This window comes from Erythrolamprus reginae, chromosome 1 (genome assembly GCF_031021105.1).
Source record: "Erythrolamprus reginae isolate rEryReg1 chromosome 1, rEryReg1.hap1, whole genome shotgun sequence".
NCBI classification, from domain to species: domain Eukaryota; kingdom Metazoa; phylum Chordata; class Lepidosauria; order Squamata; family Dipsadidae; genus Erythrolamprus; species Erythrolamprus reginae.
Genome location: NC_091950.1, coordinates 224,421,544 through 224,493,392, shown reverse-complemented (window position 1 = coordinate 224,493,392; position 71,849 = coordinate 224,421,544). Strand labels below are relative to the sequence as shown.

General features: G+C 42.8%; 1 protein-coding gene across 2 annotated transcripts; it reads right to left on the bottom strand.

Annotated features, from left to right (window-relative positions):
* Positions 1 to 14,303: 14,303 nt before the first annotated feature.
* COPS8 (COP9 signalosome subunit 8) lies at positions 14,304 to 47,549 on the bottom strand. Of its 2 annotated transcripts, XM_070732289.1 has the most exons (8): positions 47,314 to 47,534; positions 44,639 to 44,709; positions 40,767 to 40,815; positions 29,252 to 29,384; positions 27,341 to 27,448; positions 25,857 to 25,919; positions 16,295 to 16,336; positions 14,304 to 15,464 (listed from the first exon to the last, which is right to left on the bottom strand). In XM_070732289.1, the coding sequence occupies exons 1-8, from the start codon at positions 47,527 to 47,529 to the stop codon at positions 15,385 to 15,387; spliced, it is 762 nt and encodes a 253-aa protein (XP_070588390.1). In that variant the 5' UTR covers positions 47,530 to 47,534; the 3' UTR covers positions 14,304 to 15,384. The 2 variants fall into 2 exon arrangements, with proteins under 2 accessions (XP_070588390.1, XP_070588391.1); XM_070732290.1 differs by lacking the exon at positions 25,857 to 25,919 and having other exon boundaries at positions 47,314 to 47,549.
* Positions 47,550 to 71,849: the final 24,300 nt, after the last annotated feature.

The following is a 71,849-nucleotide window of genomic DNA, read 5'->3' as shown; positions in this document are numbered from 1 at the left end:
ACAAGGACCTCAGATGTTGTTCGGCCCATTTGAAGAGGTTGTCCGTCTCTTCCATGAGGCGTTGCGACCTCGTGCCCCCTTGATGGTTCAAGTGAGCTCTGGTCGCGACATTGTCCGTGAGTACCAACATGTGCCTCCCCTGAACTAGTGGTGTAAACGTCTGTAGGGCCAGGAAAACTGCCTTTAGTTCTAGAAAGTTTATGTTGACCGACGATAGGTCTTCTGCGGTCCACAGACCTTGAGCCATGTGGGTCCCAATGTGGGCGCCCCATCCGGTAAGGCTGGCGTCGGTGGTCAGGATGGTCTGGTTCTGTATTTGGAAGGGAGAACCTTTGCTTATTGCGGGAGATGCCCACCATCTCAATGAGTCTCTGACCCCATGGGGTAAGCGCACCTGCTTGTGGGAATGGCTCACCTTGGTTCTCGGTGCTGGGAGCAAGAACCACTGTAGTGTCCTGATATGGTATCTGGCCCAGGGGACGATGCCAATGGCCGACACCAGGGTTCCCAGTATCTTCGATAACAGTGATAATGGAACCGGTTTATTGTGTTGTATGCTGGATACCAAGCGGTGTATGTTGTCCTGTCTTTCTGAAGAGAGTGACACTGTGCCTGCCTGGGTGTCTATAATGGCTCCTAGGTGCAGTAGTTTGGTGGTGGGTGAAAGCTGGCTTTTCTCCACATTGATGGTGAAGCCGTGGATTTCTAATGTGTGAATGGTCTCGTTTAAGTCTCTCCTTGCTGCTGACAGGGACCTGGACAATATGACTATGTCGTCCAGGTAAGCCATCAGCCTGATGGATCGCGCTCGTAAGTTGGCTGTTAGCACGTCCAGGAGCTTCGTAAACGTCCGTGGGGCCGATGAGAGGCCGAATGGCATGGCCCTGTACTGGTAATGCCTCCCTTCGGTACAGAATCGGAGAAACCTGCGATGTTCTGGATGAATGGGGACATGTAAGTATGCTTCCTTTAGGTCTATGGATGTTAAAAAGTCCTGAGCTCGGATGGAAGCCAGAATGGTTTGCAGGGAATGCATCCTGAACCTCCGGTATCTTATGAAGAGGTTCAGTTGCTTCAGGTTGAGGATCAACCTGCATCCTCCGGAGATGAAGATCATTGAATAGAACCCCTTGCCCTCCTCCTGTTGGGGAACCTGTTCTATGGCTTGGATGTCTAATAGGTGCGTAATTTCCTTGCGCAATTGCAGTTTCTGTTGAGAGTCTCTTATTTTTGGACAGTGTAAGAAACGGTTGGGAGGTGGCTGAATGAACTCCAACCTGAATCCTCGTGTAACAGTAGCCAGAGCCCATTTGTCGGAGGAGGTCGTATGCCAGGTGGTGCTGAAGCCCTGTAGCTTCCCTCCTATGGGCTGTGGGGCGACCGAGTCATCTCGTGCGTTTAAAACCCCTTTGTTTCCACGAAGGGGCCTTCTGGATTGTTGGTAGCCCCTTGGTCTGTCCTGGAAGGAGCCTCGATCGCTCCTATAGGGCTGTTGGTTGTATTGACCCTGGGAAAAGGGTCGTTGGTTCTGGGTGGATCCGGAAGATGGTTCCCAACGAAAGGATTGGCGTCTCGAATATGGAGTGGACCTTCGGTCCTGTCACCTATTGGCCCTGGGAAGTACCTTCCTCTTATCTTTGCCCTCAACGAGGACTTTCTCTAACAAGTCCCCAAAAAGCATTGAGCCTTGGAAGGGACCGGAGGCCAGTCGCCACTTAGATTTAAGATCTGCCTGCCAGTTCCTTAGCCACAGGAGACGGCGAGACGATAGCGTGGTTGCCATGCTTCTGGTGGAGAACTTTGCCGCATGAAGAGTGGCGTCCGTGGAAAATTCCGCCACTGCCAATAGCTTACTCAGATCTTGGCGAAGGCGGCCGTCCTCGGGTCCAAGGCGGGATTGCATCTCTTGAATCCACAGCATCAATGCCCTGTTAAGGAATGACGCTGCGGCGGCTGCCCTGAATCCCCAGCCGGACATCTGGTGTGCTTTGCGCAGCAATGTCTCCGCCTTCCTATCTTCCGGCTTCAGGCTGTCACCGGTCTCTGAAGGTACCAATGCGCTGGAGACAAGCGTCACGACTGGTTGATCGATGGGGGGAAATTCGAGAAGTTTTTCCACTTCCTCATCGAAAGTGTAAAATTTCCTCTCGAGGTTGGAAGGTCCCTGGGCTGCCACTGGGTGCTGCCAGGGCCTCTTCACCCCTTCCACGAAAATTTCTGAGGGAGGGAAATGGTCGGACTCGGGCTGAGGCTCCTTGAGTAGGGTGGCCGAAGTCTTGCCTGTATCAGTGGCCTCCGTTGCCTTCGCTGAGCCAGGTAGATTCATCACCTGTTTGGTCTTGTATAATAAGTTTCTAAAGAGTGCCGGCTTAAACAGTCCAACCGAGGGTGTCTGTTCTGGTGCTGTCTCATCCTCTGAGAGGTCATATTCCTGGTCACTGTCTTCAAACTGAGCCGGCTCCTCTGACAAGGGCCCCAAACCCGAGGGGGGCGGTGCCGATCATGAGCCTTTCATTTGTTGTGGATGCCTGCCATACTGCTGAGCCCCCGTTGCAATGCCCTGTGAATATGCATTAGCTATAATGTCTTGCAGGTCTGGGGGCATGTTTTGCCACGCACCAGGCTGTGATCTCAGGCCAGCCACTGTGGGGGTAAAGGTGGCTGATGGCCCCTGGGAACTTCTGCCTGAGTGTCCTGCTGACCCTGGTCTGGCCCAGGAGGTGCTGGGCAAGGGCATGACCTGAGGAAGGGGCAGGAACTGCCTGTCCGGTGACCAGTCCCCTTCAGCAGTGACCCCAATAGGTCCAAAGGTGGATGGGGGTGTCATGGGATCTGAGGGTTGCCTCTGGGTTAGGGGTAACCCCGCTGGAGACGCTTGTAGGGCTGCTTCCAGCTTCTTCTCAAGCGCCTGAATGCGCTTTTCAGCCTCTTTAATGGAAGAGGAGGAGGCAGAAGAGTGGGAGGCTTTGGCCTTCTCTTTGCCTTTCCCCTTGTCCTTGTCCTTTGGTGGCGCAGGGGAGCCAGGTTTCTCACTTCCCTGGTGGGCCTCCATAGTACTCACGGTAGCAGAATAGTGACTCAAAGTTACTTTGCTGACCCCGGTCACTGGAAGCCTCCAATTTGCCTCGTCAGGGTGTCAAAATGGCGCTGCCGCCTCGCTGGCACTCCGCACCTACGCACTAGAACCATCCAGCCCTTTCGAGCTCTGTTCCCTTTGAAGGGGCCGCTTTCGCGCCAAAACACGGATCGCCGCGTCATCCAACATGGCGGCGTCCGTGTACGCATCCCTCGGCCCGCCGCTCGCGTCCCGCCGACTCTGGAGGTTGCTCCTTCACTCCTTGCCGTGGCCTCTTTCAGGGCTCCCCGGCTGCAGCGGTGGCGGCAGTAGCAGTGGCGGCTTCGGCGGCGGCCACGCTGGCCGCCTGATCAGCTGTGAGGCGCTCTCCGGAGTGCTTGGCTCGCTCGGACCTGTCATCGAGCCTCCCAGTGGGGGGGGGGGGGCGGAAACCGCTTTGGTCGCGTTGATGGATGATCTCTGGCGGGCCCGGGACAGGGGTTTATCCTCTGTCCTGGTGCTCCTTGACCTCTCAGCGGCTTTCGATACCATCGACCATGGTATCCTTCTGCACCGGCTGGAGGGGCTGGGGGTGGGAGGCACTGTTCTTCAGTGGTTCTCCTCCTACCTCTCTGGCCGGTCGCAGTCGGGGTTAGTGGGGGGCCAGAGGTCGACTCCTAGGTTTCTCCCTTGTGGGGTGCCTCAGGGGTCGGTCCTCTCCCCCCTGCTATTCAACATCTACATGAAACCGCTGGGCGAGATCATCCAAGGACATGGGGTGAGGTATCATCAATATGCGGATGATACCCAGCTTTACATCTCCACCCCATGCCCAGTCAACGAAGCGGTGGAAGTGATGTGCCGGTGCCTGGAGGCTGTTGGGGCCTGGATGGGTGTCAACAGACTCAAGCTCAACCCGGATAAGACGGAGTGGCTGTGGGTTCTGCCTCCCAAGGACAACCCCATCTGTCCGTCCATCACCCTGGGGGGGGAATTGTTGACCCCCTCAGAGAGGGTCCGCAACTTGGGCGTCCTCCTCGATCCACAGCTCACATTAGAACAACATCTTTCAGCTGTGGCGAGGGGGGCGTTTGCCCAGGTTCGCCTGGTGCACCAGTTGCGGCCCTATCTGGACCGGGACTCATTGCTCACAGTCACTCATGCCCTCATCACCTCGAGGTTCGACTACTGTAATGCTCTCTACATGGGGCTACCTTTGAAAAGTGTTCGGAAACTTCAGATCGTGCAAAATGCAGCTGCGAGAGCAGTCATGGGCCTACCTAGGTATGCCCATGTTTCACCATCACTCCGCAGTCTGCATTGGCTGCCGATCAATTTCCGGTCACAATTCAAAGTGTTGGTTATGACCTTTAAAGCCCTTCATGGCATTGGACCAGAATATCTCCGAGACCGCCTCCTGCCGCACGAATCCCAGCAACCGATTAGGTCCCACAGAGTGGGCCTTCTCCGGGTCCCGTCAACTAAACAATGTCGGTTGGCGGGCCCCAGGGGAAGAGCCTTCTCTGTGGCGGCCCCGGCCCTCTGGAACCAACTCCCCCCGGAGATTAGAACTGCCCCTACTCTTCCTGCCTTCCGTAAACTCCTTAAAACCCACCTTTGCCGTCAGGCATGGGGGAACTGAAACATCTCCCCCTGGGCACGTTTAATTTATGCATGGTATGTCTGTGTGTATGACTGTTAGTATATGGGTTTTTTTAAATATTTAAATATTTTAAATTTGTCTGATTGCTTATGATTTGTTTCTACATGTTGTGAGCCGCCCCGAGTCTTCGGAGAGGGGCGGCATACAAATCTAAGTAATAAAATAAATAAATAAAATCCCCCCACCTTCGGCTCGCAGCCCTAGTGTGGCCACGGAGGCCAGGGACCCCAGACTGAGGTGCTCCTCTGCAGGGTGTTCCCGTGGAGGGAAGCAAGGCCCCTGAGTAGAATCGTCAGGGGCAGTGCCCGCAGAGGGCAGCAACCCCAACCCGTCTGTTTCCTGTCTTCTTTCCTCTGGTCGTTCTGAAAAACACAAGAAAAAAGGATTAAACAGGTAATTACAATCTCTATTATTCTTAAGAACAAAACTCAGTAGTCTCTACTCTGGGACTGAGTTTTTAAAACTGGTTCGTGGGGAGAGCAGAGGGGGCGGTGCTCAATTGATATGTAAATTTTAACTCAGTCTCTACCAATAGGATTGGTGAAATACCCATGTTGGACTCTCCTTCCAGATGCAGTGGAGAATTCAAACTTTTTGACTATCAGGAGACACTTCATCAGTGTGCTGAACTCCAGGTAACCCACGACATTTCTTAGAACTACGGTAATAAGCAATTAGTAACTTTATCAATGGAGGACTCAGATAATTTGGCATGATTTGTTTATGAGAAATTTATACTGGCTCCTATTAATTTTAGTCTATGTTTGAGAATTTTTGCCCATACAAAGAGGTTTGTAATTTTCTTGGTCTTCTTCCTTCCCTTTTCTGTAGATGGAAATGGCATCTGATCTTCCCCAGTGTTGTGGTTGGCTCTGGGCCAGTTCCTGCTCCGAGGACTGTGGGTTGTGGGTGTTGGTTTGGGAGAATCATCCCGTTATCAGAAACCGGTTTTGCTGCCAACAGCTTCGGACAGAGAGGATTCTGGGTTCTGGGAGTGAAGCAGGATCGGATGATGAGGTAGCTACAGGCAGCCCATTAGCTAATTACCCCATTAGTGAGTCATCATCATTACACTCGGAAGAAGAGGGATTTATAGATGCTCGCAGGCACAGGTTTAGGACAAGGAGGGAATTGCGCATGTATTATAGAAAATAAGGGAGAACACCTGTGGCTGGGGCAATTAGGCTAATGGGGCTGCTGATAAATTGCCAACCTGGTTGAGAGCTTGCGTGGGAAATTATCCATTTGGTGAGAGTGAAGTGGTTTGCTTTTGAACTACTTCAGGATTTACAAGGACTTTTTTGAACAATTCACAGTTAAGTACAGCGTGAGGACTCTTGAAGGGGGATAGCTGTGATGTCTTCACAGCTGCCTTTTATCTGCTCTGCTTTTGTGTTTGTTTTTCAGGCTCGTGGTTTGTGGGAGAGCACTTTGGTAATTTAAAGTGTGTGTGTACAATATTTTTTTGTTGATAAACCGACTCTTTGTTTACTTTACAACCGTGTGTGTTTGAATTTACACTTTGGACTTAATTGGGGCTCGTAACATGAAGCAGGGCATAACATCCAGTACCCTGGGACTTTACCAATTCTCAAAGATTAGTGCAATAATCTGTGAATTACTTCAATCCTGCAATAGTGCTGAATTAACTTCAGTGCTGCAATAATATCTGTTAATTACCAAATATTGTATAATACAATCCATTTGATCAGAGAAACTTGAATTTAATACAATTTGTTAAGTTTTCTCTTATCACCTCGTCTTCCCTAAACAGCAACTTCCTCATTCTTCTATAACAATGTCCAGCTAAATTGTTTGTCCTTCTGAGAAAAGATGAGATAGAAAATCATTATCTAATGGTCACTTCACCACTTCTTTCATCATCAACTTAAACTTTGGCTTTCTTTTTGTTTCTAATATATCCTAAGGACCCCCTTTTTGTTCTCTTTGGTATGTCTTACAAACCTTGATTAATTCTGAACGTTCTGTTTTTTTCTCCCCATTGAAACCTGCTGCATTTTAATTTTATTTTATGTAACATTCTAATTCCTAGGGTATATATTTGGAATTTACATCAGAGTTTTAAAGCAGTTGCCTCTGGATTTACAGGTTTTCTGAGGCATCCATGATATAATGTCACAGGATTCTATATTTATAATAAACATGAACTATTCAAATGAAGACATTTCACAATACATTTCATATCATGTGATTTGAAATGAATACTCACATAAATATAACTAATGAGTGAATTGGTCACACTATTCTATAAACTCAAAGAGATTAAATAGCTCTTTCTCCTCTAGATAACTTTCTTATTTTATTAAAGAAGGGTACAGACGTAATTTACCAAAGAACAGCCCTAAAGAGTCTCTTAGTCTAATAAATGACAGATATAGTAGATATATTGACTCTTAGGGAATTTATATATCTACTTCATATGTCCCATAATATCTGGGAAACATTGTGTAGAACTCATAGACATAATGTTTTCCATTTCCATCTCTACAGGTAATCCTTGACTTACAACAGTTCGTTTAATGAATTTTCAAAGTTAAAACAGCACTGAAAAAAGTTACGAACATTTTTCACTTTTATGACTGTTACAACATCCCCATTGTCATATGATCAAGATTCAAACACTTGGAAGCTGACTCATAATTATTAAGGTTGCTGTGTCTCGGGCCATGTGATCATCTTTTACAATCTTGATAAACAAAGTCAATGGGGAAGAGATACAGTGATACCTTGTCTTACGAACTTAATTGGTTCCAGGACGAGGTTCGTAAGGTGAAAAGTTCGTAAGACAAAACAATGTTTCCCATAGGAATCAATGGAAAAGTGATTAATGCGTGCAAGACCAAAATTCACCCCTTTTGCCAGCTGAAGCGCCCGTTTTTGCGCTGGTGGGATTCCCCTGCAGCATTGCAAAATCCGGAGGTGGGGTTTCCCATGGAGGGGAGCCTCAGGGGAATCCCACCAGCGCAAAAACAGGCGCTTCGCTGGCAACGGAAGTCCGGAGGCGGGGCATCCCGGCGGCAGCAGGTTCATAAGATGAAAATAGTTCGGAAGAAGAGGCAAAAAAATCTTAAACCCCGGGTTCGTATCTCAAAAAGTTCATATGACGAGGGGTTTGTAAGATGAGGTATCACTGTATCACTGTATTCAGTTAACTGTGTTACTAACTTCACAACTGACGTGATTCACTTAACTGTGTCAACCAAGATCAGAAAATGGGGCAAGTCTCATTAAACAACAGAAATTTTGGGCTCAATTGTATTGTAAGTTGAAACACAAGTTCTGTAGAAATCAGTACATATAGTGTACATTTATTTGTACCACTTTTATCCAATATTACAGTGGTACCTCTATCTACAAATGCCTTTATTTACAAACTTTTCTAGATAAGAAGCGGATGTTCAAGATTTTTTTGCTTCTTCTCAAGAACCATTTTCCACTTACAAACCTGAGCCTCCAAAACTGTAACCAAAAAAGGCAGAGAGAAGCCTCCGTGGGGCCTCTCTAGGAATCTCCTGGGAGGAAACAGGGCCTCCACCATCTCTGTGGTTTTCCCAATCGCATGCATTACTTGCTTTTACATTGATTCCTATGGTAAAAATTGGTTCTTTTTACAAACTTTTCTACTTAAGAACCTGGTCACGGAACAAATTACCGTATTTTCCGGCGTATAAGACGACTGGGCGTATAAGACGACCCCCTAACTTTTCCAGTTAAAATATAGAATTTGAGATATACTCGCCGTATAAGACTACCCCTCTTCTGTACATCATAGACCTGACTGAGTCTAGGTCTATGATGTACTTGCATTGAGAAAAAAATCATTTCTGAACATGATAACACAATATTTTAATTACTAATGATGAAGATCTTATTGTTAAAATTATGAATGAATTATTTAGAGAGAGAGAGCCAAGTGGGAGCACTCTTCTGTCTATCTCTCCATATGTCTCTGTCTATCTGTCTTGTCTGCCTCTCATATTTCTCCTCACCACAATTAAGTTTATTATTATAACTCATCATAATTTGTCAACACAAAAAGGTGAACCTGGCTATTTTTCTTTCTCCTACCATCTATTCTGCAGGTATCTTTCAGTCTAACATGAAGCATGCTGACACCTATGTGAGAATCTATTATGGAATGAGAATCTGTATGTGATATCATGATATGGCAATCCAAACAGCCCATCCATTTTTTCCTCTTTCCGCACTTTCTGTCTTTATCCTCTTGCAATGTCACTTCAACAGATTTTAACTTGTCGGGTTTAATTAGTGACCCTGCCAATTTTCAGTACTGTGCAGTGTGCTATGATACAGAGCAGGGTGAATAATATGACCTCAGCTTTTAAAGTTATTTTAAAATGTTGCCTAAGAAATATGGAAAGATGATTCTTTTTGGAGGAAAAGTACATTTTCAATGGTTAAACATAAGAACAAATACAAACAGGCAGAAATAAATGCATCCAGTTTAACATTCAATTTTGCAACCACTAATAATGTTGGTCAAGTAGGTACATAAATACCTGGGGAAATGATCAAAGTCTGGGAAATGGGTCCCTTGTCAGTTAAAAGGAGTGCTGATTTACCACCTGCTAGAGCAGTGATTTTCAACCTTTTTTGAGCCGCAGCACATTTTTTACATTTACAAAATCCTGGGGCACACCACCAACCAAAATTACACAAATCTAATAAATAAATACATACATACATACATACATACACACACACACACACACACACATAAATAACCCCCTCATATATACAATCCCATGTAACATCCCCTTATAAATACAGTCAATCATCAATCATCCCTCCTCAAATTTATACCACTGTCTCATTTCTGGGTTCTTCTCCTGTCTTTCCCCCTTTTCTCTCTCATGTTTCTCATTTCTCTCTCTTCCTCCCTTTTTCCCTCATTCCTTCTCCCTCTCACTTCTCCTCTTTTTCCATCCCTGTCTCTCTCCCCCCCTTACGTGTGTGTGTGTGTGTGTGTATATATATATATACACACTCGAACCATTTCCAAAACCAGTTGAGGGCTGGGGTTTTTTTCTCTTTTATTCTTTTCAAACACAGGTGTGGGCTGGGGGGGGGGGGTTTCTTATTATTTGGGTGCTTTTTGCCATATGCTTCAAGAATCACCTCTCTCCCTCTCTCTTGTTCTCTCTCTCTCTCTTGTTCTCTCTTATTTTCTTTCTGAGGCTCCTCCCACAACGGTGGCTACAGCGGCGCTGGCGATCCGGCCGCTAGCCGCTCCGAGCGCTGTGGGAACGCCCACCCGTCTCACAGTCCGGTCCCGGGCTGACAGTAAAGGGGCTGCTTCCCATCCTCCTTCTCAGAAGGTTTCCTTCTGAGCAAGCTGGCAGGAGGATGGGAAGCAGCCCCTTTACTGTCAGCCCGGGACCGGACTGTGAGACGGGTGGGCGTTCCCACACCGCTCGGAGCGGCTAGCGGCCGGATCGCCAGTGCCGTCGCAGCCACCGCTAATGTAAAGGGGCTGCTTCCCGGCGGCAGGAACTGCGGGGGGTAGCCGGCGTACGCTCCGGCTAACGAGCCCTTGCCGCAGCTATCCGCCGCTTCTTTCTTCTCCGCCTCGCCTCCGCTACTCCCGCCGCCGCCTTTGCTCTCCCCGCCGGGCAAGGGGCAAAGGCGGCGGCGGGAGTAGCAGAGGCGAGGTGGAGAAGAAAGAAGCGGTGGATAGCTGGCGAGGCGCGGCTAGAGGGCTGGACTCCAGCAAAGCCGGCGGCGGGAGCCCTTTTTTTTTTCTTTTCTTCTCCGCCTCGCCTCCGCTACTCCCGCCGCCTTTGCCTCTTGCCCGCCGGGCAAGGGGCAAAGGCGGCGGCGGGAGTAGCGGAGGCGAGGTGGAGAAGAAAGAAGCGGTGGATAGCTGGCGAGGCGCGGCTAGAGGGCTGGACTCCAGCAAAGCCGGCGGCGAGAGCCCTTTTTTTTCTTCCTTCTTCTCCGCCTCGCCTCCGCTACTCCCGCCGCCTTTGCCTCTTGCCCGCCGGGCAAGGGGCAAAGGCGGCGGCGGGAGTAGCGGAGGCGAGGTGGAGAAGAAAGAAGCGGTGGATAGCTGGCGAGGCGCGGCTAGAGGGCTGGACTCCAGCAAAGCCGGCGGCGAGAGCCCTTTTTTTTCTTCTTTCTTCTCCGCCTCGCCTCCGCTACTCCCGCCGCCTTTGCCTCTTGCCCGCCGGGCAAGGGGCAAAGGCGGCGGCGGGAGTAGCAGAGGCGAGGTGGAGAAGAAAGAAGCGGTGGATAGCTGGCGAGGCGCGGCTAGAGGGCTGGACTCCAGCAAAGCCGGCGGCGGGAGCCCTTTTTTTTTTTTTTCTTCTCCGCCTCGCCTCTGCTACTCCCGCCGCCTTTGCCTCTTGCCCGCCGGGCAAGGGGCAAAGGCGGCGGCGGGAGTAGCGGAGGCGAGGTGGAGAAGAAAGAAGCGGTGGATAGCTGGCGAGGCGCGGCTAGAGGGCTGGACTCCAGCAAAGCCGGCGGCGAGAGCCCTTTTTTTTCTTCTTTCTTCTCCGCCTCGCCTCCGCTACTCCCGCCGCCTTTGCCTCTTGCCCGCCGGGCAAGGGGCAAAGGCGGCGGCGGGAGTAGCGGAGGCGAGGTGGAGAAGAAAGAAGCGGTGGATAGCTGGCGAGGCGCGGCTAGAGGGCTGGACTCCAGCAAAGCCGGCGGCGGGAGCCATTTTTTTTTTTTTCTTCTCCGCCTCGCCTCTGCTACTCCCGCCGCCTTTGCCTCTTGCCCGCCGGGCAAGGGGCAAAGGCGGCGGCGGGAGTAGCGGAGGCGAGGTGGAGAAGAAAGAAGCGGTGGATAGCTGGCGAGGCGCGGCTAGAGGGCTGGACTCCAGCAAAGCCGGCGGCGAGAGCCCTTTTTTTTCTTCTTTCTTCTCCGCCTCGCCTCCGCTACTCCCGCCGCCTTTGCCTCTTGCCCGCCGGGCAAGGGGCAAAGGCGGCGGCGGGAGTAGCGGAGGCGAGGTGGAGAAGAAAGAAGCGGCGGATAGCTGGCGAGGTGCGGCTAGAGGGCTGGACTCCAGCAAAGCCGGCGGCGGGAGCCCTTTTTTTCTTCTTTCTTCTCCGCCTCGCCTCCGCTACTCCCGCCGCCTTTGCCTCTTGCCCGCCGGGCAAGGGGCAAAGGCGGCGGCGGGAGTAGCGGAGGCGAGGCGGAGAAGAAAGAAGCGGCGGATAGCTGGCGAGGCGCGGCTAGAGGGCTGGACTCCAGCAAAGCCGGCGGCGGGAGCCCTTTTTTTTCTTCTTTCTTCTCCGCCTCGCCTCCGCTACTCCCGCCGCCTTTGCCTCTTGCCCGCTGGGCAAGGGGCAAAGGCGGCGGCGGGAGTAGCGGAGGCAAGGTGGAGAAGAAAGAAGCTGCGGATAGCTGGCGAGGCGCGGCTAGAGGGCTGGACTCCAGCAAAGCCGGCGGCGAGAGCCCTTTTTTTTCTTCTTTCTTCTCCGCCTCGCCTCCGCTACTCCCGCCGCCTTTGCCTCTTGCCCGCCGGGCAAGGGGCAAAGGCGGCGGCGGGAGTAGCAGAGGCGAGGTGGAGAAGAAAGAAGCGGTGGATAGCTGGCGAGGCGCGGCTAGAGGGCTGGACTCCAGCAAAGCCGGCGGCGGGAGCCCTTTTTTTTTTTTTTTCCTTCTCCGCCTCGCCTCTGCTACTCCCGCCGCCTTTGCCTCTTGCCCGCCGGGCAAGGGGCAAAGGCGGCGGCGGGAGTAGCGGAGGCGAGGTGGAGAAGAAAGAAGCGGTGGATAGCTGGCGAGGCGCGGCTAGAGGGCTGGACTCCAGCAAAGCCGGCGGCGAGAGCCCTTTTTTTTCTTCTTTCTTCTCCGCCTCGCCTCCGCTACTCCCGCCGCCTTTGCCTCTTGCCCGCCGGGCAAGGGGCAAAGGCGGCGGCGGGAGTAGCGGAGGCGAGGTGGAGAAGAAAGAAGCGGCGGATAGCTGGCGAGGCGCGGCTAGAGGGCTGGACTCCAGCAAAGCCGGCGGCGGGAGCCCTTTTTTTTCTTCTTTCTTCTCCGCCTCGCCTCCGCTACTCCCGCCGCCTTTGCCTCTTGCCCGCCGGGCAAGGGGCAAAGGCGGCGGCGGGAGTAGCAGAGGCGAGGTGGAGAAGAAAGAAGCGGTGGATAGCTGGCGAGGCGCGGCTAGAGGGCTGGACTCCAGCAAAGCCGGCGGCGAGAGCCCTTTTTTTTCTTCTTTCTTCTCCGCCTCGCCTCCGCTACTCCCGCCGCCTTTGCCTCTTGCCCGCCGGGCAAGGGGCAAAGGCGGCGGCGGGAGTAGCGGAGGCGAGGTGGAGAAGAAAGAAGCGGCGGATAGCTGGCGAGGCGCGGCTAGAGGGCTGGACTCCAGCAAAGCCGGCGGCGGGAGCCCTTTTTTTTCTTCTTTCTTCTCCGCCTCGCCTCCGCTACTCCCGCCGCCTTTGCCTCTTGCCCGCCGGGCAAGGGGCAAAGGCGGCGGCGGGAGTAGCGGAGGCGAGGCGGAGAAGAAAGAAGCGGCGGATAGCTGGTGAGGCGCGGCTAGAGGGCTGGACTCCAGCAAAGCCGGCGGCGGGAGCCCTTTTTTTTCTTCTTTCTTCTCCGCCTCGCCTCCGCTACTCCCGCCGCCTTTGCCTCTTGCCCGCTGGGCAAGGGGCAAAGGCGGCGGCGGGAGTAGCGGAGGCAAGGTGGAGAAGAAAGAAGCTGCGGATAGCTGGCGAGGCGCGGCTAGAGGGCTGGACTCCAGCAAAGCCGGCGGCGGGAGCCCTTTTTTTCTTCTTTCTTCTCCGCCTCGCCTCCGCTACTCCCGCCGCCTTTGCCTCTTGCCCGCCGGGCAAGGGGCAAAGGCGGCGGCGGGAGTAGCGGAGGCGAGGCGGAGAAGAAAGAAGCGGCGGATAGCTGGTGAGGTGCCGGCTAGAGGGCTGGACCCCAGCAAAGCCGGCGGCGGGAGCGGCGGCAAAGCGGCGGAATCTGTGGAATCAGTATCCGGCGTATAAGACGACCCCCCACTTTAGATAAGATTTTCGGGGGTTAAAAAGTCGTCTTATACGCCGGAAAATATGGTAAGTTCGTAAGTAGAGGCACCACTGTATATATAAAAAATATACAGTACTATAAATCATATAATCATGCAATATATAAATACTTATACTGTAAAATAAATATGACTGTCCCTCCTACACCTAATCAACAAGTTTTATAACAATTTCCTGTTTGAAACTATTATGTAAAAATAAATATATATTTGTGTTAAATCTAAATTGTTACCATTTATATTTTTGCTTATTTTTTGCTTCTCCTATTGTGCTTCAGGTGATTAACACAGATCATTCTATTTAACTCAAACCACTTAAATATCTTTGTTCTCAAAGAACAAATGTTCTCCATCTTCTGTAACTTATTTCATCACTCCATACTTACATTAAACAAGTTTACATTTAACATGGTTAGGATCTTACCACTAAAATATCACCAAGTATTCTTTAATGTAAATAGATTTCACACATGCAAACTTGCACACAAACTCATAGTTAGTCTGAGTGCTAAAGTAATGCTAAATCTAAATATATCTCTTGAAGAAAAATTAACTTTAAAAATAGACCAGAATGATGTAAATATATTTTAATAATAACAAAACTAAGCTTCCAATCTAATCTGAGATTTTCAAATAAATAGTAAAATCAATGGTCACATCCCTTTAGATACTCTTAAAGTAACTGTGCAGAAACTAGGACTCTTTTGCAATCAAACACATCCAAAACAGTTAAGAACATACAGTAATAATGCACTAGGAGAGAAGTGTCACTACAAAGGACAGATATCAGCAATTTTTGAACATATCATTAAATGTCTAATAATAAGGGAGAGAGAAAAACCCCCACAACTCTAGGAGCATGCCATATTAAAATGACACAGCAAGATGTGCCCTTTCTTCCCACATTAGCAAGATTCCAACACAAAAACGTTCTACTGAAGTTCAAGAATCATTTCATCTACTGGCTTCAGCAACTAGTTGTTGTTTCTTGTGAGCACAGGGAACATCCAGAAGGCAATCTAAATATTCTGGTTCAAACAGAAGCAAGTTATCAGTTTGAGAAATCAGCTGATGCTTTTTTAAAGTCTCAAAGCAGAATGCTAACAGGACTGTTATACAAGAACCATTAGCTATGCATATATTCTACCAAATACATATTTTGGTATCTCCCAGATTAAATGTGTGCTTATATTCAAGAACATATCTTTTAAAGTGTATTAAAATAATAGCCTTCAAAATCTGCCATTAGATATTCCAATGTGTGACAAGCCAAAGCCAAAACTCATTGAAAATAGCAACATATAATCAGACAAAGACACTGCAATGTTTTCTGATAGATTTAGTTTTAAGAGCATTGTTTGATTACACTTTGGTCTTCCCTGTCCTTTTCAATGCTTGGTTTTCAGCTGAGCCATGGTAGTGGTTGACTTTTCCTCCAATTTATAATAGATTATAAAGGGGGAAGAGCTACTTCTTCCACAATGAGTTATTTAAATATGAGCTAATTAAATATGGGAATTAAATTGAAATACTTGTTCTAATAAAATCAACATGGTAACACTATAGTGCATACACTGCAACACTGAACAGAATAAACAAAATGCAAATGAATCTCAAAGTACATAGCACGTCACGGATGAATGATCAGCTTTCTCAATTTTCAAGGAAAGCTACATAGTCAGTTAATCGGGCCAACTGCTGTTCATTAGGAATCGGTGGAACTGGAGCAGGTTCTACAAAGAAAGCAGAAAAAAATTATGAGAACAGAAACTACATTATTTCTATCCTACAAAGATAACAAGCTGTACTTCTGGAGGCTGCAGGTGTATCTTTTGTCTCCTGCTGTTTCTGAATGATCTCAATAGATCAAAATTTTGTTCATAGCATAGTAAATGGGTAATTAACAAACACCCTCACTCACATTATCATTAGAAAGTCTACAAATATTTGGTAGAAGAAAGAATTTAATGCTTACTCTTAGATATTTTCTAACTTTTAATACAAAATCCTAAACAACATCAAGATTCTAAGATGCCAATATAGTAATGTGAATGGTATTGAAAAGAAAAACAGCCACTAGCTACATGTTTTGTAGCACAAGGGAATAATTATTTTAGCTTCAGAAGCTTGCACTTCTGCATAAAGGGAAAACTGAGTAGGCTTCAAACTCCTACATATAATCATGTGCCATGTTAGTTTATTTAAACAGATACAAATAAAATGCTAGAATATTTTTAGACAGCAAGGGTATAAAATATTAATACATTTATTTATAAAATGTATACAGTCACTTATCCTATGCATAAAATAATTCTAGGTGGTTCATAGCAGGGAATTAACAGTATTCATGAACCTTTTTTTAAAAAAAAAATCATACTTGCCCTATAGTATCCCAACATCTAATCAATTCCTGGACTTTTTTGATTCTGAGCCTATGCTTGGGAGAAAAACCAGGACTCGATGACCTACTGTAAGTTTAGGATGATACAGGCCCTCTGGAGTTCCAAACAAGGGAAGGCAAAGGACTGGGGCAGTTACAGAGACAAATTTGATACATGCATACCTGATAGTGGATGAAACCTGTTAAATGTAGGCTCCTGAGGACCTGAAATATATAACAACAAAAACCATCTATCAAACAAACAAACATTGTTAGAGATTTTGGAAATTTACAATATAGAATCCCCCCCCCCAACCAAGGCTCCTTTAGTTTAAAAGAGAACATAAAAAGTAACACAAACTGATACATAATAAATAAAACAGAGAAAGACAAAAAGAAATAGCAAATATAAACATAATTACAAAATTACCACTTACTCTATTATAAAAAAGCTTACTTTTTTCTAATATCCAGTATTTTTCTAAACATCAAAAGTTGTGGGGGGTTTTGTCTCATGCAAGTCTATACAGAAATTCCAATCAGTCATAAATATATTTTGTTAATTAATCCCAAAAGTTTTTAATTGTACTTTAAAATCTATATTAGTTAAATTAGTTAAATTAAATTAAATCTAAATTAGCCTTTAAAATCTAAATTAGTATATTAATTTGTATCCAATTTTTATTGCTCGCTTTCCTAAAGTACCTTATTTTTCAGAGTACCCCTCCAAGCACCCCTCCAAAGTCGGTGAAAATTTTGGTATGTCTTATAAATCAAATGCTGCATCAGCTGGGGCTTTTGCAACATCTGGAGGGAATTAGTTGGTGCAGTAGCTGATTGGTGGCATTCTGGGAGGCCAATCCAACCATCAATTGGGGGTGAAGGCTCCAGCGTTTCCCGGCTGAGGCAGTAATGCAGAGGTGGGATTCAGCCAGTTTGTTAAAGTTGTGTGCAGTTTGGAGAATTGGCTGATCCCACTGCTGGCTGGCCTGGACTGCTCTATGTCTGCCTGCAGCTGTGAAGGACGGCCTGCTGCCACTTGCCACACTGCCGCCTGCCATGTACCACAAGTACATTATTCCTGGCCTGCATGGACTGTGAGCCCAGAGACACGGAGATATGGCTTGGCTTCCAGCACTGGAAAGGGCATGCAAGGGAAGTGGCCAAGTTGCCAGCTTTCATTGGGACGTGGGTGGCAAGATGGGGTTCCTCTTGCCATCCATCTGCCCTCTATTGCTGGGCATGACATGGCTTCCTGTCCATCACTTACCACAGCCATTGATGCAATTTGGGGGGTGGCAGACTGTGTTTTATTAGCATGGGCAGACATGCTAGAGCCTACCTGCTTGTCTTTGTAAAGATAACATCGCTAGAACTGTTTTTCAGGAGCAAAAAAACCACCAATGTCCTAAAATTCTTGCTTGCTATTGTTTAGTTTAAGGTGGGGGAGGAAGAGTAACTTAAATCCCGGGAAGACTGACTTCTTCCTGCCACCTCTTTCTGTTTGGCATCAGTCATCAAAAATGAGGCTTTTGTGGGCACAAGAGCTGGAGAAATGGGCAATAGAGCAGCCAGGTTGAGGGAAGGAGGCTGCTTTCTCCTTTTCCCCTGCTCCTGGTATTTCCTTCATAAAGAACTAGTGTGGCATGTACTGTATACATTATACAGTTATCTTGTGTATGAATATAGTGATCTGCATTGTTATATGCTACATACTGGTACAAAAATGTCAAAGTAGAAAAGACAAGCATATAAAATTTCTTTTAAACTGGAAGTAGTGAAATATGATGAGAAATATGGAAACAGAGCAGCAGAGAAACATTTTGCACCACCTTCAAATGAAAAAATGATAAGAGAGTGGAAGAAACAGGTGGATCAGCTGCAAAAAGTAAGATAAAACTAAGCACAACTTTCATGGGCTTGCTACAAGTGGCCAGTTAGAGGTGGGCAATAAAAGAATGGATCACAAGTCACTGGAATAACAGCTTCACAGTTTCTACAAAAATGGTAATATATTACTATTACAGCAAACACATTGCTGTAGAGAAAGGCATTCAGGATTTTACTGGATCACCATTGTGGTGCTTCACATTCACGAGATGATGTGGCTTTGCTATGCACTCCAAAACTAAAATTGTACAAAAAGTGCCAAGACTATGAATCTAAGAGACTGTCTTTTCATACATTTGTAATTGACGATGGAAGAAAAATAATTTTGACATTGGCCAGATTGGGAATATGGATGAAGTCCCACTATTGATGTACCATTTAATAAGACTGTGGATCTGAAAGATGCCAAATGGCACGACTAAAGATCCAAAGCCCATAATTTTGGCCTGCTATCAAAAGCATAACAGTGAAAACCTCAGGACATGAGAAAGCACAATATACGGTTGTGTTGCTCTGCTGTGCAGATGACACCAAATTGCCACCGATGTTAATTTTCAAAAGGGAAACTTTTCTAAAAGAAGTGATTCCAAAAGGAGCTGTTGTGCATGTTCATGAGAAAAAATGGATGGACGAAAATGAGTACGGGTTGAAAAGGGGTGGTCCAAATGGGCTTCTGAAAAAAATTGCTTTAATAGTGCTCCACCAATTTAGAGCACATATTAGCGAAACCACAACTTTTTTTTAAAGAAGTGAAGTTGCAACTTCTTGACATTTCCATCAATAGGCCATTTAAAGTCCATATGTGAGAAGAGTGGAACAAATGGATAGCAATCATGATCTACCTACTGGATGAATGAAAGTTTGCGAATGGGTTAAAACATCATGGCATTTAGTAAAGGACAAAATCATTGCACAGTCATTCAAAATATGTGGCATTAGCAATGGCTTAGATCAGTGTTTCTCAACCTTGGCAGTTTGAAGATGTGTGGACTTCAACGTTGCTGGTTGGAGAATTCTGGGATTTGAAGTCCACACATCTTCAAACTGCCAAGGTTGAGAAACACTGCCTTAGATGGAATTGAAGATGATATCATGTATTAAGATAGTGAAGAAAGAGATATCAGTGACTGTGAGCAACTAAGCTTCCTAAATTCTGACTCTACTGAAAAAGAGGATAAATCAGCACCTAAAAAACAATAAATTATTGGACCCAAATCAGCATGGCTTTACTGAAGGCAAATCATGTCAGACTAATCTCATTGATTTCTTTGACTATGTCACAAAGGTGTTGGATGAAGGTGGTGCCGTGGATATTGCCTACCTGGACTTCAGCAAAGCCTTTGATACAGTTCCACATAAAGAGCTGATAGATAAATTAGTGAAGATTGGACTTAATCCCTGGATAGTTCAATGGATTTGCAGCTGGCTGAAGCATAGACACCAGAGGGTTGTTGTGAATGGCGAGTATTCTGAGCAGAGTCAGGTTACAAGCGGTGTGCCACAAGGGTCTGTTCTGGGTCCTATTCTTTTTAATATGTTTGTGAGTGACATAGGGGAAGGTCTGGTAGGGAAGGTTTGCCTATTTGCCGATGACTCTAAAGTGTGCAATAGGGTTGATATTCCTGGAGGCGTCGGCAATATGGTAAATGATTTAGCTTTACTAGATAAATGGTCAAAGCAATGGAAACTGCAGTTTAATGTTTCCAAATGTAAAATAATGCACTTGGGGAAAAGGAATCCTCAATCTGACTATTGTATTGGCAGTTCTGTGTTAGCAAATACTTCAAAAGAAAAGGATTTAAGCGTAGTGATTTCTGACAGTCTCAAAATGGGTGAACAGTGCAGTCAGGCAGTAGGGAAAGCAAGTAGGATGCTTGGCTGCATAGCTAGAGGTATAACAAGCAGGAAGAGGGAGATTATGATCCCGCTACATAGAATGCTGATGAGACCACATTTGGAATACTGTGTTCAGTTCTGGAGACCTCACCTACAAAAAGATATTGACAAAATTGAACGGGTCCAAAGACGGGCTACAAGAATGGTGGAAGGTCTTAAGTATAAAACGTATCAGGAAAGACTTAATGAACTCAATCTGTATAGTCTGGAGGACAGAAGGAAAAGGGGGGACATGATCGAAACATTTAAATATATTAAAGGGTTAAATAAGGTCCAGGAGGGAAGTGTTTTTAATAGGAAAGTGAACACAAGAACAAGGGGACACAATCTGAGGTTAGTTGGGGGAAAGATCAAAAGCAACATGAGAAAATATTATTTTACTGAAAGAGTAGTAGATCCTTGGAACAAACTTCCAGCAGACGTGGTAGATAAATCCACAGTAAACATGCCTGGGATAAACATATATCCATCCTAAGATAAAATACAGAAAATAGTATAAGGGCAGACTAGATGGACCATGGGGTCTTTTTCTGCCGTCAGACTTCTATGTTTCTATGATGAGTTCTTGGGGTATACAGAAAACTAGAAGAGTGCTTGAACCTTAAAATCTCTCCTCATTTGTTAATGATAGTGATGATGGTTCTTAATACCACTATTGACTTTACATAACTGAAATATCATTGTGCTATAATTTATTAAATATATCACTACACTATTTGGTTCAGAGTTTTTTTCTCGTTTACCTCCTCTAAACCTAGATGCGTCTTATAGTCAGGTACATCTTATACAGGGGTAAAATTCTCCCGGTTCGCTCATGCCTGTCAGTTGTCGGAGAGCCCATGGCAAAGGGATCAGGAGGTTTCGCCCACTTGACCAGATGCTGCCATTTGGGTTCTTTTACCCTCTGTGCATGCACAAAACATTTTGTGCACGTGCAGAGGATAAAAGAGCCCAAATGGTGGCATCCAGGCAGGTGGGCGGAGCCTCACACTCCCTTCACGATGAGCTCTCCAACAACTGACAAGCATGAGTGAGTCAGGATTTCACTCCTGGTCTTATAGACTGAAAAATATGGTAGCTATGGTAACAAAAAACAATGATACATCCTTTTATCAAAATAATCTTCAAGATTGGAACACAATGTAAATTTAAATCTGTTCAATCATATATTTTCTGCACATTTGTATATCGTAGAACATTTTAGCTCATTTTACCATGCATTGTTTTCATATTTTTTGTCTCATATTTCAACAAAAGAACTAAAATAAACCAAAGAGGAGACAATGGGTAACATTGTCTTGCTATTTCTAGATGTGGTTTGGTTAAATCTCCATTGACAAAACAAACAAACTAACAAATTATTTGTGCTATCTGCGAAGTATAAATCAAATTCATGCATTTTTATAAAATTCTGTCCAAAATTTGTATCTTCCAGATCTTTAAACAAAAAAATCCAGCTCAATCTGTCAAAAGCATTTTCTGCATCTAAAAAAATCAATGCAGTTGTATTTCACTATATTGTTCCAAATATTCCAAATAACACAGTCATTTAGCTCTCTTTTAAGTAAAAATCTATGATAGAACATAGAATTATAGACTGAAAAATAACTCAGAGGTCTTTTAATCCAATCCCCTGGACAAGATGAAAGACCATATTCCCTCCTGGGCAGGGGTTGTCCAATCTATTCTTGTAAAACCCCTATGATAGAACATCTACAACTCCAGGAGGCAAACTATTCCACCGAGTCATTTGATCCTCAAATAATTTTTTTCAGAATTTCTTTCAGTTTTTCAACTAAAATCATAAACAATTGTTAATCATTATCCAATGATATTGGTCTCTAGTTTCTTGCAAAGTCAAATCTTCTCTCTTCAAGTATTAATATTATAACAAGAGTCTTCCCAAGTATGTGGCATCTTTCTTCTTTGTACAATAGAATTCATTATACAGTGATACCTCGTCTTACAAATCCCTTGTCTTACGAAATTTTCAAGATAAGAACCCGGGGTTTAAGATTTCTTTGCCTCATCTTAAAAACCCTTTCCGTCTTACGAACCTGGTCCATGGGCTCTCCTACTGCGCATGAGCTATCTGACTGCCGAAGGGATTCCCCTGCCTTGTGTCTGTCACCACTGGGATTTCCCATTTGCTTGCATGGGAATTCCGCTGGAATTCCCCGCCTCCTTTTGCTTGCACCTGAGGCGGGGAACGCCGGAGCTGCCCCATTTCCCTGCCACTTTCCCCTCTAGCCCTCCGCTTCCTCTGCTCCCCGCAACCTCCCCATCCTGCTGCCAAAATCACCACTAGCCTGCCGCTTCCTTCACCCCATCTTCGCTGCTAAAATTGCCAGTCCAAAAGCTTCGTATCTTGTCCCAAACATCTCCAAAAATCGCTCCCCCAAAAGCTTTGTATCTTGCCCAAATCTCTCCAAAAATCGCTCTCCCAAAAGCTTCGTATCTTGCCCCAAATCTCTCTAAATATCACTCCCCCAAAAGCTTTGTATCTTGCCCCAAATCTCTCCAAAAATCACTCCCCCAAAAGCTTTGTATCTTGCCCCAAATCTCTCCAAAAATCTCTCTCCTAAAAGCTTCATTTCTTGCCCAAATCTCTCCCAAAATCGCTCTCCCAAAAGCTTCGTATCTTGCCCAAAATCTCTCCAAATATCACTCCCCCAAAAGCTTTGTATCTTGCCCCAAATCTCTCCAAAATCACTCCCCCAAAAGCTTTGTATCTTGCCCCAAATCTCTCCAAAAATCGCTCCCCAAAAAGCTTCCTAAGCCACCCCAAATCATTTCCAAAGTCTTCCAAACTCACCTCTCCTTTCAAAATGCCTCATTTCTTCTTGCTGCCTTTCTTCACTCCATTTGCCTTCATTAGGACCTCGATTTAGCTGGCATAGGAAGCTTTTGGGGGAGTGATTTTTGGAGAGATTTGGGACAAGATAGAAAGCTCGGGGGAGCGATTTTTGGAGAGATTTGGAGCAAGAAATGAAGCTTTTGGGAGAGCGATTTTTGGAGAGATTTGGGGCAAGAAATGAAGCTTTTGGAGGAGCGATTTTTGGAGAGATTTGGGGCAAGAAACGAAGCTTTTGGGAGATCAATTTTTGGAGAGATTTGGGGCAAGAAATGAAGCTTTTGGGAGAGCGATTTGGGAGAGATTTGAAGCGGCGTTAGCCTTCGTTAGGACCTCCATTCCTCACTTCTCCTCGCTGTCTGTCTCCACTCCATTAGCCTTCACTTTGTCTGCCTGCCGCTTTTTTTTAAGTCTTAAAGTTGGTTTGCACGCATTATTTGCTTTTACATTGATTCCTATGGGAAACAATGTTTCGTCTTACGAACTTTTCACATTACAAATCTCGTTTCGGAACCAATTAAGTTCGTAAGACAAGGTATTACTGTACTTTGAAGCGTTGTAAGTGTTCAATCTTCAAAACACTCTAATAGAGACTTAATAACCCAACTAGTAAGGCACCTTTCCTAGTTTACATTGTTTTAGTAGCTTCTGAAATTTCTATTGTTATAAGCCCATTCATAATTCATTCTTCTGTAATGCTCAGTCATTTACTTTCTGAAATACATCTTTATTTTCTCCACTGAAATATGTTTTCTATATATATTGGAATATTGGTAAAACATTATGCATTAATATAATGTCTCTTCCTTGTAATTTTAGCATTTTCTTTCTATTAATAATTTATAAGCCAATTATTTCCCTTGGTTTATTTATTTGCAAATTCAAAATTTCTCTTTCATATAGCTTCATTTTATTTCCATTTTAAAGAATCGTGGTGGCGCAGTGGTTAAATGCAGTATTGCAGGTTACTTCTGCTGACTGCCTGAAATTTGGTAGTTCAAATCTCACCAGGCTCAAAGTTGACTCAGCCTTTTAAGGTTGGTAAGACAAGAACCCAGATTGTTGTATGCTGAGTATGTAAAGAGAGCTGTAAAGCATTGTGAAGCTGTATATAAGTCTAAATGCTATTTCTATTTCTCTTATTGCTAACATGGATACATGTTGCTATAAGATCTTAATTTGTTCAGAAATATATATCCCATGGATTGATTGATTGATTGATTGATTGATTGGACTTATATGCTGCCCCTCTCTGTTGACTCGAGGCGGCTTACATTTCAATAAAAAAAGATAATGTACATATAATACATTCCTAAACCAATTAACAGAATAGTTAATTTAAAAATTATCTTAAAACTAATCATTTAAAATCAAACAATCACTTGCATACTATCACATCCAATACTTTTACTGGGCAGAGGCTGGGGTCTAGTGACTCCAGGCCTGACGACATAAGTGCATTTTCAGGTTCTTACAAAATGCAAGGAGGGTGGGGGCAGTGCAAATCTGTAGAGGGAGTGGATTCCAGAGGCCGGGGCCCACACAGAGAAGGCTCTTCTCCTAGGACCTGCCAAATGACATTGTCTAATTGACAGGACCTGGAGAAGGCCAACTCTGTGGGACCTAACCGGACGCTGAGATTCGTGCAGCAAAAGGCGGTCCCATGGGTAATCTGGTCCTATGCCATGTATTTATTTATATATTTATTGGATTTATATGCCACCCCTCCCCATGGACTCGGGCGGCTAACAACAGTGGTAAAAACAGCATGTGACAATCCAATACTAAAACAGCTAAAAACCCTTATTATAAAACCAATCATACATATGAACATACCATGCATAAATTGTAGAAGCCTAGGGAGAAGGAATATCTCAGTTCTCCCATGCCTGACGGCAGAGGTGGGTTTTAAGGAGCTTACGAAAGGCAAGGAGGGTGGGGGCTATTCTAATCTCTGGGGGGAGTTGGTTCCAGAGGGCCGGGGCTGCCACAGAGAAGGCTCTTCCCCTGGGTCCCGCCAAACGACATTGTTTAGTTGACGGGACCCGGAGAAGGCCCACTCTGTGGGACCTAACTGGTCGCTGGGATTTGTGCGGCAGAAGGCGGTCCCGGAGATAATCTGGTCCGGTGCCATGAAGGGCTTTACAGGTCATAACTAACACTTTGAATTGTGACCAGAAACTGATTGGCAACCAATGCAGACTGCAGAGTGTTGGTGTGACATGGGCATATTTAGGGAAGCCCATGATTGCTCTCGCAGCTGCATTCTACACGATCTGAAGACTCCGAAGACTTTTAAAAGGTAGCCCCATGTAGAGAGCATTACAGTAGTCGAGCCTCGAGGTGATGAGGGCATGAGTAACTGTGAGCAGTGACTCCCGATCCAGATAGGGCCACAACTGGTGCACCAGGCGAACCTGGGCAAATGCCCCCCTTGCCACAGCTGAAAGATGTTTCTGAGCTATGGATCGAGGAAGACGCCCAAGTTGCAGACCCTCTCTGAGGGGGTTAGTAATCCCCCCCCAGGGTAATGCAATTCAAGATAAGAAAATGCAGATCATTGTAATAGATATAGCCCAGACTCATCTCAGATAGTTTGAAGAATAATTTTCAGCAACAAAGTAAGCCATATTACAAGCCTTTATTATCAATATTTAGACTAGCAAAATGACTTGGACAACTTAAATGGTGTTCAAAATTGTAACATTTAATTGTAATTATATTTCACTCAATTCAGGCATGTCAGTTAAGGTCACTGAAAAATATGCTCAACTGAATTTTTATTGCCAAGAATCAGCAGAGAAAACAGGCTCTTCCTGTTTATTCCTATTTAAGCTTTTGCATTCTAAAATATTTATTTAATTAAATCATCCTGCACCCATTCAAATAAACCACTAATTCATTTATTTGACATGACACCTTAGGAGTATCCCCCCACTATTTTAAACATTTGAAAAAATGTTGGCATATAAATACTACCAGTAATTACATTTTCAGATGTGTGTAGCAAAGGCAGGCAGCTATGTTAAGTTATCCTGAAGTGTCACCTCCCTTGCCTTTCCCTCCCCCGTCCACAAATCCTCATGGAACTAGAGTTCCACCTACCTGGCTTTTTAGGCATAACCATTCGAGCTGACAAATCTGCTTGCCATCCCTGATCAAGAACTCCTAAATTATATAATATAGTTCATTAGGTATAAATAGTTTCATACACATATGGAAAACATTTGATGAGATTAATTTCCTGATTTGTTTAAATTCTTTGTTTTTATTCCTTGCTATATTTCCATTTCCTATAAAGTGAATTATTGTTAGTTTTCCTTTTATTCAGCTGGTTATCCTTTAACAGTAATATAATAAGTGAACTCAGTGCAAATTTTAGAAAACATACTTTTGCTTTTAAAATTATTTCATACCGGGCACAGAAACCAGTTTTGTTATCTTTATCAAAGGAATGAAACAATCTAATAAAATATTGCTACACTGCCATATACATTGATAATCTTCAAAAAAATCAGCAATTATAAATTGTAAGCAATTCTAAAAATGTGCATAGCTTTAGAAAAACTGTAATTCATTTTTGTTTACAAAATATAGTTGTGAGAACTGAGTGTCTTGTAATACAATTCTAATAACAGTCTTGTTTAGTGATTGACTCAAATACTGTTCAATTTTGTAAGTGATGAAAATGTAACTCTGACCAATATTCCCATGTATGACCTTCACATAACTGTGGAAAGCTGAAAATCATAAACAGTTTCACTTACTGACTGTTTCACTTAACAATCTTAACTTAGCTAGTCTCAACTGTGGTTGCTACACAAGATTGCATTGATTAAAAACTTAACATTCAATTTCAAACATACATAACAGATGATACATAATATTATTAAGGTAGAGGCATGACCAAGGGTGGGCTGTTGCCCGGACAGGAGGGAATGCTGTGGGGTAGCAAAAATGGAACTCCACCCCTGAGCACCCAATTTGAACTGAAAGATGTTGAAAGAAAATGTAGGGCGTTTTGCACAGGCCATGCCCACAGTGTGGTAGTAAAAAATTTGGTAGCCCTTCACTGGGCATGACTATTATTTGACAAGGGATTTTTCAAACTAGGTTGCAAGATGATCGAAGATTTCATAAACTGGATAAAAGTTACAATAATACAAAATCATCACCAAATCATAACCCACCTCTGCTGTCAGGCATGGGGGAACTGAGATATCTCTCCTTGCCTATGTAGTTTTTATGTATGATATGATTGTGTGTATGTTTTTATATACTGGGGTTTTTTAGATTTTTTAATGTAAAATTGCTATTTTAGATTTTAAATATTATATTTGTTACCATGTATTGCTTTTTATCACTGCTGTGAGCCGCCCCAAGTCTACGGAGAGGAGCGGCATACAAATCTAATAAATTAATTAATTAATTAATTAATTAATTTATTAATGAATAACCGCCATCACCAAATAATATACAGCAGCATTTAGAGAACTGGGCCTCTGAGCTACTAGATATCTAAATATATTCATACAAGCTTAAAGTTGAGTATATGTAACGTTTATTTGTAACTCAGGTATTTTCAGTACCTTTTACTGCTTCTTCTACAGGAAGTCCAACAAAGGCTGCAAAGTCATCTGCGCTTATGGAAGGATATGCCCGAGACACTAGTCCAAATGCTCGCCGCCTCGTTGCATCTATTAGAGAGGTAATTAATGCAAAGCTAGCCTAGCCAACCAAGGGTAGGAAAACACTGTGTTTCTAAATAAGTTTCTCTTGAGAATAAAAAATGTGCACCTTTATATGGGAGATGAATGGTTAAATATAAAGTCTGATTCCCAGACCCCAGGAGCACGCTGCAAGCCTCCCAAACCCTCTGCACACCCTGTTTTTTCACAAAAAAAGGGCCATTTTTTAATTTTTTTTTTGCAAAACTGGGACATGGGGGCAGGGCTTCCGGAGGCCAAAAATGTCTCTTTTGGGAGAGGAGAAGTTGCATTTTATACTCCGAAAAACACTGTATCCTATCAAAATACATAAAAATGTATTTTACTTCAACATTTGCTTTTGATGAACAATAATAAAAAACTAAATACTGAATTCCAATGTATAAAGAATGTCAATCTTAACAAAACCTCACATTATTTCTTATATCATAAATTATCTCAAATTAAAAAGCAATAACAGCAATCACAGCTGAAAATGACAACATTTCTCCTGAAAACTGGTATCAGGGTTTTGGAAATGAAAGAGCCTTTCAAGATATATTTACCAATGAAGATATATTTACCAATGCAGGTGCTGCCTGTGGCAGCACACAAAATTTTATCAATAGATATAATAAGCTCCCGAATCTCCTGTCCACTCACCACGGTCTGCTGCTGAGTGAGGAGGAGGTGGAGAGCCAAGGGGCGGGGAGGAAAGCGGGCCTGCAATTGGCCTCTTTCTTTGCCGCCTTTAGAGAGAGAAACTGTTGCTTCCTGTTTCCTCCTCCTCCTCCTCCTCCTCCTCCGCGGTGAGTGGACGGGAGATTCAGGAACCCCCTGAATTCGCCCGAATGGAGGCAGCGGCGGCGGCTTCAAGGGAACAACAGCCGGTCCTTCTCGGCGCTGCATTGCTGCAGCCTCTGAGGCCGCTGCCGCCAGACTTCGTTCGAGCGAAGGGATCTCCTTGGTGGGCGGCCTGGGAGGCTGCAGCAATGCAGCGCCCAGAAGGACCGGCTGTTGTTCCCTTGAAGCCGCCACCCATCGTGGAGATTCCTTTGCCTGAACGGAGGCGGCGCCTTCAAGGGACCAACAGCCGGTTGCTGCAGCTTCCAAGCTCCTCTGCTGGCCCCGGGTCGTCGTAATGACAAAACGTCGTAAGTCGGGGATGACATAACCCGGGGACTACCTGTAATTGGAGAGAGAGAGAGAAAGCCGTTGTTGGAGAGAGAGGGACAGAGAGAAAGAGAGAGACACAGAGAAAGAAAGCGAGAGATAGAGGGACAGAGAGAAAGAAAGAGGGAGAAAGAAAGAGAGAGAGAGAGAAAGAGGGAGAGAGAAAGGAAGAGAAAGGGAGAGAGAGGGAGAGAGAAAAAGAAAGAGGGAGAGATAGAGAGGGAGAGAAAGGAAGAAAGAGGAAGAGATAGAAAAAGAGTGAGTGAAAGAGAAGAGAGAAAGAGAGAGGGACAGAGAGAGAGAAAGAGAGAGGGAGAGATAGAGAGGGAGAGAGAAAGGAAGAGGGAGAGATGGCAAGAGTGAGAGAGAGAGAGAGAGAAAGAGAAAAATGAGAAAATGATGGAGGGAAAGAACGAGAGGAAAATGAAACAAATGAGAGAGAAAGAAAACAACGGAGAAGGAAGAGAGAAGTGGAGAGTCTGAGGGACAGTGAACTGGCCCCCTGTGTAAAAGGTTTGGGGACCCCTGCCTTAAAAGGTAATAGGGAAGGAACCATGGGGCCATCCAAGCCATTGTCCTTTCAGTTAATAATACACACAATTTTAACTAAGAAATTTATACCTTTAAGTGCTTCCATAATTGGTTGAATAGATTCAGACCACTGATATGCATCAATTGTTGTATATATACCAGGAAAGTCTCTTTGCCAGATTCGCTGCCCTACTGCCCAAATGGCACCAAGTTCAAGATTTGCCTGCAAAGAAAGAATTGAGAATAAAGCTGTCGCTGTTTGACAGAACAAAACAAATGTGCTTTTAGTTACACAGAATATTTTGGCACTTCCTCTCTAGCCTGTTGCCATATCTAAGAAGCACCCAGTACTTCAACAGACAGAATGTTCTATAACCATAATTTGAGAAAGGTGTTTAAGGCATATTAATTTAGAGAAAAGATAAGACTGATATATTTCAGTGTTCTGAACTACAATTCTCATCAGTATTGGCATGCCCAACTATTATAACAATAAATATTATATTCTATTATATTGCACATACATAATATAGTTCTTAGCATCTTATAATAATAATGTAATAAAGTTGTGAAAGCAATGTTTAATAACTAACGTGGAAGTTCAGGATTCACAAGTGAGGCAATCATAGTACCCCAAAATTAAGTTCTACTAACCACAACTGGTACAACCTGTTGGATGGAGATATCAATAAATCTTGCTTTTTAAATTAACAATCACTCCCATCATATCATTCAATACATTCATTGCCACATTTGCCACGTTCTGCAGCTATTCCCTCTTTGTCCTCATCAAGATAGTTGGCAGGATATCCTAAGATTATATTTTTAAAAATTGGTAACTAAAAATAATGAACAATTGTAAAAAAAAACCCAGAGTAAAATATATTAAAACTAACTTGAGCTGCTGAAAAGGGCTAAACCTGCTGCTGGCTTTGCTGCCAACTTTTTTTAAAAAGCCCTTTACTTTTATCTGGCAGCAGAACTAATTTTTCTCATTACCTGATGTTTGAACTACAGAGAATTTTATTTTGCAATCAGTCTAGTGAAATATCAAGGAAAAGCACACAATGTTAGATGGTGACAGCGGCTGCATGTGTCTGTAGATGGTGCTCTGAAGTGTTGTATGGAGACAATTTTGGAATGTAGACAGTGGTATGTGGAGGTGTAGAGAGAAAGGTGAAAGAAAGACAAGCTTGGTAAACTGATTGAGAGGCTGGAATTTGTGGAAGGAACCAAGAGGTGAAGAAACAGAAAAGGTTAAGTGTTGGAAGGCACAGTTGGTAGGTGAGATGGAGCTGGAGCAGAGGAGGTGGCTGATTTACGATCATGAGGCTTCCCTGGTCTCTACTTGGATTTCCCTGGCTGTTGCTAAACCCTCATCTGAGAACCCAAGAGTCAGCAGCTGCAGTTCTGATTGATGACATGGATCATCTGATGGAGGCAGAACTGATTGACGAGACAAGCTTCACTGGCCTTTGTGTCGTCAGATGGGCCTACTCATGTAGTTAATAACATTGTAGAATGTGGCAGGCTGCTGTTGGGATTTCCAGAGGTTAACTGGCAAATGGGAACTTGGAACTGTGAACTTCATGAGACATTGTAGGGCTAAGCAACTGCTAAATTTCCAGTGCAGCATAGCAGACCTTCGGGCTTCTTTTTAGACTACCTTCTGCAATCTAGTGTCTGCAATCCTCTGAATGTTCTGTAACTAGGCCTGGGAAACCTGCTTGGGAAATCCTGGGGTTGGAAGTAATGTTCCCTCTAAGCTGGGCGGGCACGTGCCTGCGCAGACATCAGCAACCCCCCGTGCACTAACTTTTGAAGTGACGCAAAGCCGAGCAATCCCGGATCGCTTGCTCGCTTGGTCACCTCTTCCTGGTTGCGAACCCTAAGAGGAAGTTTTGCCCCGCGCGGTTGCCATCCCAAGCAAGATGGCGGCACCCATTAGGCACTTCCGGCTAGCTTCGCTAAGTCCGGGTGATGTTGGATTGGAAGGAGCGAGGCAGCCAGCTGAGAGTGAGGTAGGCGAAAGCCATCTGCTTTCTTCTGCCGGGATGCCCAGCTGCGCTCACTCTCGGTGATGACCAGGAGGGCACCTCTGCCCTTTTGATTTAATATTAATCACACTACCAAAGATTTTTCTCTCTGTGAAAGTGTGGTTAATGTTAAACCGAAAGGGCAGAGCTGCTCTCCTGATCATCGCTGAGAGTGAGCATAGCCGGGCAGGAACCCAAGCAAGAGAGAGGAAGGAAGGAAGAGAAAGAGAAAATATATAGAGAAAAAGAGAGGGGTGGGGACAAAGAGAGGGAGAGAGAAAGGGAGGGAGGGAGGAGAAATAGAGGGAACAAGGAAGGAAGGAAGGAAGGAAGGAAGGAAGGAAGGAAGGAAGGAAGGAAGAATGAAATTAATGGAGGGACGGAGGAAGGAAGCACTTTTTGGGTGGGGGTGTAAATTTTTTTTATTTGTCTCTCAACATACATTCAAACAATACAATGTACCATCTAATTTTCCATGAATAAAATGTGGTATTTTGTTAGTAACTAATATCAATCATCAAGAAAGTTGCAAGTTTTTTTCTAATTTATCATCCAGTTACATATTTTTCTTTTAATTAAAATCTCTCCTTAATGTTCCTTCAAAAAGTACAACACCAATTATATTTCTAACTTATTAACCATTATGTCAAAGTGCTTCCTTCTTTCTTTATACATTTTTCTATAAACCAAGAAAACCTTGTATAGCCAATCAGATGTTAAGAAAAGAAAATTAAAAACAAAACATAAACATACATGAATTTGAGACTTCTTCTCCCCCCCCCCAAATAATACATTTATCTAAACAAAAATTTAAAAATTATTTCAGCCCATCTAACATTTAGTCAATTAATACTTATCTACATTTCTTACTTAATTATTAATCTTAAATTTCAGTCAATTTGAGAAAACAAAAGAAAAGGAAAAAATTCTAAATATTTTCTATTTTCAATCAATTAAAAACCATTAACATCATTAATCTCCCCAACAATTCTAAATTCAATTCCATTTATGCACTAATCCAAATCAGTATCACCTACTACATATCTTATTATAATCAATACTTCTAACTTTATTAAAACAGATCAGCAATTCCTATATTCATATATCTAAATAGAAAAAAATAATTAAAGTTAACAAAAGAGCAAGCAAAACAATATTCCAAGCTTAATCAACCTTTCTCAAACTCCAATTTCTTTAATCTGAGCAGAACTTTGAACCGAACCCTTTTATTTATTTTTTTGTATCCCCTTTTAATCCACTTTTCCATTTTATTCTTTCTATTCTTCCTTCTAGGAAGGAAGGACTTTGTTAGAAAAATAAAGGGGTTATTGGATCAAACTTTGGACACTTGACAACGTAGTTATGGTGGTGGCAATGTCCCAGGGTTATGTGAACAGATTTTGGGATCTTCTGACAAGCAACTTCAGGAATTCAATTAACGACTGTGGCAAGTAAAGTGAGGCAGAACTCACTTAATAACCGTCTTACTCAGGAGATACAAACATTGGCCTCCATTGGGGTCACAACAGAAATCGAGGATTATCTGTCTGACTGGTGCACTCTTTTAGAAGCAGATTAGGAGTCCTTTTTGAAGCTCCATAGAAAACATCTAGTGGGGAAGGCAGGTTGTCCACGACTTACAATGGTTCATTTACTGACCGTTCAAAGTCGCAATGCCCCTTTTTCACACTTAGGACCTTCGCAATAGCCCAATGATTGCAGGATCAAAACTTGGCTGCCGTTTCATATTTATGACTGTTGTTGTATGTCCTGGGGTCACGTGACCCCCTTTTGTTTCCAACCGATTGTTGTGAGAAGAGGAATGAAGGACTCTTCTTGTGAAATATTTCTGGACTCTCTCAATTGTGTTGATATCAGATATGCAACGTGGGTTCCATACAGGCGAGCTGTATTCTAGGATTGGTCTGACAAATGTTTTGTAAGCTCTTGTTAGCAGTTCAAAATTACCAGAGAAGAAGCTGCAAAGGATTAGATTAACAACTCTTAAAGCCTTTTGGCAATGTTGTTGCAGTGGAGTCTATTTATTTATTATTTATTTATTTATTTATTGTTAGAGTTGAAAGGGACCATGCAGGTCATCAAGTCCAACCCCCCGCCTGAGCAGGAATCCTAAAGCACCCCAGCCAAGTGGCAGTCCAATCTCCTCTTGAAAGTGTCCAGAGTTGGGGAGTTCACAACCTCCAAAGGCAGGTTGTTCCACTGGTTGATCGCTCTGACCGTCAGGAAGTTCTTTCTTACTTCTAGGTTGAATCTCTCCTTGGTCACCTTCCAGCCGCTGTTCCTCGTCCGGCCCTCTGGTGCTCTGGAGCAGCGTTTCCCAACCGGGTGTGTCAGTCAGGTGTGCCGCGAAGCTCCCCGCCCGATCTGCCCCCTCTCCTCCTCCGCCGCCCCCTGCCTTAGGGCGCGACTTCTCTCACGGCGGCTGAGGCTGCGGCTTCAGCTCCTCGGGACGAAAGCGCTCCCAGCCAGGGGGCTGCGAGAGGGGTGGGGCGGGCTTTCCCGAAACGGACGGAGAAAGCCCTCTCTCGCAGCACCCTGGCTGGGAGCGCTTTCGCTGCAAGAGAGGGCTTTCTCTGTCCGTTTCAGGAATGCCTGCCCCGCCCCTCTCTCGCGCACACTGCTCCCCTTTTCTCTCAGCCCTCCCTGGCTTCGCTTCTCAATTCCTCCCTCCTTCCGTCTTTCCTTCCCCTCAGCTGTTCTGTCTGGGGGTCTCCCGCTCTTCCCTTCCCCGCCTCCCAGGCTTTGCCTTCGCCACCCCCACCCTTTTTTGGTTGGCAAGGAGTCCTTTGCCGCATCCCACAGTTCGCACTTGGCTCGAGGCCGCTTTCCCTGGCTGCACTCGGAACCGACAAGGCGCTGCTCTTTCTCTCTCTCTCTCCTGTGAGGTGGGGGAAGGGGGGGAAGCAAAAAAACCCTTTTTGCAGCAGGCCCGCGCGTGCGCTCGTGCCCGCGCTCGTCCCTTTAGCAGCGAGGGAGGGAAGTCAGAGGGCGAGGGAGTGAGCGAGCGCTCTTGTCCTCGGTGCCCTCTGCAGCCTGCCTTCCTTCTTCTTTGCCGCCGCTGAGGGACGGAGAGAAAGATAGAAAGGAAAGAGGGAGGGAGAGATAGAAAGGAAAGAGGGAGGGAGGAAAGAGGGAGGGAGAGATAGAAAGAAAAGAGATAGAAAGGAAAGAGGGAGGGAGGAAAGAGGGAGGGAGAGATAGAAAGGAAAGAGGGAGGGAGACAGAGAGAGAGAGAAAAAGAAAGAAAGAGATAGCAAGAGAGAGAGAGAGAGATAGCAAGAGAGACAGAGAGAGAGACAGAGAAAGTGATAGAGTGAGAAAGAAAGAAAGAAAGAGAGATAGCAAAAGAGACAGAGAAAGAGAGAAAGAGAGATAGCAAGAGAGAGAAAGAGAGAAAGAGAGAGAAAGAAAGAGATAGCAAAAGAGACAGAGAAAGAGAGAGAAAGAGATAGCAAGAGAGACAGAGAGACAGAGAAAGAGAGAGAGAGAGAAAGAGATAGAGAGAAAGAGACATAGCAAGAAAGACAGAAAGAGAGAGAAAGAGAGAGAATGAAAGAGATAGCAAGAGAGGCAGAGAGAGAGCAAGGGAGAGAGAAAGACATAGAGGGAGGGAAGGAGGGAGAGAGAAAGAGAGCAAAAAAGAAAGGAAGAAAGAAAGAGGGATGGAGAGAGAGAAAGAAGGGAAGGAAGGAAGAGAAAGAGGGAGGGAGAAATAGAGTGAAATGGAGGAAGAGGGGGTTTTTTTGTCCAAACTTTTCTTTAGCCCCCCCCCCCCCGTGCCCCCCCCCGTTCAGTGTTCCCCAAGATTTTGAAAATATGAATAATGTGCCGCGGCTCAAAAAAGGTTTGGAAACACTGCTCTGTAGAATAGAGTGCCCCCCTCCTTTCTGTGGCAACCCCTCATATACCTGTATACAGCTATCATGTCCCCTCTGGCCCTCCTTTTCTCTAGGCTATCCATGCCCAGTTCCCGCAATCTCTCTTTGTAAGTCTTGGTTTCAAGTCCCCTAATCATTTTGGTTACTCTTTTCTGCACCTTCTACAGAGTTTCAATGTCTCTTTTGAAGTGTGGTGACCAGAACTGGATGCAGTACTCAAGATGTGGTCTGACCAGGGCGTAGTAGAATGGTATTAATACTTCCCTGGTCTTGGAGTGTATCCCCCTGTTGATGCAGCTTAGGATAGTGTAGGCTTTTTTGGCTGCTGCTGCACATTGCTGGCTCATGTTTAGTTGATTATCCACCAAGACTCCAAGATCTCTTTCGCAGTCACTACTGCTAAGTGGGGTTTCTCCCAGGCTGTGTGTCTAGATTTTTTTTTTACCAAGGTGAAGGATTTTGATCTTGTCGACGTTGAACATCATGTTGTTAGTGTGGGCCCATAGTGTTAATCTGTCTAGATCTTTCTGTATTTTGAGCCTGTCCTCTAGGGTGTTGGTTACCCCTGCCAGCTTGGTGTCGTCTGCGAAATTGATTAGTTCCCCTTCTATTCCCTCATCCAGGTCATTGATGAAAATATTGAAGAGTACAGGGCCCAGGACTTAGGTCATTGGATATGAGTACTCCAAGTTCTTTGACAGATTGAGGGTTATCAATAAGTTCAATTCCTCCAAGTTTATATTTAGTATTCTGATAGATAGGGGATTCTGATAGATAGGGGATTCTGATAGATAGGGGATGAACTCGATCAAACATGGGTAAGAACTGCTATTAAGGCCTACCTTGTGGAGATTTGTGTGGTGAAGTGTAAATACTTTTCCACACTAATTGCATCTGCAAATAATCGCCCAGCGACTCTCTTTAAGGTGAGCTGTCTCCTCCTGGGGAGATTGAGGTCCACCTGAAGGGATGAGTGGAGGAATTTGCAGATTTTCTGGAAGTCAAAATCGCTTGACTTCGTTCCTAGTTAAGTGCCAGCGTGGTTGCTGGTCTGGTAGAAGTCCGAGGCAGGTTCTTGCCATGTTATCTGGGAATAGTTTGACCCTGTTGCTCCCAAGGAAGTGGACAGAATCCTAGGAAATATGCACACAAACACCTGTGTATTAGACCCATGTCCCACCTGGCTTCTGAAAGCTTTCCAGGAGATGACAGGCGGATTGACTCTGGTGGTAATTAATGCAGTGCCCCAGCACTTTAGCCATCGGTGGACTCCATCCGGTTGGATAATTTCCCACCTGTCTCCAAACTTCCCCTTGTGGGTAAGGTTGTCGAGAAGGTGGTTGCACAGAACCTCCAGTGGTTTCTGGATGAAATGAATTATCTCGACCCCTACCAGTCAGGATTCAGGACTGGATTTGGGACAGAAAGAGCATTGGTCGCACTTTTGGATTATCTCTGGCATAATAATAATAATAATAATAATAATAATAATAATAATAATAATAATAATAATAATAATAATAATTATTATTATTATTATTATTATTATTATTATTATTATATTTGTATGCCGCCCCTCTCCGAGAACTCAGGGCGGCTCACAACAATAATGACAAAGTACATATCCAATATCTAAAAATACAATTTAAAATCCTTATTAATAAAATAATCACACAACCCAATCAAACCATACATAAAGCAGTAATTAGGGGAGATGTCAATTTCCCCATGCCTGGTGTCAAAGGGGAGGTTTCAACAACTTACAAAAGGCAAAGAGGGTGGGGGCGGTTCTGATGTTTGGAAGGGATTTTAAAACAGCTCTTTGCCCTGGTCTTTGGATTGTGCGGGTTGTTCCTTTTTATACCTATCTGTGTTTTTTTAAATCATTCTGTTTCCTTATTCTTTATTTCTTTCTTGAAGAAAAAAAATCTTTATTTTTTCTTGTTTTTAACATTTTATTTGTAATTGTCAAGACTTATTGGCCAGAGTCAAGCAGTCTATTTGCTTAACATTAATTTTAATAATAATGAGATTTAGAAATTATTTATTGGACAACCGTAATCAAAATATTACAGAACGTGCACATTGAGGGTTGGGGGTTTTTTGTTTTGTTTTTTGCGCTGTAATAAGATCAAACTTGCCATGAAAGTCAGATCAAAGTACAGTGATACCTCGTCTTACGAACTTAATTGGTTCCGGGATGAGGTTTGTAAGGTGAAAAGTTTGTAAGACAAAACAATGTTTCCCATAGGAATCAATGGAAAAGCGATTAATGCGTGCAAGCCCAAAACTCACCCCTTTTGCCAATCGAAGCGCCCGTTTTTGCGCTACTGGGATTCCCCTGAGGCTCCCCTCCATGGGAAACCCCACCTCCGGACTTCCGTGTTTTTCTGATGCTGCAGGGGAATCCCAGCAGTGCAAAAACAGGTGTTTCGCTGGCAACAGAAGTCCAGAGGTGGGGTTTCCCAGCGTGGGGAGCCTCAGTGAAATTGCAGCATCGCAAAAACACGGAAGTCCTCGAAACCCCACCTCCGGACTTCCGTGTTTTTGTGATTGTGTTTCCCAGTGAGGGGAGCCTCGGGAATCCCAGCAGTGCAAAAATGGGTGCTTCGTTGGCAACAGAAGTCCGGAGGCGGGCATCCCAGTGGCGGTGGCTTGGGTTTGTAAGGTGAAAATACTTTGGAAGAAGAGGCAAAAAAATCTTAAACCCCAGGTTTGTATCTCGAAGTTTGTTTGATGAGGGGTTTGTAAGATGAGGTATCACTGTACTTTAAAACTAATAATAAGATTTGTATGCCACCCTGAGTTTTCGGAGAGGGGCGGCATACAAATCTTATTATTATTACTATTACTATTGCTATTATTATTATTATGTCAATACAACACAGCAAACGAGATCACTATGCTGGATTTCGTATTTCATCACCAGTTGGGTGCTTCCCAAGCACCTAGGACTGCGTGATGTAGCTGCGAATTAGGTTTGCCGATCCCAGTAAAGCGGCCTTTTGCAATTGACAGATGGAGATTTTGTCAATTCTGATGGTTTTCAAATGTCCGCTGAGATCCTTTGGCATTGCACCCAGCGTGCCAAGTACCACTGGGACCACTTTCACTGGCTTATGCCAGAGTCGTTGCAGCTCGATTTTTAGATCTTCATATTTCACTAATTTCTCTAGCTGCTTCTCCTCAATTCTGCTGTCTCCTGGGATTGCGATGTCGATGATCCATGCTTTCTTTTTCTCCACAATCAGGATGTCTGGTGTGTTATGCTTCAGAATTTGGTCAGTCTGAAGTTGGAAGTCCCACAGCAGTTTTGCTTGCTCATTTTTGACCACTTTTTCAAGCTTATGATCCCATCAGTTCTTTGCCACTGGTAGATGGTAGTTCTGGCACAAGTTCCAGTGGATCATCTGTGCCACAGCATCATGTCTATGCTTGTAGTCAGTCTGTGCAATCTTTTTGCTGCAGCTGAGTATGTGATCGATTGTTTCATCTGTTTCTTTATAGAGCCTGCACTTTGGATCGTCTGTTGATTTTTCAATTCTAGCTTTGACAGCATTTGTTCTAATGGCTTGTTCTTGTGCCGCCAGTACTAGTCCTTCCGTCTCCTTTTTGAGTGTTCCACTTGTAAGCCAATGACCAGGTCTTTTCTTTATCTACTTTGCCTTCAATCTTCTCCAAGAACTGGCCATGCAATGCTTTGTTCCGCCAACTGTCCATACGACATTGAGTTACAGTTTTTCTGTACTGGTCCTTAGTTTGCTTCACCTTGAGAAGCTTCCTATTGTTGACTTCCATCAACGCTGACTCTTTGCTCTCCTTCACATAGTCAGCTAATGCATGCTTCTCTTCTTCCACTGTCTGCTTCACTTGCAAAAGTCCTCTGGTACCTATTTTCCTTGGTAAATACAGCGTGTCAACGTCACTGCGGGGGTGTAGTGCATGATGGATCGTCATTAATTTTCTGGTTTTCCTGTCCATGTTGTCCAGCTCTGCTTGAGTCCAGTTCACTATGCCAGCTGTGTATCTAATGACAAGTATGGCTCAAGTATTTATGGCCTGATAATGTTGCCACCATTCAGTTTGCTCTTCAAATTTTTTCTGGTCCTCTGGATGTACTCTTTGCTGATCACAGTTTTCACATGACCATGCTTGATATTATCCAGTTGCAAGATGCCCATGTATCTGTAGGTTTCTGGCTGGTGGCAGTTGATGGTTTGACCATTGGGCATTTCAATGCCTTCACTTTCAGTGATTTCCCCCTTTTTCAGTGCCAATGTGGCACATTTATCCAGGCCAAACTCCATGCTGATATCATTGCTAAAGATTCGCACAGTGTTGGTTAGTAACTATATCTCAGTTTCTGATTTTACATACAACTTCAGGTCATCCGTATACAGCAGGTGTGAAATTTTTGGTGAATCCCTAGCAGTTTGGTAGCCTAGGTTTGTTTTCTGTAGGATGAGTGACAGCGGGATTATAGCGATGATGAATAGCAATGGGGACAAAGAGTCCCCCTGGAAGATGCCCCTTCTGATGTTGATCAGTTCATAGCTTTCATTCCCAGCAAAAAGCTCAGTCTTCCAATATTTCATCACCTTTTCTATGAATTTCCTGATGTTTTCATTGACTCCAATGACTTCCAGGCATTTTATGATCCAGCTGTGTGGCAATGAGTCAAAGGCTTTCTTGTAGTCAATCCAGGTCATGTATAGGTTCCTGTTCTTACAGTTCTCCAAAATCATTTGATCAATTAGGAGCTGGTTTTTCGTACCTGTGCTTCGTCTTTTATTGCCCTTTTGCTCCACTGGCATGATGTCATTTTTTTCTAGGTAATCCTGAATTCTGTCAGCTATGATACCTGTCAGCAGTTTGAGCATGGTCGGGAAGCATGTTATTGGCCTGTAGTTTTCTGGTATGGCTCCTTTCGCTATATCTTTCCATATTAAATATGTTCTCCCGGTCCAGATAGGGCCGCAACTGGTGCACCAGGCAAACGCTAGTAACATCATGCAAGGAAAACTTTATATAAGCTATTTTACCGTCCGCACCTCCCCCTGGCACAACTCAACAAAATGTATCCAAATGTTTCACCACTATGTTGAAAAGACTGCTATATGCACAGAATTGGAAAACAGAGACAACCCCTAAAACTCTAAGCTTTATAATTAAGGTCCTCGAGTGTGCAGAAATGACCAAAATGACTTTGGAACTGCAGGAAAAAGATAAATCTAAATTCCACAAAATATGGGGAAATTGATACAAATGTCTCAAACAGAAAAAAAACACAAAAAAATTGAAAAGCAAAACTAGACACTCCCTCGAGTACGCAAATAAAATAAAAAAACTGTGGTTGACAAATTATGTCTTTTATATAACAAATAAATATATGCACATAGAAAGAAAACCTTAATTGATGATAAATAATTAACTACGTCTGTCAATATAAAGAACACTACTGTAATTGAATATGTTTTATATGTTGTTCAAGTTTATATGTTCATCTGTCTGATTCTTTGTTTCCTTTTGTTTGTTTGCTTATTTTTTTTCTTTTTCTTTTATTTTTATATGTAGACACTTAATAAAGATCTTTTTTTTTTAAATGTAGCTTGGGAAAACATGGTTCTGAGAATACAGTTTTTTTGTTTTGATAGCATTAAAAATACTTACAGACTTAATAGCAGCAGGAATTCTCTTCCAGAGATAACGGGCATTATTCCTAATAAAAATAAACCAGTGATAAGGACATTTTTAAATGAAATCTATTTAGTAATATTTATTTACCTTAAGTTTCCAACTACATTCCTCTGAGAACAGATCAATATACATTGTACATATCTTTCAAAGGCAAAAGAATAGAGATTTCATGCTGTTTGTTTGTACCTATCATGTAGAACATAGGGTGGAAGGGGTTTTGGAAGTCTTTTAATTCATCCCTCTGCCAAATGGTAGAATCTTCAGATCATCCCAAAACACTATTCAATCTTGAAAATCTCCAGCAGTAAAGCACCCAGTACTTCAACAGGCAGAAATGTTCTACAACCATAATTTATAACTTCTGTTTTTGTATTAACCCTAGGGTTTCAGCTACATATTTCCATTCTACAACAGAAAAGTTTAGTCATTTATCTTCCGCATTACATTCTTACTATGAATAGGTTTGATGTGCATGTTCAAAATATATTGTGTTCTGTGGCATTATAATACTGTCATCTAAGAACTCCAAAATGGGGGGGGGGGAGTAATAATAATAATTTAATAATTTATTAGAGTTGTATGCCGCCCCTCTCCGAAGACTCAGAGTAATTTGCTTTTCAACAAAGTAGATCACAACCTACTTCTTGGTAAGGTAGAAAAAAGTGGGATAGATAGAATCACCATCAGATGTATTCATAACTAGATGACAAACTATACCCAACAAATAGTCCTTAATGCAGTGTTTTTCAACTTTTCTTCTTCAGGGGAACCCTTTGGTGTCGTCAGATTTCTGGAGGAACCTGTACTGTGTACCAGTACTGTTTATGTCCCTTCAAGGCAAGCCTTGAACATCAAGGAGGGAATTTAATTAAAAGAATGTATGTATGTAAAAACTTTTGCAACTTTAGTTACTAACAAAACACATTTATGGAAAATTAGATGGTACACTGCATTGTTTGAATGTATGTTGAGAAAAAAAAAATCCCCCCCCCCAAAAAAGTCCGTCCCTCCATTCATTTCATTCTTCTTCCTTCCTTCCTTGTTCCCTCTATTTCTCCTTCCTTCCTTCCTTGTTCCCTCCATTTCTCCTTCCTTCCTTCTCTCCCTCTTTCCTCTCCACTTCTCTCTTTCCCTTCCTCTCTTTCCATTTTCTTTTTTTCTCTACTTCTCTCTCTCTTTTCCCTCGTTTCCCTCTCATTCTCTCCCTCCAGGTCTCTCTCATTTCTGTGTACCTCTCCCCCTTCTCTCTCTCATTTGTTTCTCCTCCCTTTTTGCTCTCATTTCTCTCACTTTCATTTCTGTTTTTCTCTCTTTCCTCTTCCTCTCCTTTTTTTCTCTCCCTTCTCTCTCTCATTTGTTTCCCTCTTCTCCCTCTTCATTCTCTCTTGCCCCCACCAAAAAGAAACAGCAAAGGGAGGATTGGCAGGGGTGGGCATGGTCCAGAGAGCTGGAGCAGCTGGGCGGCGTGGGACCCACGGGGGTTTCTCCGTGCCTGACAGCTAGGTTGCCGGTTGCAGCTGTCAGGCAGAGAGAAATGGCGTTCTGGGGGGAGGTGGAGGCAAAAGCGGAGTAAGGCGGAGGGGGGTGGCGAGGGCTGCTGCTGCTCCTGGTCATTTTTTGGGTTTTTTTCTCATTATTCGCGGAACTCCGGTTGAAAAACAATGCCTTAACGGGTCTACATCTACATGGAGGGAAATAAGCAGTGGAATACCATAAGGTTCGGTTTTAGACAGAGTACTCTTCAATATCTTCATAAACAATTTAGATGAGAGAATAGAAGAGGAACTTACCAAATTTGAAGATGATACTAAGCTGGCAGAAATGTTAACACCCTAGAACGGGTGTCGGCGATCCATGGTTCCGGAGTTGCATGTGACTCTTCCAGCCCCATGCTGTAGCTCTTGAATGTTGCTATTGCCTACTGCTCTAGAAGCACCTTGCACAGCACAATGAAATTTAGTGCGCTTCACAATGGGGGAGACTTGGTCTCCTCCCCTTCCTGGAGCCCATTACAATGTGGAGCTACAATGTGACGCTGCCCCACTCACCCTGGCAACAGCAGCATTCTCATTGGTTCACTCTCACCTCTCAGATCTTAGTAGCTTTTCCTGCAGAGCCAGCAGGCCGCTGGTTGTGATGCCCCACCTCCCCGCCCACTGGTATTCAGCTCTCCGCCATTCAGATGGTCAGCACACTGCTCATAGGCTGGTCAGCCTGTGGATGCCAGATTCCCAACACCTAGTACCAATTCAGGGGTTCCTTCTCTCCTCCCCCTCCAGTCATGGCAAAGCCATGCGGGATTTGGCAGCAGCGTGTATCAGGCCAATGTCGGGGCAGAGATCAGGTCACATATCTTCAGCACCAACAAAGGCCGGAAATGTCTGCCTGCAATTTCCAGCTGTAGTCTGCCCAGCAGTGAAGAGACCGGGAGTAGAAAGAAGGGGGAAAGGAGAGAGAGGAGAGAGAGAAATGAGAGAAAAGAAAAAGGAGAGGATTAGAGAGAAACGAGGGAGAGAGAGGGGGGGATAAACAACACACCGGAGGCCAGGTATGGCAAGAGGTGGCTGGGAGAGGAGGGACAAATAATTTAACCTGTTCTCTGGTCTAATGACTGGCTGGGGTAGGTGTAGCTGGGGGTGTCATGTGACTGGGTGGGAGTGACATTGAGTTGGCTATGCCCACCCAGTCACACCAATTGTTAAATTATTTTCTCCCAATATTTTCTTTTCTGTGGGAAATGGGTCCAAATGGCTCTTCGAGTGTTTAAGGCTACAGACCCCTGCCCTAGAAGATAGTCTCAAGATCCAAATGGACACTCTCTAACAAAATGTAATTCAATGTAGAGAAAAGTAAAGTCTTACTTTTAGACAAGAAAAACCAAAAGTACAGATATAGATTGGATGAAACCAGACTTAATAGCAGTAACTACGAGAGGGATTTTGGAGTCTTAGTGAACAACGAGCTAAACATGAGCCAGCAGTGTGCAGCGGCAGCCAAAAAATCTAATGTAATCCTAAACTACATTAATAGAATGATACAATCAAGAGAAGTGAAGTACTAATACCATTGTATAAAGCCTTAGTAAAATCATACTTAGAAAACTGCATCCAGTTTTTATCACTACACTATAAAAAAGATGTTGAGACTGTAGAAAGAGTACAAAGAAGAGCAACTAGGATGATTAGGGGACTGGAGACTAAAACATATGAAGAACGGTTAAAGGAAGTGGGCATGGCTAGTCTAGGGAAGAGAAGGACCAGGGGAGACATGATAGCAGTGTTCCAATATCTGAGGTGCTGCCACAGAGAAAAAAGAGTCAAGCTATTTCCCAAGACACCTGAAGGCCAGATAAGGAATAATGGATGGAAACTGACAAAGGAGAGATTCAGCTTAGAAATAAGAAGAAATTTTCTGAGTGAGAACAATCAACCAATGAACAACTTGCCTTTGAAGTTGTGAGAACTTCATTACTGGAGGCTATCAGGAAGAGATTAGACTGCCATTTGTCAGAAATGGTGCAGCGTCTCCTGCTTGGTTGGGGTTGGACTAGATGACCTATAAAGTCCCTTCCAACTCTGTTGATTTAATCTAAACCTAAAAACAGTAGGAGCAAATTCAAAATCCTACATCTGTTAACTAGCAAGGTTCCATTTACTAAAAATCAATTAAAGTACACCATATTTCAGCTATAGCTACATCACATGTTTTTGCTTTTACAACTTGATTTGAAATGCTAAGTATCATTTTTGCCAATTAATCTAAATTAATCTAATTCTAAAAACGTTATCTGAATTATGTCAATATGCTTATACACATCTAATAGGTCTAGACCTATTATTACTTACATATCATTATACAGAAGATACAATGCCAGGAGTTGAGCATAAACAGGCGATGTTGTTATTCCTCCAGGGGCCTTTAAAAAATCAGCATAAAATTAGATTGTGTTTTATACAAAGCAGTACATAGCTGAGGTCAAAGAATACTTATAAAAACAATTCCTTCCCTCTGAAAAGAAGATTTGGGCAGTCAGATGCTTTCCACAAAGTGCACGATATAGCCCATCCTCACCTGTCTCACCTCACTTTCTCAGTGAGAATACACATTTCAATACCTTAAATCTCTGGTCAAAATATATCACTAAATAAGTTTTTATTTTATTCAGATATGACATTACTTCATCCTACTCTCAAACTCAGTTTGGAGAACAACCAATTTGCTTTAGAACCTACTGTGCCTTTTACAAGCATTTATAATTATCTAATTATTCTAATTAACAAAGCTTGATAAAGAAAATTAAAAGAACATTAATGAGGGAGTATTGAAATACACAGACTTCAATCTGGCAAAGGAGAATAAGGCATGTACATTTATGAGAAAGTGGTTATTCACCAGATTATTTGCCTCAGCTAATGAAAAGCAAAGATTTTAAGGAGCTAATAAAATATAGGAAGCCCTTGAGTTGCAATCACAATTGAGCCCAAAATTTATGTTGCTAAAGTGCAATATTTGTTAAGTGAGTTTGCCACATTTTATGACTTTTCTTGCTACAGTTAAGTGAATCATTGCATTTGTTAGTAACATGATTGTTAAGTGAATCTGGATTCCCCATTTACTTGTCAGAAAGTTGCAAAAGCTAATCAGGACACAGTAGCCATCATAAATATGAACCAGTTGCCAAGCATCTGAATTTTGATGTGACCATAAGGATGCTACAACAGTTGTAAGTGAAAAAACCATCACAAATCACTTTTTTCATAGCCATTGTAACTTTGAATAGTCACTAGATGAACTGTTGTAATTTGAGGACTACTTGTAGCCTTAAAATTACTGAGGTACTAAGAGATAGATTGCAATTATCACCAGTGGACAATTATAAAACAAATAGTACTGTTTAGAGTCCCCATTTCATACAAAATTCCATCAAACTTTAGATGACCTGTTTTGACCAGGCCTAGTTTTTAGCCAAAATTTGTAGAGCTATTTTGGCTGTAGTAACTATGTAGTTACTATTTGTATTATTTATAATAACTAAATTTGTCCTTTTTAGTGCAGTTCATACAGATATACATTTTACAGTGGTAATTGGGACCAGGATTACTAGGTATGATATATGACATCATGTGATCACATAACTTAGTGAAGGTAATTCTGGTTGCTATTATAACTTCAGGACTGTGGGGGTTATTAAGCAGGAAGAGACAGAATTCCATGGTTTGGGAGGGGGGCATGCACAAGCAGGTGTGAGGGTCCAGGGGTTGGTGGTGGAAAATGTGAACCCTCTAGAGCAGTGTTTCCCAACCTTGGCCATTTGAAGATATCTGGATTTCAACTCCCAGAATTCCCCAGCCAGCAAATGCTGGCTGGGGAATTCTGGGAGTTGAAGTCCAGATATCTTCAAATGGCCAAGGTTGGGAAACACTGCTCTAGGCAGGAGTAGGCAAAGTTGGCTCTTATATGACTTGTGGACTTCAACTCTCAGAATTCCTGAGGCAGCCATGCTAGCTCAGGAATTCTGGGAGTTGAAGTCCACATGTCATGGAAGAGCCAACTTTGCCTACCCGTGCTCTAGACAGTTGGAAGTGCAGGTAGACCAACAGGAGCCCTGAACAAGCAGAGGAGTGGTATGGATGGCACACGTCATGGAGAAGGAGGTTCCTGGGATCCATACTGCATAGCAGGGCTCCTTGGGAGAAAAAGTGGCAGAAGTGATTTACAGGACTGACTTAGAACTTTCCCTGGAGGCTTCCCCAATGACTTTACTTATGGGAAACTGGTGAAGAAATTTGCAAATGGCAATATGATTGCAGGGATGATGTGACAGTCACAACTTTGGAGACTAAGCCCCTTGTTTTAATTTTAAACAAATGGTTATAAATCAAGGATTACCTGCACATATGTACAGTATTATAGAGTCCACTGTGTTCAGTGATAGAAAGAAGAAACAGGCTGCATTTAACTGGCAAGTCTAATTTCTGTAACTAATTTTAATATAGTTACTGTAATGTAATACAGTATATAATTTTAATGTAAGATGGATGCCACCTGATTTTCAACAACACCGGGCAGCTCACAACAGTCCAGAAAATAAGAGGAATAATATCAATAGAACATAAAGATAAAATGATAAGGACTGTATAATATCCCGAGTCTCAATGTTTCTGAAAAATCTATTGCTCTCTCCAAATTTAGCAGATTTCCAATGCTCTCTAAGTGTGAAATTACAATTACAGAAGTTTTCTTTTTGACATTTTCAATGTCACAGAGCGCTTTCCTTTTGCTATATTGCAGCCAAGACATCAACCAACCAGCTCACACCAGGCTTGCCTCCTTTCCAGCCAGTATTCGCTATGTCCAAGAAATCGCTTTGCAGTGGTTTGAGAAAAGAGGGCTAGCGGGAAGAGCACGTGTCTGGTACTTCTCGTGCCCAGCGTTTCTGGTACCACCCGCGCGGCCCAGCGTTTCTGCTCCCCCTCCCTCTCGCCGCGTTTCCATGGTCGCCACCCCTACCCCCCTTTACCTCCAGCTCCTGAGTCTCACACTGCTCCAGCAGCTTTCGGTAACTGAAGGCGCCGCTAGTCGCTGTCATCACTGCCACTGGCATCTTGGCGCCTCGCGCCCTCTTCGAAACAACCCTTGGCAGACGCTGGCCAAACAAGCGGGGAAATGAAAACTTCCTGGAGGCGGGCAAGCACTCGCCCATCCTATTTCCACTTCCGGCCCCGAAAATAAACATCAGGGGCGTCTTCGCCGGATTGTGCGCTTGGTGGGCGTGCCGAACCTGCGTTTGTGAAAGCAAATAGATATATGCAGCGATGAAGGTAGAGTGATACATTGACTGAACTTCCGGTTTTAGTGGATTCTTCCTCACCCGTTTTGATTAGGAAAATGGGAAAGCGTCTTGAAGTATTTCATCAAATTTCCGGGGATAACTATCATGATAGTGATTATGCATTTGTTTCTCTTACAAAATATTAAGTATAGCTATTCTTAGCTATATACGCGAGAAAATCCGTGTTCTATTCATTTTTTCAAAATGTAAATATAGTATTACCAAATTGCCTCGGGAAGCGTGTGGTTGACCGAAGTTGCAGTCCTGATATTCACTTTTGCTAATAATGACGATGACAAAATACAATTGCAATATAAAATAGGGCACAATGGTGTCTCAAAAAATAAAGCCGTTATCAACCGTTTTAAAATATTCTATTGCTCAGTTATATGAGTAATAGAACACCCAGTATGTCTTCCTAGGCGATGACTGCACTGGTGCCTGGTTTTAATACACAATTGTGTCCCAAGGATTGAAAGACCTGTTGATAATACTTCTTAGTTGCTCAGGTTACAGTCCTAATTATTCAGGCTAAAGCAACTGTGTTCTCTTTGCCCATGATGTTAAACTATTTAATACCACTGACAACGCCGCTCCCCTTCAAAAGGACCTTGACCATATAGCAGAATAGTCTAACAACTGGCAACTTCAAATCTCAACCAACAAATGCACATTGGTAAAAAGAATCAGAATACTAAATGAAATGAAGCAGACCACACAGGAATTCTCAAAGACGGTTCCGTTTATTCAGCTCTCTTGCAAGTGACTTCAGCAAGGAACGCGTCTGGCTGTCAGTGTCAAAAACAGCCCTATTTATACTTTAAAGGCTCGCGCCTAAAAGAAACGGCCGCGCGTCTTAACCAATCAGACGCGACCTTGATTTATTCACATTTTAAATTGACAGAGACAGTATTTTTACAGAATTTCTTTTTACAGACTTAACACCCCTCCCTCATTGGTTGAGAACAACTGTCAATCAGTGAGCCATGTGATGTAATCATCCAGTCTGCTTGGCCTGCGTGAAGTCCGATCAGACCTGCGCAGATCATTCGCGTCCGGGATTTCCACAGAGGAGGATGGCTCGTTGTGTTCTCTTGCTTGCGGCTGGGCCCGAGTTGGGGCTCCGGCCTGCGATCGCGGATATGTTGGCGTTGCACCGATTTCAGATGAGGAGGTTGGCTCGGAGTCGTTTGAGGATACTTCTGGCCGTGGTGAGTCCATTTGATAATCAAAAAGTTCAGGCTGTGTGTGAGAGTCTGCTTGGGGGGAAGAATTGTTGTTAGCGACCTGTTCGCTGTTAGGAGTTAAACGCCCCCGCAAGTGATCAATGTGCCGCTTCCATGTGCGGCCATCCTCTAGTAGAATGATATATGTTTTAGGAGCTGTTTGCTGGATTATTTTCCCTTTGAGCCAATTTAAACCCCCATCAAAAATTTTTGCAAATACATTTTGCCCTAGGAACAAACTTCTTTCAGGATTTACACAGATTATATCATTATAATTATTTGTACAATAACGGGGGTGCAACCTGTCCAGAGGGGACCTTATTTTTCGACCCAATAAAATTTCTGCAGGACTTTTGTTCGTGATGGAATTTGGGGTTATGTGCTGCATTAATAAGAATTTATCTAAATTGTGTTGTATTTCTCCTGGGCCTGCCCTGCGCAATGCCTCCTTGGCTACCCGAACATAACGTTCTGCCAGACCATTAACCCATGGGGAATAAGGAGATGTGAGGGCGTGTCTGACCCCCAAATTACTTAAAAAACATTCAAATTGTCTGGCAGTCAATTGTGGCCCGTTATCAGAAACCAGGATGTCTGGACACCCATGGGTGGCAAACAAATGATACAGAGCCTTTATAGTGGCGCAAGTAGTGATGTTTTGCATGGCTATTATTTCTACCCATCTAGAGAAAGCATCCACTACAATAAAAAAATTCTGAGATCCAATAGGGCCCGCAAAATCGATGTGTATGCGTGACCATGGCCCAGTGGGTTTCTCCCATTCAACCGGTGTTGTCTTAGGGGGATTTGGACGTGACTCCTGGCACGGGTCACAGTTTGCTACCCACTGCTCGATGTCAGTGTCTAGGCCTGGCCACCACAAGTGTCCCCTGGCCAAACCCTTCATTCTGACAATGCCTGGGTGGCCCTCATGCAGCATACATAACACTTTCTGTTTTAGACTGTTGGGAATGACCACCCTGTCACCCCATAACACAAAACCCTTCATATAGGACAATTCCAACCTTTTTGATTTAAAATCTGTTAGTCCTGCTTCCTCAGGGCCTCCCAACCAACCCCTTTGAATACAATTGATTACTTGTAGTAATGTTGGGTCCTTCCTGGTGTATTCAGCTACCTCTTTGGCTGTGGTCAAAGGGTTTTCCTCGAAGTCTAGAAGTAATATGTCCTCTGACGGGGTTGGGTCTTTAACTAAGTCTGCCATGGGGCATCTGCTTAAACCATCTGCATGGTTTATTGCTTTTCCACCTTTGTGGGTTAATTCGTATTGATAACCTGATAAAAATAGTGCCCACCTAATTAATCTGGGGGACATGAAAGGAGGAGTTGGCTTGTTAGAAGCTAGAAGACCTAAAAGGGGTTTGTGATCTGTGACTAGTTCAAATTTCCTCCCACACAGGTAGTTGTGAAATTTCTTCACGCTAGATACTAGGGCCAATGCCTCTTTGTCCAGTTGGCTATAATTTCTTTCGGCCATGGACAATGTCCTGGAAAAAAAAGCGATTGGGGCCTCTGTTTTGTTAGGCATTATATGTGCCAATACTCCGCCTACCCCATAAGCCGAAGCGTCACATGTAAGCCTTATGGGCAATATTGAGCTGTATTGAACCACTACGCTTTTAGATGTTAACAATTGTTTTATTTTGCGAAAAGCTTCGCGCTCAGGTGTGCCCCAGGTCCAGGGAATTCCCTTCTGCAGCAGTCGGTGTAAAGGTTCTGCTGCCGTTGCCTTCTGTTTCAGAAAAACAGAATAAAAATTAAGAAGGCCCAGAAATGCTTGGAGTTCTGTCTTATTATTTGGCTCGGGTGCTTCTGTTATGGCTTTTAATTTTTCTGTTGTGGGGTGGATTCCCTCACCGTCTATTCTGTAACCCAGGAATTCGATGCTGTTGGCTCCCCATACACATTTGTCTGCTTTTACTCTTAAACCCCTAGATTGTAGCCTGGACAATACTTCCCTAATTCTTTCATTTAATTGTGATTGGTTTTCCCCTGAGATAAGGATATCATCAAAATATGGGGTGGTTCCTTTGATGCCTGCTAGTAAGCACTCCATGAGGCTTTGGAAAATGCCTGGGGCTATGCTAACCCCAAATTGTAAGCGGGTGCATCTGAAAGCACCCCTGTGAGTTACTATGGTCTGTGCCAGAGATGTGGCCTCATCGACCGGAAGCTGTTGGTATGCTTGCGCAAGGTCGATTTTAGAGAAGACCCTTCCTTCCCCTAATGAATGCAGGAGCTGTTGGACTACTGGGATTGGATAAGGGTGGTGTTGGAGGGCTTTGTTAATGGTTGCTTTGTAGTCTGCACAGACCCTTAACGAACCATCAGGTTTAAGCGGTGTTACTATAGGGGTTTCCCATGGCCCTTGCTCCACCGGGACTAAGATGCCCTGAGCTATTAGTTTATCCAGTTGGATGTCCAATTTAGGGAGGAGCGGTAAAGGAACCCTGCGAGGCTTGAGTCTGACAGGGGGAACCTTGGGGTCTAGAGAAAAAGAAATAGGGGCCCCATTATACGTGCCCAATGTAGGGCTGAAAACCTCAGGGAACTCATGCACAAAATCAGGAATATCATTATCAGCATTAATTTTACAAATTCCCAATATTTCAATGCCCAGAGGAGACATCCACGTTAACCCAAGGAGGGAGTGTTTAGCTCCCTCAACCACAACCAATGGAAGAGAACATTTACATTGCTTAAATTGGACAGGCACATCCACTTTCCCTAATACAGGTATAACATTTCCCTGAAAATCCCTTATGACCAGAGTTGTCTGCAGAAAATCAGTTTTCAGAAAATTAGGCATATACATTTTAAATTTGTCCCAAGGCATAATAGAATACTTTGACCCTGTGTCCAATTCGAAATTACAAGGTTTGCCATTTAAAAGTAACGAAATGACAATTTTGCTCCCTTTTTTTGTATTTGCGCAATTTACGTAAGTTTGTGCGTTACCTCGTGAGTAGTCACGGTTAGCGGTGGAGTAGTTTCTTCGGTTGAAGCCTCTGGAAAATTTGTTGTCTCGCGGTTGTTGTGCCTGGTTGTTAAATCTTTGTTGGCGGGGTGCAGAGAAGGACTCCTCGGGAAGGGGCGCTCTGCATGCCTCGGCGATGTGCCCGCGCCGGTTGCAATGGCGGCAAATGGCGTCTCGGAACGGGCAGCGTTGTCGTGAGTGGTTCCCTCGGCATCCGGGGCAAGGGTTGGATGGTCGTTGGTATCTGGGCTGTCTGGGTTGGTCAGATGGCAGCAGGAGACAGGTGTCGTCGTCCGGAGCAGCTGGGCTGAGGTCATCTGGTGCCTCGGCGTGGGAGACAGCAACGGAGATTTTAGAAACGGTTTCTTTTTTCTCGTGTTCTTTGAGCTCTTTTGCGGCCGCGTCAGCTACTTCGGCAGTTTGAGCCAGCTTAATAACAGATTGAAGCGTTGGCTCGTCTTCAGTTAGGATTTTATTGCGGACTGCGGCGTTTTTCATTCCAAAAATAAGAGCGTCGGTGAGGCGAGCTTCCGGGCTGTCAAATTTGCACTTTGACAGCACCGTACGAAGTCGCGTGGCGAATTGGTTTATGGATTCCGACTCACGTTGTGTCATTCTTGAAAATTGGTGTCTGTAGACCACGGCAGGTTTCGTTGGCTTAAAGTGATTGGCGAGTCTTTCTTGAAGGTCGTCCCATGGAACAGCTTTAGCCGGGAGCGGGTCAGTCAACGTTTGGACGAGGTCGAAGATTTCTGTACCACAATAATTGAGAAAAATCGCCCGCTTCCTGTCGGCTTCGGCTTCTCCCATTCCTGCAGCTTCGAGGAAAATCTCGAATTTTGCCATGTAGGCGTCCCATGATGACTTTTCGGGGTCGAAGTAGTCGGGAGCCCGGCCGATCTGGAGGTTATTCATGCTTGACACGTGGATTCGTCGTTCTCTCGTCGCCAGTGAAATGAAGCAGACCACACAGGAATTCTCAAAGACGGTTCCGTTTATTCAGCTCTCTTGCAAGTGACTTCAGCAAGGAACGCGTCTGGCTGTCAGTGTCAAAAACAGCCCTATTTATACTTTAAAGGCTTGCGCCTAAAAGAAACGGCCGCGCGTCTTAACCAATCAGACGCAACCTTGATTTATTCACATTTTAAATTGACAGAGACAGTATTTTTACAGAATTTCTTTTTACAGACTTAACACTAAATATATACAGTGGTACCTCTACCTAAGAACGTCTCAACTTAAGAACTTTTCTAGATAAGAACTGGGTGTTCAATTTTCCTTTCTCTGGGCACATGGAGAGGGAATAAGGCATTTCGCTGTGGTGACTCCTTCACGCTGGTTCCTATACACCCAGCGTGAGGTTGCCTCCCGGAGCGTCTGGGCATGGAAAGACAAAAGGGGGTGCTTCGCCCCGGCCGGATCAACTCGGCTTCAGCCAATCTGAGGAATCACCACAGTGAAGGAAAGGCGCCGGCTACAAAGCGAGCGAGCAAGAGGAGAGTCCTTCAGCATAGGAAGGAAGAGGAAGCAGGTAGCAGCAGCAGCCGCCTTTCAGTCAAAGGAGCAGGAGGTTCTCTCCTCTCACCTGCCTGGGTTTCTCTCTCTGGTGCAGTGTATGGGATGCACATGCTCCTCCTCACCGCCTCAGAGTCCCTCTTTTTTTTTAAGCCTTAAAGTTTTGGATTGTTTTGATTCCCCTCACCTTACCTTCTTTCTTTGGCAATGACTATCCTCCTCCTCTTCTTCCTCCTCCTCCTCTCACCCAAATTCCGAGCTTTTATTTCTTTCCAAACGGGTTTGCACACATTATTTGCTTTTACATTTATTCCTATGGGAAAAATTGCTTCTGCTTACAAACTTTTCTACTTAAGAACCTGCTCACGGAACGAATTAAGTTCTCCTCAAATCTTTTTATTGTTTTATAGATACATATATCACAATTTGTTTATACAGTTTACAGGTCTTATCCAACTTTTTTACCGGTTACAGTTGTTATATGGATAATATTAACTTAATACTATGCAATGCAAAGCAGGGTAAAAACATTCAAATGGTATTTTCATTTTTTTTTAAGGTTTGTACTGCTATTTTGTATAAGGTTATACAAATCTTTTCCTTTGAATCCACTCGTGCCAATTGTTCCACATGCTTTTAGTTTCGTTGATTCTGTTTCCCTTAAGTAGGTTTGTCCATTTATCCATTTCTGCACATGTATATATTTTTTCTATTATTAAATTTACATTGGGGGTCTGTTTGTTCTTCCATGTTTGCGCAATTGCAATTCTTGTAGCTGTATTTATGTGAGTCACTAAAAAAAGGGTTTGTTTCGAGTAAGATTTTTTCCAAATTCCGAGGAGCATCCCCTCCGGTGAGTACTCTATTTCCTCCTTCGTGATTTCCTTTAACCATTTGTAAATTGTTTCCCAAATTTTTTGGATTTTAGGGCAGGACCACCACATATGGAAGAAAGTTCCTTTTTCTTTATTGCATTTCCAACATACATTTTGTAGTGCTGAGTAAATTTTGGCAAGTCTTGCCGGTGGTAGATACCACCTGTAAAATAGTTTGTAATAGTTTTCTTTATAGGCTGATGATAGGGTGATTTTGGTTATTGTGTTCCATGTTTTCTCCCATTCTGCTATATGGATTTTTCTTTGTAGGTTTTTCTCCCAGGCTACCATTGGATTTTTAATCATCTCTTTTTCTTTCTCGTGTTCTAGTAAAATCTGGTATAGTTTAGTTATCTGTTTTTCAGCGTTTCCTGTTAAGATCTTGTCTAGAGTTTGGGTGGAATTTGCTATACCTGGTATTTGTTTATCCTTACTATATCTTGATTTTATTTGCATATATGTCCACTCGTCCATCCTATAATTTTGTATTTCCAATTCTTGTTTAGTTTTAATTTCTCCATTTGGATGTAAAATATCTTTATATTTTATGGTCTTGGTAGGGTCTATTAAATTCGGATATACTATGGCTTCCATGGTAGATAGCCATCTAGGAATTTTGTTGTAAAATTTTCTTTTAGTCTCATACCAGGTTTTAAGGAGAGATTTTCTTATCATGTGTTTGTTAAAGACAGTTTGTTTTTGTTTATCTTCTTTCCATAAATAGGCATGCCACCCCAACTGTAGATCATGGCCCTCAAGTACCAGTATTCTTTTATTAGTAAGATTAATCCACTCTTTTAGCCATGTTAGGCACGCTGCAGTGTAATACTGTTTCAGATCGGGGAGTCCTAATCCTCCTCTGTTTTTGGTGTCTTGGAGGTATCTGAATTGAATTCTGGGTTTTTTATTTTGCAAAATAAATTTTGAAAAAGTTTTATTAATCTCTTTAAAAAAAAATTGTTCGATATTAATAGGGGCAGTTTGGAAAAGGTAGAGGAATTTGGGTAAGATGTCCATTTTAATCACCGCGATTCTACCTAACATGGATAGTTGCAAATCTTTCCATTTTTCTAAGTTTTTATTAGTTTCGTGTATGAGTTTGTTATAATTATCTTTTTTAAGAGATGAAGTTTTATTTGATAGTATTAGTCCTAAGTATTTAATTTTTTTTGTGGTTTGTAGATTTGTAATTTCTTCCAATTTTTAAATTTGTTTTATAGTCATATTCTTTGTCATAAGCATCGTTTTTTGCTTATTGATTTTTAGTCCTGAGAGTTCCCCACAAATTTCTATTTCTCTGATTAATTCTGGGCCAGATCTTATAGGATCTTCTAGGAAAAGTACAATATCGTCTGCGTATGCCTGTAATTTGTATTCTTCATCTTTTATCTTAATTCCTTTTATTTCATTATTTAGTCGAATTTTGTTTAGTAGTATTTCCTGGGTTAATATGTATAACAAAGGGGACATTGGGCATCCCTGTCTTACCCCTTTTTCTATTGAAATTAGTTCCGTCATGTCATTGTTGATTATTGCTCTGGCTGATTGTGTTGTATAAGTATTTTTAATGATATTTTCGAATTTGGTTCCCAGTTTCAATTCTTTAATTACAGCTATTAAGTATTGCCAGTTGACGCTATCGAAAGCTTTTTGTGCGTCCAGGAATGCCAGGGCTACTTGTTCTCCTGGATGGACTTCACAGTATTCTATGATATCTAGGACTGTCCTCGTACAATTTGAAATTTGTCTGTTAGGTAGGAATCCGTTTTGGTCCGGGCTGATTATTTTATTTAATATATTTTTTAATCTTTCTGAGAGAATTGCCATAAAAATCTTGTAATCCGCATTTAGTTAGGATATTGGTCTGTAATTTCTTATTTTTTGTTTGTCCAGGCCTTCTTTAGGTATCATTGTGATATATGATTCCCTCCAAGTATTCGGGATTTTAGCTTGTTCCAGGATTTCGTTGTAAATATCTAGTAGTATAGGTTCAAATAATTCTTTATTATATTTATAAAATTCTCCTGGAAGTCCGTCTGGTCCTGGCGTTTTATTATTTTTTTGTTTTTTTAAGGCCAATTGAATTTCCTGTAGAGTTATTTTCATGTTTAAAAGTTGTTTATCTGGCTCTTCTATCTTTAGTATATTATTCTCATTTATATATTTGGCAATTTTAGTGCTTTCTACTGATTCCTCTTTATATAAATTTTGGTAGTAATCTTTCACTATTTCTTTTTTCTGCTGTTCATCGTATTGTAATATTCCGTTTTTATCTTCTAAGTGATAGATTAGTTTATCGCTTCTCGCTTTTTTAATTTTTTGCGAGAGCCATCTACCCGGTTTGTTGACCGATTCAAAGTGTTTTTGTTTTAAATATTTTATATCTTTGGCAAGTTCTTGTTGTTCTAAAGTATTTATTTTATATTTGGCTTCTCTTAGTAGGTTTATTGTTTGATTATTTGTGGGGTCTTGTTGGAGATTTTTTTCCAAATTTACTATTCCATTTGTGTGGTAGTTGTGTTCTGCTCTTTCTTCCTTTGATTTTTTGGCTGCATATGATATTGTTATTCCTCTCGTGTATGCCTTTAGTGTGTCCCACAGTATTTGTGTTGTAGTGGGTTGTTTCCTATTTTCTTCTAAAAATAATTTTATTTCTCTGTTAATCATCTTTATATATTTCTCATCGTGTAATAAATTTGTGTTCAATGACCATCTCTTATAACCTTTTTTTGTTCCTTGCCAAGTTATAGTAATCGGATTATGATCTGCCCAGGTGTTAGGTTCTATTTCCAGGGATTTTATTGATTTATGTAATCTTTTGCTTAGCCAAACCATATCTATTCTTGATAATGAGTGGTGTGGTCCAGAGTGGAAAGTAAATTGTTTGTCTTTTGGATGTCTCACTCTCCACATATCTGTTAAATCTAATTCTTCAGTCATTTTATTAAACGTGTTTGGTAATGTGGGTCTTTTCAGTTTACTTTTCCCCCCTGCTTTGTGGTCCATTTTTGGGTCTACTATTCCGTTGTAATCTCCTACCATACAAATGTTTATATAATTAGTTTCAAGCAAAATTTGATGTATATTTTTATAAAATTGTTTTAACTCTTGATTCGGGGCATATATGTTCACCAGTAGTATTTTTTCCCCTAATATTTCAATTTCTGTCATTGTACAGTGGTACCTCGAGATACGAGTTTAATTCGTTCCGGACCTGCACTCTTAAGTCGAGCAGCTCTTATCTCGAACGACTTTTCCCCATAGGAATTAATGTAAATAATTTTAATTGGTTCCAGCCCTCAAAAAACTCACAAAGTTAGTCTAAATTATGCAAAAAGACATTGCAAGAATAAATGTAACTTTACTTATTAATAAGATGATAAGCTGAGAGTTTTCCTTCCCTTCCTCTTTTTACCCAAAACAATCAACATGGCAAACTTTTATTTTTATTCATTAAACTGTAGTTATTTATTCAACTTCACTGCCACTCAATCCTGTAGAGGGAGGAAAGAAGGGAGGAAGGAAAAGGAAAGCAAGAAATGGAGGGAGGAAAGGAAGGAAAGAAAGAAAGGAAGGAAGGAAGAAAGAAAGGAAGAAAGAAAGAAAGGGTGAAGGGACAGGAACAGAGGAAGGAAGCAAGGAAACTTATGAAAGGGGAGAGTAACTTCACTGCCACCCAATCCTGTAGAGGGAGGAAAGAAGGGAGGAAGGAAAAGGAAAGCAAGAAATAGAGGAAGGGAAGGTAAAAGAGAGAAAGAAAAAGAGCAAGAAAGAAAGCAAGCAAGAGAGAAAGAAAGAAAATGAAAGAGAAATAAAAATAGAGAGGGAGAATGAAAGAAATGGAAGAAGGGAAGGAAGGAGAGAAAGCAAGAGAAAGAAAGAAAGCAAGAGAAAGAAAGAAAGAAAGAAAGAAAGAGAAAGAAAGAAAGAAAGAGAAAGAAAGAAAGAAAGAAAGAGAAAGAAAAAAGAATGAAAGAGCAAGAGAGAAAAAGAAAGAGAGAGAGAGAGAAAGAAAGAAAGGCAACTTCAAAGAAAGGCTCACTGAGCATATCTCACTCTCTCTCTATCCCTCTCTCTTTCTCTCCCCCCTCTCCCCCCTTTCCCTCTCTCTTTCTCTCTCTCCCTCTCTCTTTCTCTCCCCCCTCTCCCCCCTTTCCCTCTCCTCCCCCAGGCCTGCAGCGATGTTTTAAAACAGCCGCGCCGTTTGCGAGCTAACTCCTGAGGTGCGGAAGTTCACCTTTGGCGTTTGGGCCACTCGGAATGTGAAATTCAAAACAGCGTTCGGATCCCCCCACCCCCAGCAGAAGCCAAGGACCCCCAGAGTGGGGCGGCAGGGGAGGCGACCGCCTCTCCACTCACCAAGTGCCGGGATACGAGCCGAGAAGAGCCGGGCTGGCTTACTTTCCTTCCTTCCCGCGCTGATGCAGAGCCACTCGAACAAAGCGTCACGCCCCCTGACGCTTTTGGCGGCAAAAGAGCCCAGCGTCGCTTCGGAAGCTGCCGAAAGCATCAGAGGGGCGCGACGCTTTGTTCGAGTGGCTCTGCATCAGCGCGGGAAGGAAGGAAAGTAAGCCAGCCCGGCTCTTCTTGGCTCGTATCGCGGAGAGGGGCGGCATACAAATCCAAGTAATAAATAAAATAAAATAAAAAAATGTCTCTCCTCTCCCAGCTCTTATCTCGAGTAGCTCTTAAGTCGAGCAGCTCTTATGTCGGGGTTCCACTGTATATCTTCCTTTGGGATCCGTTTTAATTTCTTTTGGTTTTAGTTCTTTCTTCACATATGTGGCCACTCCCCTTTTTTTTTCATTTTCGTCTAATGAAGCATGTAATTCCCCTAATTTTGTATATTCTAAGAATTTCTTATGTGCTAATTTAATATGTACCTCTTGCAAACATATTATTTGTAGTTTCTGGTTTAGGAGTTTGGAAAAAACCTTTTTTCTCTTACAATTGTTATTAAGGCCATTTATATTTATTGAAATCAATTTAATATCTGAAAGCATTTAGTTAAGTATTCCTCCTAGGGAGGAAAAAAGTTGAAGCAAGAAAGCTAGTTTTGTTTATCTGCTGCCGCTGCCGTTTGTGATCTAGTCTTAGCCCCTTCTTCCTTCTCCTTTCTTCTCTTTGTTTCCTCTGGTCCTTGCTTTCTGTCTACTTGTCCCTCTGTGTCTATATCCTCTTCCTTGCTTGATTCTAGTCTATCTCCACTTTCTAATTCGGAGTCTAGGGCAGTTATTCGTTCGTATATCTCTTGTGCTTTTTCCGCATTGTCGACTTTCACTCTCCTTCCTTCTATTTTTACCATCATCCCCTCTGGTGTTATCCATCTAAATGTTATTTCCTTTTTGTTCAGGAGGGAGGCTAAGTTTCTATATTCCCTTCTTCGTTCTCTAATCTTCCTAGGGATTTGTTTAAAAATATTTAGTTCTCTCCCTTTATATGTCATTTTCCCTTCTCTAGAGGCTGCATATACCCTGTCTCTTGTGATCTTTCTAGCAAATCTTAAATGTATTTCCCTGGGTAATCGATGTCTTCTCGCAAAATTAGTATTGATTCTGTAAATTTCGTCTAATTCATTTATGACTTCCTCTCTGTTAGTCTGTAATATCCCTGAGATTATTGTTGTCATAATCTCCCCAAGGTTTTCATTTTCTGCCTCTACCACATTTTGAAATCTTAGAAAGTAAGATGATCTCTCTAATTCCAATTGGATCAAGGAGTTTTCGAGCTCTCTGTGGGATTCTATGAGTTTTTGATCAACCTGTTCCAGTTTTTTTTCATTTTGTTCTGTCCTTTTTTCTACTGTTATTATTTTTTCCTCATTTTTTTGTGTTTCTGCTTGTGCGGATTCCAATCGATTTTCTAGTCTCAGTATATCCGTTTTTAATTCTACATGATTATTTGTAATCAGTTCCTGCAGTTTCAACATGGTCTCCTGCATTACTGTTAAAGTTTTGTTCATATTTTGCATCAATAATGTACTCTCTTTTTCCTTCTCTACATTTAACATCTTATCTATTTGCCTTTGAGAGGCAGGGGAAGCTGTATTTGTTGTGGTGGTGGTTTTTTTGCCACCTTTAGGTTGATAACTAGCCATCTCTTTTATGATCTGATTTTGCTTTTCCAATATAGTGAATATTCTATTCCAGATCACCATAGGAGATGAGAGAAAAGTGTTTAAGCAGATTAATAACTCTTGCTGTATTTCATTCACTAATTAAATTTTAACAATCAACTTTCTAGTTTGTAATTAATTAAATGGTTCTAAATTCCTTTGCAAATAGCAATGTAAATAACAATGTAAATATAAACTTATAAACGTATAAACTTATTTTCTATACAGTTCAGTTCTAATTCTTATCAATATTCTATAGTTTTCTATCTTATTGCAATCCAAAGTAATAAAGAAATAAAGAAGAACAATTAAGATACTCTTAAAAATATTAGGCAAATAATATGCTTTCAATTTCCAATTCCTATCTATCTATTTATTATGTTAAGAGGAGGATTATAATGAGAAAGAAATATTAACACAATACTATAAATAGTTCTAATGCTTATTCTTATCTATATTATATATATATAAATACCCTTATGTATAGTAGTTATGAGTAATTATAAGAGTAGAAATCATAAGAAAATTATAAGCAAATGTGTGAAGTATAAGAGGTATTGTGTCTTCTCTCCCCTCTTTGATTGTTGATTGTAGTTCATGCTGTTAAAGAGTCCTTATTCTAAGGACTTTCGAAAGCTTTAAGTGTTCTGAAGTGCGGCTCTGAGATGCAGTTCTTTTTTTTTTTTTGAAAGAGTTAACGAGTTAATTATAGGGTTGATTGTATTTGAGTTCGCTGAGTGTGACTTTCCTCCTTTTCAGGGGCAGGGAAAGTACAAGGTCTTGCTGGTTTGTGCTGACTTGTCTGTTTCGGCTCTCCTCCGACTCCTCGGTTCCTATGCTGTTTTGCACCCCGTCTCTGGGGCTGTCCTCAGCGCCGGCTTCCTATTCTTAAAGTTGTGGATTGTGGAACAAATCTCCCTTCTGTTCTCGGCGTTCTCCTCGTCCTCTTGTCAAATCACTCGGCTCCCTTGGCTTTCAGGTTTTTTATATTCAAAGAACCACTTTTGCTACTTTCTCCTTCTTCCAGACACCCCAATTGCAAACACCGCAGTTCTCAATAAATAGGAAAAAGAGAGAGGGGGATAGATGAATATTTCCTCTGCTCTCTCGATCTGTTATATTGGATCTTTGAGTTCAATTCCGGATTCCACGCACACCAGCAAAGGAAAAATCAATATCTATGTGCTTCAGTATTATATTATCAATGGTTCCAAAAATCCAAATTAAACACTGTCCTGGGAAAAAGTTTTTAAAGTCCCTTCGGAGATCGGTATTTTCAAATTAACCAGCACCCGATCAAAAAGGGTTGCTGGATTTTTCCACCTCACCGTCGCCGCTTTTGTAGATTCCTACGGTAATTTTTTTTAGATCTCCTTACAGGCAGTCTATTTCAGCAATATAATAGAATTTCTATCTTTAACTTCTAATAAAAAGTTCTAGAATAAGTTCTTCAATATGCAGTACATAGTATGATCTTAAAAAAAAGAATTGTGGAAAGATCTGTATTTCTCACTTGCTTCCCTCTGCGGTGGCTCCTTGGAGTTTCGGACCCGCCATACTTTGACAGCAAAGACGGGTGCCTCCAGCCTCTGATAGAAAGGGTGTCCTTCGCACCGATTGCAAAACGCCTTTTAACAATCGATACCCAGATAGTCCCTCATCTTCCACGTCGCCCTCCAAGCGAACTGTGCCCCGAAAGGTCTCGGAGATCGGAGGAAAAAAGCAAGCCCAGGGAGGAGATCCTCCTTGCAGCTGCTTCACTCCACGTTGCCAACCCGGAAACCCGAACGAATTAAGTTCTTAAGTAGAGGTACTACTGTACTTGGAGGAAATGAACTTGTAGCCGAGCCTCACTCTGTCAAAGACCTTGGAATACTCATATCCAATGGCCTAAGAGCCCACTGTAATAACATTGAGCCCACTGAGCCTTAGAGCCCACTGAGCCTTAGAGCTAGTGAAGGGCTACTGTTAAGTCAGGACACACGAGACTGTTGAAGTTCTTCAGTGCTTTATTAGTAGCAGGGAACTGAAACAGGAACACACACCAACTATGCTAAATCCCAACAAAAGCAACGGCTAGTCTGTTGCCTTATTTATACTCTTAGAAAGGGCAGCAAACTAACTAATAGCCGTTTAATTTTGGTGGCAGATTTTCGGCTTTCCGCGCGGGAACCAATCAAAATAATTCTTTCATTTAAACCAAGAACACAACACCCCTCCCCTCATAAGTGGCCATTACTCTGTCAATCATTTAGCCAAGTGACATAGTCCTGCAGTCTTATTGGTGGTTTACTTTCACGTTGTGGCCTGAGCAGTTCAGTTGCTGTAGAGTTACCCTCCTGGGAGGTTGGCTCTTGTGCTGCTCCGCTCCGGCCTGGTGTTTCCTGGCCTGTTTGCGTTGATGCAGCCATACCATCATCAGCCTCCAGGGGTCAAGGGCAGACATCACTGGATTCACAAACTGGATCGGGTGAATACATTGGTTCTTCTACTTCTTTGCTATTGTTAAAGTCATTGTCTAGAAGAGGCAGAGTATCGTAGTTAGTTGAGTTTTGTGGATTTTGTGTCAGGCACTTCCTTAGTTGGTCTATGTGTCTGTGCCATTGTCTGCCGTCGTTTAAAGTGATTATATATGATTTAGGGCCAGTTTTTTCTTAAACTCGCCCTTCTCTCCATTTTATGTTTGAATCAAAGTCTTTTGCAAAGACTAGATCTCCAACCCCCAAACTTATTTCTGGTTCAGGGTTAGGTTTATCTATCCCGGCTGAATATTCCGGGTGTAGTCTATCCAGTTGAGATCGCAGTTTTCTCCCCATGAGAAATTCTGCTGGACTTTTGTGGGTTGTTGCTGAAGGGTTTATGTGTTGAGCTAGTAGAAAATTGTCTAATCTTTCCTGGGGTGGAACAGCTGAGTGCCTCCTTTGTAACTCTGACCATCCGTTCTACCCATCCATTGGCTTGGGGAAAATGCGGGGATCCCAGGGCATGCCTGATTCCCAGCTCTACCAAGAATAGTTCCATTAGACGTGCCGTCAGTTGAGGGCCATTGTCTGAACGAGCACGTTGGGTATGCCATGGGTTGCAAATAGTCACCTTAACACTTTGATTGTGGCGCTTGGGGTCGTGGATGGCATTAGGGCTACTTCCAGCCACTTGGAGTATGCATCCACAATAATGAGGAAAGATTGTCCCGCAATTGGGCCGATGAAGTCTATGTGAATCCTAGACCACGGGGCTCGTGCCGTTTCCCACTCCGAGGGCTTGATTGTCGGAGGGCTTGGTCTAGTCTGTTGGCACGGGTCACAAGTAGCCACCCATAGTTCGATGTCCTTGTCCATACCCGGCCACTATAGGTGGCTTCTGACCAGGCTTTTCATTCTGACCATAACCGGGTGGCTATTGTACAAGATTTTAAAAACTCTCTGTCTCAATATATCTGGGATTATCACTCTGTCCCCCCATAATAAACCGTCTTTAAATACATTCAATTCCATTTGTCTGGTTCTATACATCTGAAATGGTTTGGTTTGCTTTTCTGTAGGCCATCCCCTTAAAACCCACTCTTTAACTTTATGCAATATTGGGTCTTTGGCAGTTTTCCTGACAATATCTATAATGGATAGGAGGGGTGACTCGCTCAATTTGATTAATAGAACATTATTTGTTGGTGCTAGCTCCTCCACCATTTCTGGTTGTGGGCATCTTAGCAGATGTGGGCATCTGCTAAGTGCGTCTGCATTTCCTATTTCCTCCCTCCCCCATAGTCATAGTTGGATTTAAAAAATGGCTAAAATGCCCAATAGGGGCTTGTGGTCAGTTATGAGAGTGAAAGGATGGCAGAAAAGGTACAAATGAAAGCGCTTGATGCCAGCTATGGCTGCTAGTGCTTCTTTACCCAACTGTGAATAATTTCTTTCGGCTGATGACAAGGTTTTGGAATAAAAGGCTATAGGAGCTTCAGTGCCGTCCGGAAAAGAGTGGCTTAAGACAGCACCTATGCACGTTAAAATGAGAGGCAAAATATTATTATATTATTATATTGCACTAAGACACTATTGGATGATAATAAATCTTTAATAGACTGAAAAGCATGCTGTTCAATGGGTCCCCACATCCAGGCTGCACCCTTCTTAAGGAGGCAATGAAGAGGCTCCGCCACTGTTGCTTTCTGTTTAAGAAATACCAAATAAAAATTAAGCAAGCCCAAAAATGCTTGTAATTCTGTTTTGTTGGTCGGGGTCGAGGTGTTTCTTATGGCTAGTACTTTTTCTTCTGTTGGGCGAATACCTCCTTTATCAATTTTGAAGCCTAAAATGTCTATAGATGGAACGCCCCAAAAACACTTTTCAGGTTTAACTTTGAGACATGTACCTTTGAATTTAGTGAGGACAGCCCTGACCCTTTCCCACAATTGCATTTCAGATTCTGCTGAGACCAATACATCTTCGAAATATGATGCCGGGAATTTGATAGAGGAGCCTTTCCATAAGGCTTTGGAAAATTCCCGGGGCCACGCAGACCCCGAATTGCAAGCATGTGCATTTGAACACCCCCCTATGCGTAACTATTGTTTGGGCTTCTGCAGTTGCAGAATCCACCAGCAATTGCTGATAAGCCTGAGCAAGGTCGATTTTAACAAATATGGATCCGCTGCCCAAGGTATGTAAGAGGTGCTGTACAACTGGGATAGGGTAGACATTGTACTGCAAAGCCTTGTTTAAAGTAGCTTTATAGTCGGCACAGATTCTCACCGAGCCATCAGGCTTAAGGGGTATAATGATAGGGGTTTCCCACCAAGCATGGTCAGTGGGTGATGAGTTTGGGTGATGGTTTTGTCAAGCTGAGCATCCACCTTGGGTAAAAGGGAAATAGGAACCCTACGGGGCTTGAGGCAGACAGGGGGAACCTTAGGATCTAAGTTGAATGAGATGGGGTTACCCTTATACTTTCCCAAATCTTCCTCAATTAATGAGAACAGAGGGTCCCCTTTCTATTTCGGAGACTGTAACTTCGATGCCCAAATGAACAATGAACCAAATAAGAATGGGGTGCAAATTAAGCCCACTAACATTTCAGAGGATAAAAAATGCCCACCCAGAATCAGACACAAACACCTAAAATGCCTGTACAATAATGCACAAAGCCTGGGGAACAAACAAGACAAGCTAGAAGTACTAATGCATGAGGGCCAATACAATCTAATTGGTATTACAGAAACATGGTGGGACGAATCACATGACTGGAACACACAGATAAAGGGCTACAATCTCTTCAAGAAAAACAGGTCAAACAAGAAAGGAGGTGGAGTTGCACTATACATAAAAGACCACTACACCGCCACTGAGCTATATCAATTCAAAGAAGATAACCCCCTTGAAACCATATGGGTTAGCATAAAAGAAAAAAAGGACAACATTACAATTGGAGTTTACTACAGGCCCCCAAACCAAACAGATACAACGGACAACCTCTTTACAACCCAACTATCAGCAATATGCAACAAGCACAGCACAATAATAATGGGGGACTTTAACTACCCCGACATTAACTGGAAAACAAGCTCAGCACCAAGTGGAAAGTCTGACAGATTTCTCACCAGCCTCACCGATAACTTTCTAACTCAAAAAGTGGAAACAGCAACCAGAGGGACCGCAATACTAGACCTAATTTTAACAAACAGGGAAGAAATGATTGAGGGAATAGAAGGAGAAGGGACGCCAGGTGAGAGTGACCATACCATCCTAAAATTCAACCTTGCGCAATCACTAACTACAACACCCAAGTCAACTACAGTCCCAGACTTCAGAAAAGCAGACTTTAACAAGCTCAGAGCGAACCTGAAGAATAAACCCTGGAAGGAACTTCTAAAGAGTAAATCCACACAGGATGCCTGGGAAGCCCTAAAAAACACTATCATTGTGGCCCAAAACAATTCAATCCTCATGAAAAAAAAAAAGCAGAAATGCTAAAATGAAACCAGCATGGCTAAACAAGAATCTCGCAGACAACGTAAAAGAAAAAAAAAGCCAAGTACAACAAATGGAAAGAAGGACTCATAGCCAAGATGGAATATCAGCAAACAGCCAGAACCTGCAAGCAAAACATAAGAACAACAAAAGCTCAACTCGAACAGCACCTCGCAACGAAAATTAACGACAACAAAAAAAGCTTCTTCCACCACATAAACAACAAGAAAAAAATCAAGGAAACAGTCACCATACTAAAAAACAAAGATGGTAACAAAATCACCGACAACAGAGACAAAGCACACCTGCTCAATACCTACTTTACATCAGTCCTCACACATAAAGGAACCACCAACCAACCAACCTACAACCTAACTGCAAATAACAGCCCCGGAACCGAACTCAACACAGACAAAGCTACCATTAGGGACTACTTGAGGGAGCTTAACGAGTACAAATCACCGGGACCTGACAGACTCCACCCCAGAGTTCTAAAAGAACTGGCAGACACCATAGCGGAACCTCTTCTCCTCATCTACCAAAAATCTTGGACCACTGGAGACCTACCAGAAGGCTGGAAACGAGCGGACATAGTTCCCATCCATAAAAAAAGGGGAAAAGACGGATCCAAGCAACTACGGACCTATTAGCCTGACTTCGATACCTGGAAAAATACTGGAGAAAAGTATCTTTTTATTGTTTTCTTAAATACATATATCACATGTTGTTTGTTCAGTTTACAGATCTTGTCCAACTTTTTTACCTGTTACAATCGTTCTTAGTTAAGTTAGGTCTTATAAGTAACATTATCTTAATACTATGCAATAAAGAACAGAATAAAAACATTCAAAAGGTATTTGTTATTTACAATTTGTACTGCAATTTTGTATCATATTATACAAGAAATTCCATTCGTGCCAATTACACCACATACTTTTAAATTCGTAAATTCTATTTCCTTTAAGTAAGTTTGTCATCTCGTCCATCTCTGCACATGAGTATATCTTGTCTATTATTAAGTTTGCATTGGGAGTCTGTTCATTTCTCCATGTTTGCGCTATCGCAATTCTAGTGGCTGTGTTTATATGTGTCAATAAAAAAAGTGTTTGCTTTGAGTATGATCTTTTCTAAATTCCAAGAAGCATGCCCTCGGGCGAATACTCTATTTCTTCCTTTGTAATTTCCTTCAGCCAATTGTGAATAGTTTTCCAAATTTTTTGAATTTTCGGGCAGGACCACCACATATGGAAAAAAGTGCCTTTTTCTTTTTTACATTTCCAGCATATGTTTTGTAATGCTGGGTAAATCTTGGCTAATCTCGCCGGCGGTAAGTACCATCTGTAGAAGAGCTTCTAATAATTTTCTTTATATGCAGATGATAGGGTAATTTTGGTTATTGCATTCCATGTTTTTCCCCATTCTGCTATATGAATTTCTCTTTGTATATTTTTCTCCCAGGCTATCATGGGGTTTTTGATCACTTCTTTTTCTTTATCCTGTTCTAATAGAATCTGGTATAATTTGGTTATCTGTTTATCCTCGCATCCTGTTAGAATCTTATCTAGAATTTGGGTGGAGATTGCTATGCCTGGTGTTTGTTTGTCCTTATTGTATCTAGATTTGATTTGTATGTATGTCCACCAGTCAATCTTGTAGTTTTGTGACTCCAGTTCTTGTCTAGTTTTTAGGCCTCCATTTGGGTGTAAGATTTCTTTGTAACTGATCATCTTAGTTGGGTCTATTAAGTTTGGGTGTGTTATAGCTTCCATAGTAGATAGCCATCTGGGAATTTTGTTGTAGAAATTTTTTTTAATCTCGTGCCATGTTTTTAAGAGCGATTTTCTTATCAAATGTTTATTGAAGGTAGTTTGTTTTTGTTTTTCATCCTTCCATAGATAGGCATACCAGCCCATCTGTAAATCGTGACCTTCCAGTACCAGTATTTTTTTTATTTGTAAGGTTAATCCACTCTTTTATCCATGTTAGGCTCACTGCACTGTAGTATTGTTTTAGATTAGGGAGTCCTAATCCTCCTCTGCTTTTAGAATCTTGGAGATATCTAAGTTTAATTCTTGGCTTTTTATTGTGCCAAATAAATTTTGAGAAGATTTTATTGATCTCCTTGAAGAATTTTTGTTCAATATTGATGGGGGCAACTTGAAAAAGGTAGAAAAATTTTGGCAAAATGTCCATTTTTATCACGGCAATTCTGCCTAACATGGATAATTGCAGGTCTTTCCATTTTTCTAGATTTTTATTTGTTTCTTGTAAAAGTTTATTAATAATTGTCTTTTTTGAGGGATGTAATTTTATTTGAAATTGTTAATCCTAAATATTTAATGCTTTTTGTAGTTTGTAGATTTGTAATTTCTTCCAATTTCTTAATTTGTTTTATGGTCATATTTTTTGTCATAAGCATCGTTTTTTGTTTGTTGATTTTTAGTCCTGAAAGTTCACCAGATTTTTCTATTTCTTTAATTAGTTCTGGACCAGATCTTATAGGATCTTCTATGAAAAATACAATATCGTCTGCATACGCCTGCAGTTTGTACTCTTCATCTTTTACCTTAATTCCCTTTATTTCTTTATTATGTCGGATTTTATTTAATAGTATTTCCTGAGTTAATATGTATAATAGAGGGGACATTGGGCATCCCTGCCTTACACCTTTTTCTATCGAAATTAATTTGGTCATATCATTATTAATTATCGCTCTGGCTGATTGTGTTGTATAAATATTTCTAATGATATTCTCAAATTTAGTGCCCAATTTTAATTCTTTAATTACTTCCTGTAAGTATTGCCAGTTGACGCTATCGAAGGCTTTTTGTGCATCCAAAAAGGCAAGAGCTACCTGTTCTCCTGGGTGAGACCAAAGATTTATTTAGCCAGACCGTCAGTATTCCTGGGAGAATGGGACCAAGTAGTACCATTTCTAAATCAATGCAGAAACTTCTTCAATTCATCTCTAGCAGACTTCACGCAAGATGCAATGAAGGTCTCCTTCATTATAAGTCTGTGCAGAGGTGCTGCATTTGACTGGGCACGCCATTGTTGAAATGTCAGAATCCAATTCTACAAGATTATGAAGGATTTCGCCAGATGCTTGAACAGGAATTTTCTGACGGTCTGCCTAAATAATTCTTTGGTCTCTGTTGAATGATGACCTGGTGGGGGGAGCTGGTGCAGCTGCTGCAGCTTGATTTTGTTGTAAGGTCATGACTTGTGCTTGTAAAGTAGCAACTGTCTGCATTAGAACTAAGAAATAATTCTGGAGGTTTGCCATAGTATAGGCTGACTGGTTCTGTGCAGGGCTTTCGCCAAAATGTTCTGAATCAGGCTAGAATCAGCTGACTGTTCATAATAAGAGCTTCACAGACTGGTAATTTTCAAACAAATAACACTTCTTTTATTTCTTCCACTTCAATCCTCATGCATGTACAGAATGCCATTATCCAATTACGCCAGCTATGACTTGGCACCAAGACCATCTCTGAATATATCTCTGAATTTAGGAACTTAGTCGCGCCCCTGAATTGGAATGAGGGGCTCTGATGGAATTGTTTCAGGATGGCCTGCCACCAAAATATGTGACCATGATGATGTGCCAACCAACCCGATACACTACCCGAACTCTACCAGCTGGGTTTGACCATCGAAAGCAAAATGCAATCTACCCAGACCCATGTGACCAGTTATCAAAGCCAGTTTAGGGAAGATGACAGACCAGTGCCAGCTCCATATCGAAGATTCCAAAACAATGGCTCCCGCTTGGCACCAAGATGTGCTTTCCAGATGCCAGCAGACCCCAGAAACTGCATAGTTGTCATAGCCCTAGATGAGCTAATAGACCTAGGCATGGCTAGATCTCACCTGAGTGAAGACAAGAAAGCCAGATGCTGAGCGGAAGGCCTATGCCTGTATTGTGGAGAAGCTGGACATCTCCTTCCTGCTTGCCCTCAGAAGAGACATGGTACAACCGTTCCTGCTCTGTTCCCAAACCACAGCCCAGCACTACAGCTCCAGGCCATCTTGCCGGGAAATGAACAGAGCCCAGCCTAAATGAGATGTTAGGCCGGTCAGGCACCAAACCAAGTTCCAGCTCTATGGTAGATGACCCGACACCTTTGAGATACCTGACCTTAGCCACTGAGGTAAATTTAAATTGATTGGTTGGGTCCTGAACTTGATGGGTCCGGACAACAAAACATGACTGTCGATGGTATTTGTATTTGTATTTATTAGATTTGTATGCCACCCCTCTCCAATGGTCTCAACTACAATGGTGTGTGTGACTGGGCACAAATGTATGGTGTGAAAAAAGAGTGAAAGTCTCATCCATGAAATTGGTAGTGGTGCCGGAGTCCACTAGAGCAGTAGCAGGGAGGGTTTTGGATGGGTTTTTTAACCATTGAACACCATGAAGAATCCATCTAATTTTATGTCACCAAGAGGCTCCATTTCCCTATACAGTAGTCCCTCGCTATATCGCGCTTCACCTACTGCGGCTTCACTTCATCGCGGGTTTTCAAGAAATATTAATGAGAAAAATCATTCGCGGATCTTCGCTGGTTCGCGGGTTTCTGAGGAAGTCGATCGGCAGAGTTAAACAGCCTGTGGAACTCGATCGGCAGGTTTTTAAAAAAATATATATCTAAAATTGTAAATACTGTATTTAAATACTGTATCTAAAATAAATACTGTGTGGGAAGTGTTTATAAACACTTAAAACAATGAAAACTTACCAAACAATTACAATATAAATACTTAAATAAGTACTATCAGTCGATAAATTCCCCATCGCGGATTTCACCTATCGCGGCCAGGTCTGGAACGTAACACCAGCGATAGGTGAGGGCTTACTGTAGTTCTTGGCTTAGCTTGGCTAAGAACCCACAACCCCCACATTCTGTGGTCCCACATTTCTTTTCCTATTCTTCAATGCGTATCTGCCAACCCTTTGCAACTCAATTTCTGGCCCAGCTTGCCAGCACCCTGCCAACAGATATTTTGGAGTTTGCCAACATTTTCAATGAAACAGAGGCAGACCAATTACCCTCCACCACCTTATGTTTGTTTATTTAGATTTGTATGCCGCCCCTCTCCGCAGACTCGGGGCGGCTCACAACAAAATGGAAACAACAGTATATAACAAATCTAAATTTCTACTAAAACATTTTAAAAACCCCATTTTCTAAACACGCATACATACACACATACCATTCATAAATTGTATATGCCCAGGGCAGATGTCTCAGTTCCCCCATGCCTGACGACACAGGTGGGTCTTAAGAAGTTTACGAAAGGCAAGGAGAGTAGGGGCAGTTCTAATCTCCGGGGGGAGTTGGTTCCAGAGGGCCGGGACCGCCACAGAGAAGGCTCTTCCCCTGGGGCCCGCCAACCGACATTGTTTAGTTGACGGGACCCGGAGAAGGCCCACTCTGTGGGACCTAATCGGTCACTGGGATTCGTGCGGCAGCAGGCGGTCTCGGAGATATTCTGGTCCAGTGCCATGAAGGGCTTTAAAGG

Bases quoted from the DNA above. Each gene is read 5' to 3' on its own strand.
- COPS8 (XM_070732289.1), bottom strand. From the start codon at position 47,529: ATGTTTATTTTCGGGGCCGGAAGTGGAAATAGGATGGGCGAGTGCTTG. The intron at 40,816-44,638 runs GTAAGTAATAAT...TATTTTTATTAG, and splicing joins TATCTTCTGTATAATGATAT to GAATAATGCCCGTTATCTCT. The intron at 16,337-25,856 runs GTAGGTGGAACT...TATATATTTCAG, and splicing joins GGTTATGCCTAAAAAGCCAG to GTCCTCAGGAGCCTACATTT.